This window comes from Coregonus clupeaformis, unplaced genomic scaffold (genome assembly GCF_020615455.1).
Source record: "Coregonus clupeaformis isolate EN_2021a unplaced genomic scaffold, ASM2061545v1 scaf0257, whole genome shotgun sequence".
Classification (NCBI taxonomy): domain Eukaryota; kingdom Metazoa; phylum Chordata; class Actinopteri; order Salmoniformes; family Salmonidae; genus Coregonus; species Coregonus clupeaformis.
The window spans coordinates 251,263-323,351 of NW_025533712.1; the positions used below are offsets into that span (position 1 = coordinate 251,263).

Sequence of the window (72,089 nt, forward strand, 5' to 3'; positions counted from 1 at the left end):
CCCCATAATTCTAATTCTTATGACCGAAAATAGCTTCTTGACATCAGAACAGCGATCACTATCTTCGATTTGGATGAATATTTCTACTTCAATGAGTTGGAGGCACAGGACATACGGCTCACCCCAGACCAGGCCCTAATCCCGAAGACTCAGAAAAGAAAAAGACGGCGCAAGTGAGGCCAACATGTGGGCACCCTGACGAAACTACGTCGGCGAGGACATAAACCACCTCTACCCTCCGTTCTATTGGTGAACGTACAATCACTGGAGAACAAACTGGACGAGCACCGTTCGAGACTATCCTATCAACGGGACCTGAAGAACTGTAATATCCTATGGTTCTCGGAGTCTTGGCTGAACAAGAACATGGATAATATACAGTACTAGTCAAACGTTTGGACACACCTACTCATTCAAGGGTTTTTCTTTATTTTTACTATTTTCTACATTGTTGACTAATAGTGAAGATATCAAAACTATGAAATAACAGAGAGAAGGAAAAGCAGCCAACAAGTGCTCAGCATATGTGGGAACTCCTTCAAGACTGTTGGAAAAGCATTCCAGGTGAAGCTGGTTGAGAGAATGCCAAGAGTGTGCAAAGCTGTCATCAAGGCATAGGGTGGCTACTTTGAAGAATCTCAAATATAAAATATATTTTGATTTGTTTAACACTTTTTTGGTTACTACATATGTGTTATTTCATAGTTTTGATGTCTCCACTATTATTCTACAATGTAGAAAATAGTAAAAATTAAGTAAAACCCTGGGTGTGTCCAAACTTTTGACTGGTACTGTACATCTGGCTGGTTTTTCTATGCATCAATAGGACAGAACGGCAACATCCGGTAAGCTCAAGGGGGAGGTGTATGTCTCTTTGATAATAACAGCTGGTGTGCGATCTCTAATTGCAACACTGAACCATGCATGAGCGCACCAGCTGTTCCGAACGACTGTATGATCATACTCTCCGTAGCTGATGTGAGTAAGAACTTTAAACAGGTTAACATTCACAAGGCCGCAGGGCCAGACGGATTACCAGACCCGTACTCAGAGCATCTGCTGACCAGCTGGCAAGTGTCTTCACTGATATTTTCAACCTCTCCCTGACCCAGTCTGTAATACCTATATGTTTAAAGCAGCCCACCATAGTCCCTGTGCCCAAGAACATCTAGGTAACCTGTCTAAATGACTTTCGCCTCGTAGCATTCACATCTGTAGCCATGAAATGCTTTGAAAGGCTTGTCATGGCTCACATCAACACCATCACACCAGACACCCTGGACCCACTCCAATTCGCATACCGACCCAACAGATCCACAGATGACGCAATCTCTATTGCACTCCACACTGCCCTCTCCCACCTGGACAAGAGGTGAGAATGCTGTTCATTGACTACAGCTCAGCGTTCAACACCATAGTGCCCTCCAAGCTCATCACTAAGCTTAGACTCCTCCTGTACTCCCTGGTCACCCACAACCGTGTGGATGTGCACGACTCCAACACCAGTAAGTTTGCTGACAACACGACGGTGGTAGGCCTGATCACCGACGAAGATGAGAGAGCCTATAGGGAGAAGGTCAGAGACTTGGCAGTGTGGTGCCAGGACAACAAACTCTCCCTCAACGTCAGGAAGATAAAAGGAGCTGATCATGGACTACAGGAAACGGAGGGCTGAGCACGCCCCCATTCACATCGACAGGGCTGTAGTGGAGTGGATTGAGAGCTTCAATTTCCTCGGTGTCCACATCACTTAGGATCTATCATGGTCCACACACACACCAACACAGTCGTGATGTGGGCACGACAATGCCTCTTCCCCCTCAGGAGGCGGAAAAGATTTGGCATGGGCCCTCAGATCCTCAAAAAGTTCTACAGCTGCACCATTGAGAGCATCTTGACTGGCTGCATCACCGCTTGGTATGGCATCTGCTTGGCATCCGACCACAAAGCGCCATAGAGGGTAGTGCGTACGGCCCAGTACCTCACTGGGGTTGAGCTCCCTGCCATCCAGGACCTTTATACCAGGCAGTGTCAGAGGAAGGCCCTAAAAAATACCCAAGCCACCCAAGTCATTGACTGTTCTCTCTGCTACCGCAGGGCAAGCGGTACCGATGCACCAAGTGTGGAACCAACAGGACCCTGAACAGCTTCTATCCCCAAGCCATAACACTGCTAAATAGTGACCTAAATAGTTAACCAAATAGCTACCCGGACTATCTGCATTGACCTTTTTGCACTAACTTTTTTGACTCAACACATACGCTGCTGCTGCTGTTTATTATCTGTCCTGTAGACTAGTCACTTTATTCCTAGTTATATGTACATTCTCTCAGTACTGGTACCCCGTGTATCATTCCTCATTGTGTATTTATTACTTTTATTATTCTGTGTTATGACTTTTCTATTATTTCTCTATTTTCTTTCTCACTGTATTGTTGGGAAGGGCCCGTAACAATGTCAATGAGCGTCATCACTATCTTTCCTTTACGGTACCTCAAACTGTCATGATTACCAGCTGAAATAAACTTTTAAGAGTTGATTTTAATCCTGGCTCAGAATTTGTCTGAGCAGTGTTTTAAGATCATCCTAAAACCTACTCTGAGCTTGGAGTTTTTTTAAACAGGTTTTAAATGACCTTTTCTGAGACGCTTTGTGGATACGGCCCATGGGTAGTCTCAGAGTAGAAGTGCTGATCGAGGATCAGGTCCCCACCTGTCTATATAGTCTTATTCATTATGATCTAAAAGGCAAAACTGATCCTAGTTCAGCACTCCTACTCTGAGAGGCTTTGTGGATATGGGCCCTGACCTAATACTATACAGACAGTAGTTCACAGTGGGCTCACCTCAGTGAGACTGTGTGTGGTCCTGTGCTGCTCAGCTGGTTCCTCTGTGGGTTCAGGAGGAGGTGTAGTCTGGTTGTCCTCCATGACCGTGGGCCCCTCAGGGTTCCCCAGACCCTCCTCCTTCACCAGCAGCACCTCTGGACCCTCTTCCTCCTGGAAGAGACAGGTGATACAGATTACACAGACATACACTCCCTCAGGTACGTACACACACAGATAATAAACATACTTTCAACATGGAGTGTTTACCCATCCCTATGAATGAGTCCTATACTGTAGTTACAGAATTACTTAATTGTAGTTAAACCCATCATGGTGGACATAAATAGGATGTAGTGCGTAAACATGTCAGCTATGATTAGTCAAGTCATCATCAGACAAACCTGACTAAACTATTTTGACATGTACAGTAGGTGTTTGTTAGTGTGTGGGTATGTGTAGCTATATTTAGTAAGTATATATTATATTGGTTATAAAGCGCTGTTGGGTGTATGCAGAATAGGGTGAGATCAGATGCGATGTATAACAAAGAGAGTCTCAATGAAAGTCTTGGAATGAAAAGTCTGAGTTTTAAATACACAATATATAAACCACACATACGTCTCAACTAAAAATCTGCATGAACTTTCTCATAAAAAATAAAGTAGTTGAATAGATGTAATGATACAGGCATTTGTGAACATCATATAGCCTACACAGTCCAAACACAATATGAACATCTTGAAGAATAATCTGGCCTTAATGGCCATGTACTATCTCCACCCAGCACAGCCAGAAGAGGACTGGCCACCCCTCAGAGCCTGGTTCCTCTCTAGGTTTCTTCCTAGGTTCCTGCCTTTCTAGGGAGTTTTTCCTAGCCACCATGCTTCTACATCTGCATTGCTTGCTGTTTGGGGTTTTAGGCTGGGTTTCTGTATAGCACTTTGTGACATCTGCTGATGTAAAAAGGGCTTTATTAATACATTTGATTTTGATGTAACAGACTTTTTAGGCTTTAAGTATGCCTTATATCACACAATGTCTGGATGCAATATTTTACTCAGGAATATTCAACACTGAAATATGTTACACTCATTATTCCAAATGCATCTGTGGATCTTTTCTGTTGACAACAATGACAATTAATATTTGTCTTTAATGCAGGGCTTGATCTAAGCGTCAGAAGCTATCGATTGGATGGTTACAAATCACGTTACATTTCGTATAACATGTCAGTTACATATTGCAATATAATTTTTGGACTATATTCTATCGATATTTGACTCCAAGTATCGATACAAAAATATATATAAAAAATAACAAAATATTATTATTTTCTAAAAAAATGTGCTACTGTAGGTAGCGTTAGCTGGCGCTAGTCGGCTGTACCTGCACAAAAACTCAGGTATTTTTAAATCCTATAGCTTGTTCTCCATCTTCTTTTTAAATAGTGAGCCAACATGTTTTCAGCACTTTTATTTCCCTCATTGATCAAAACGTGTTTTATCATGCTCTCTCGTCTCTCTGCAGCAGACATATAGTGAGCAATATGTTTGGAACATCAAATCGCAATATCGAATCAGAATACATATAGAATCGTGAGAATCGTAATAAATATTGTACCGGCACCTAAGTATTGTGATAATATCGTATCATGAGGTCCCTGGCAATTCCCAGCCCTACTTTCTATGTTATATAGTGGAATGGTTTTTCTGCTGGTGTATCCTGAGGTAGCTCCTCTCCCAGAACCTCTTCCCGCAGTGCGTACAGGTGATAGGCTGTGTAGCAAGCTACAGTATCTTCTTTCATTTTCGAGATGATCGATCTCTGTCGAGGGAGGAGTTGGTTTTCACAGTGTATATTTATTACTTCTGAGCACATTTCCGTTTGTTGGCGATGTCAGTTCTTACTTTTCTATTATCTCTCTATTTTCTTTCTCTGCATTGTTGGGAAGGGCCCGTAAGTAAGCATTTCACTGTTAGTCCACACCTGTTGTTTACAAACTATGTGACAAATAACATTTGATTTGATTCAGCTACATTGGTGACAGGGTGGGATCCTTCCGATACGCCTATGGGGCCAGGGCACACAAATGTTCCTAGAGAAGGCGGAATACTGAAGCATGCGTTGATGACAGTTATATGGCTATATTATCTGCTCAGATTCAGCCAAATGCTTCAAAACTCATTGGACGGCGCTTCACAGTGCAGATGGACAATGACCCGAAGCATACTGCGAAAGCAACCCAATACAAGGCAAAGAAGTGGAGTGTTCTGCAATGGCCAAGTCAATCACCTGACCTGAATCCAATTGAGCATGCATTTCATTTGCTGAAGGCAAAACTGAAGGCAAAACGCCCCAAGAACAAGCAGGAACTGAAGACAGCTGCAGTAAAGGCCTGGCAGAGCATCACCAGGGAAGAAACCCAGCATCTGGTGATGTCTATGGGTTCCAGACTTCAGGCAGTCATTGACTGCAAAGGGTTTGCAACCAAGTATTAAAACTCACAATTTAATTTATGATTATGTTAGTTTGTCCAATTAATTTTGAGCCCCTAAAATTGGGGGGCTATGTATAAAAATGGTTGTAATTCCTACATGGTTCATACAATCATTTTGACAAAACCCTTAAATTAAAGATGAAAGTCCACACTTAAAGCACATCTTGAATGTTTCCTTTCAAATCCATTGTGGTGGCATACAGAGCCAAAATTATGCAAATTATGTCACTGTCCAAATAAATATTGATTGGTAGGTTACACTATATTTAGATATTTCAAATACTGCCTGAGACACCTTTGCTATTTGCCTCTGTACTCAATAAATGGTGGAACACTATTTGTGTTGGTGTTCTTTGTTCGGATGTATACGCATGAAATGTAAACTATGGAAAACTTGTCTCACATTCAGTCATAGTTAGTAGAATTATGAATGGATTGGCAAGATTTAGGCACTGTCAACTTTTAGAAGGTTAGTATGAAAGTTCATCATTTAAACCACCTAAATATATTCACTTTCACTGAACATTTAGTATTTAAAACTGAAACATTAATTTCCCAAATGCTTTTTGTACAATCCTACATGCTCTTTATCATTCACCATACCTTACATTCCAATGCATCCAACATTATGCATGCCCACCATGGTATTGGGCAGCTGCAATTTGAGAACTCATCTGGTTTAGAAATCAAATTCTGGTTATCTTATTGCAAAGCACATTGTACAACTGTTTTTAGAGAAGATTGTATTGCAAGGTATGCTATATGTAATGGCAGATGCAGACGTCATTTTAAACCTGCATTCTAGCGTTCATGACACACACACATCTTTCTGTCTACATGCTTTTATTTGGGTTCCTACGCAAAGTATATGATTGAATGTTTATTTAAGCTTGCAGCTAATTACTTGAAATGAGACAATCATGCCAAAACATGATTTAAAAAATTGAATTCACTGACAAAGATAGCTAATGAAACACAAATTGACATTTACAGTAGCTGACTAGGCTAGTCAAACTGTAACATTGGCTAGCTTTCAATAAATTGGCTAAATTATCAACGGCGTTACCTCTTCATACAATCAAGACAATTCGTATTGCATGCTGCATATTTCAAGTGCACTCAAACAGATATTTATCTTATTTCAGTCTTTGGGAGCTAGCTATATCGGTTCCTCTTCATCAGACAGCAGCTTGCGTTTTCACAAGAGGCTGTGTTTACGTCGTAGATAGAAGCAGGCCATTGGCTGCCTTCATCACAAGGGTTATGTGCGGGAGTTTGATCGGTTCAAAGTTTAACGAATTTTATAGTCATCATAAGAATGTTTTGTCATGTACAAAAATCAGCTCCTCCCTCTACGGGGATTGATCAACTTCACGTTTTTCAGGTTTGGCCCACCACCTAGTACAGGGAAACAGCCTCTATCTCGTGTGGACCTTCAGGTGCCTCTTCAGATGGTGCTGGTGGGAGAACCTCTTCTCACACTGGGGGCAGCTGTAGGGTTTCTCCCCTGTGTGGACTCTTTGGTGCCTTTTCAGGTCACAAGCCTGGGAGAAGCGTTTGTGACACTGGGCACAGCTGAAGGGTTTCTCTCCTGTGTGGACCCTCTGGTGGATCTCCACCTTCTGGGGGCAGCTGAAGCCTTTGTTACAGAACATGCAGAGGAACCGTTTCTCTTTACTATTGCCTGATTTGGCTCCCCCTCCCTGAGCCTGGGCTCTAGCCCTGTCGTTTGAGTTCGATACCTGATCGAAAAGGATGTGGCCATGAGAATCGGAAGGCCCAATCGACGTGGACACTGTGTCGCGATCCCTGAGCGCGTGTAAAGGGGAGTGGGTCGCGACATTTGAATTTGTCTCTGAGCTTTCCCTGTAATCTAAGAAACCTCTGCCCTGTGAGAGTCCGTATCCTAGGTGACTATCTGCATTCCATGTGGGAGGAAACTCACACTCCACTTTCACTTCATCTACGACCAGACCCTCTCTTTTCTTATCTAGGCACCCTTCAGAGTATACACTACTACTGTACCGGTTCCAGTCCCCTCTAGATAGATCAATCTCTGTCTCTAAACCTAAGGGCATGTTGCCTGGGTCCATCTCTGTAGTGTAAGAACAAGACGGATCATCTAATGCGTCACCTGAGTCCCGATGGGAATGAACCGTCCTTGGGCTCGGGTTACCGTAAAGTAAATACTCTGAGCCGGGAGCCGGAGGACAGCCCAGTCTCCCCAGCCCCAGTCTCTCTTGGTCTGATCTGTAGTCAGATCCTGTGTCTAGCCTTTGTGTTTCAGTTAAAGTCTTGGTGTCTGTCTCTGACTTGAGGACGGCGTTCAGCGTTCCACTGACCTCCGTGATGGTGCGTTGGGTCCTGGGCTGAGCTGGGGCGGTGGTGGTGGGGTCCTCCATGGCTACAGGGGGCTCTACTGCCTCTCCAGTCTGGATGTCTCTGCTGTGCCGTGGGTCCTCCTCTCCTTCAGACCTCTCCTGCTTGACCCCAGGACCTGCAGCATCTGCATCTGCAGACTGACACAAGAAGAGAGGAGGTTATTACTGGTACATGAGTTGAATTGGATAACAATCTCTTAGGAAAGTCTCACAAGCTCCACTATGGCAGATGTACATGTAAGCAAGTGAATAGCTTAGGGGAGCCTTTCTGAAATAAACGTTACAAATTTCATTTACAAAGGAACTGTAATTTTTTATGCAACACTACACTAACCTCTATCACAATAACGTGCTGGGTTGAGGTTCCACTCCCCTCATCAACAGTGATTGGTTGTTCATCTCTCCATGTATTGTGTCCCGCTGGCTTCACAAAGCTCCTGTGGCCTCCAGTGAGATGTCCTTCACCTGAGAGAGTTATTGGGGGGGAAAAGGTGGTTAGGTTAGTTACTGTCAATGCTCAACCCTATATTGTACACTATTGACAGTTTTGACACTGTCTAGAATTAGCCAGGATGAAAAGTAACACTTTGCATAACTTCTTGATATACTTTTAATTGATTGTATTATGTTCCATGCAACACATTGTCTTCATTGAGTAAATAATAGGAAATGCAGTAAATTAATCTGGTTAGAATATGATATTGTTTCTTTACGCAAAATAGCTAAGTAATCTGGGGAATTATTGCATACTATCCAAAAACTGACCAAGACCCAATTCCAGGAAACACATCTGAATACATGTACAGAGGGGAACGGGGCGACAGGCACTGAGTTATATGCAGAGCTGGGTAGTAACGAGTTACATTTACTCCGTTACATTTACTTGAGTAAGTTTTTGAAAAAATTATACTTCTAGGAGTAGTTTTAAATCACTATACTTTTTACTTTTACTTGAGTAGATTTGTGAAGAAGAAACTGTACTCTTACTCCGCTACATTAGGCTACAATGAGGTCGTTACTTTTCTTTTTACCTCTTTGGTATTCTACGCGTCATTGGCTTTATCCCCCCGCATATGCCTTATTTTAATGTTTTATTTTGACAGAGAGAGAGAGACTTCCGCTAAGGCTCTACCACGTGACTGTGTTTCACCAATCAAACGTAGTTGTGCAGTCTCGTCACTTTACCATACTCAATCTCAGTGGCGGGACGGGTTGGCTTTACAGTCATAGCAACACAAAAATGTCAGAATTAGCCGTCGGCAATGCAGACACAGACGAGGAGGAACACCCGCACCCCTGGCCTCATATTGAAAGCATATTTACCTTAGTAAAAGTGCGAAAGAACAGCTACATTATGCGGTGTCTTCTGTGTCTACCAAAACAAACGGACATTTCAGCATTCAAGAACTCAACATCTAACTTGAGGAAACATGTAGCGGTAAGTTTCCTAAATTAGTTTTTTTTTGCTGTGGATAGGCGAATGTTTGTCTTTTAGGTTACATATGTTTTAAACATTTTCTATATATATATATATATATATATATATCCACATTTGATGTGATAATACGTCTCTTTTAATGTCTTGATCTCCCTGTAGCCTCACAGATTTTTTTTTTGTCCACAGAGGATTCACCCCAACAAACTGGCAAAGTACACAGACTTACTAGAGAACCACAGAAAGCGTAAGTCCTCCTCTTCCAGTGATACTCTTGTGAAAAATGCAAAAATCACAGCCTTTGCTGCCCCAGGGCGGGTAACACAAGCAACGCTTGACAAGCTGATGCTAAATTTTGTATGTGAGGCCAACCAACCATTTTCTGTGGTTGAGACGCCATCCTTCAATACTTTGATAGAAACCTTGCAACCTCATACAGTAATGACAAGGAAAACGTTATGCACAAGAATACAAGAAGCTGCAAAACACAAGAAGAGCATAATCATCAAAAAGCTGAGTGCTGTGAACTATGTTGCTAACATAGCTACTTAGGTGTCACCTGTCACTGGATAGACAACACCTCACTGGAGAGGCACTCCACATTGGCTTGTAGACCTGTCAAAGGCTCGCACACGTTTGATGTCCTTGCTGCTGCATTAGAGGAAATACATTCTGAGTACCACATCAGGGAAAAAATGACCAGGACGACAACAGACAGTGGCTCAAACTTCCTTTCGATTATATGGTGAGGAGGAAGCCATCAATGTACAAGAGGAGAGTGACTCCACCCTTGATGATGCAACAGAAGATCAGAGTGAGTCAGAGGTGGAGTATCAAGATGTCTGCAATTCTGGATGACAACACAGGCCTTGAGTACCAACTTCCAAGGCACCAAAAGTGTGCATGCCATCTCCTCAATCTTATATCCACAGTTGATGCCACTGCTGCAGGAGGAGCTGCAAACGAAACCTACAAGAGGCTGTCTCGGTCTGCTTTTGCAAAATGTCATGCTCTTTGGAATAAAACCAGCAGGTCAACCATGGCTCATGAAACAGTGGAACGTGAATGCAAGCTGCAGTTTCTCCGACCCAATCAGACACGCTGGAGCTCCCTGTTCCTCGCTGTAGAAAGGATTGTGCGCATTCACCGAGAGCAAGGAGAACAAGCAATTCGCAATGTCTGCACAGCATTAAAGATAAAGATGTAAGTTGACAAAATGTATATTTTGTTTTTAAAGAATAATAAAAGTAAATAAGCCTTGCTGATTAATGGGTGAATCCACTTGTCTCAAGTAACTAAGTTTTCTTTGCATGGTGGTGTGACAATTGTGGATGACTTGAATGAAATATATATATATATATATTTTGTATTTAACATGTACAATGCATAATAAAGACATTGTACCAGAAATAGCTATAAGTAATTGTTTTATCGTTACATCTTTTATAGGTTCAATCCAGCTGAAAATGGGTTTTTGGTCGAGTATGCTGCTGTGATGAAGCCTGTTGCCATGGCCCTTAATATCCTCCAAGGGGAATGATCTGTGCATATGGGCCTCCTGCTGCCAACACTTTACCAGTTGCGGGACAAGCTGAAGAAGTTGGAGTCAACTTGCAAAATGTGTACACCTCTTGTTCACGCCCTGCAGCAAGGGATCCAGAAACGTTTTGGAGACGTCATGAAAGAGCCTGAGCTGATTGCAGCAGCAATACTCCTACCAAGATTCAGAACATCCTGGACCACAGAGGAGAACATCTTAAATGCTGGTAAATATACTTGTTTATCAATTCAAATGTGAACCAGTAGACATTGACCTATATAACTCTGTATAATGTTACTGTCATTTAGGATTATAGTGTCAGTGACAAACCACAGGGTGGCAATATAGTTAGTGTGACTTTTTTTTGCTGACTTTTCTTGTTAGATATTGGAACTGGAAGTAAACATAATGCCCGATCTACAACTACATCACTCTCCTCTAATGCCTTTTAGAGAACATGCATTCAGCTTAATTTGTGTTCTGGGATACTAGGCCTGCAATATTGTTTTATTTGGCCATCTATCATGGACTGGTGCTTTTTCAGTTGATGTGTACTGCTGCTCTTTTCCTCTGCTCAGTGAGATGTGCAGTGTGGCCTAATCACAGATCAGAGTATTCATTTCTAGGCACACAGAAAAAGGGCTGTTGCTTGCCATGCAATACAAAGGTACTGAGTAGGCCTAATCAACACCTATTGATTATTTTACGTTGACCGCTTCCTTCTGGTGTGCAGTTTTCTGTTCAGCATGCCTGGTATGAAATGTTTGTGTGTTTCCTTCTGTTGTTCTGTCACTGTGGAGACACACACACAGTTTGAGAGTTTATGGGCTGCCTCGTTCTAGTTCTGCCTGGTAAAAAAAGTATAAAGGTTTGGAAATTTGTGTTACTTGTGCTTATTTATTTTTTATTTATTATTATTTTATTTTTTAATACTTGAATTTACCTGAATTATTTTAATTTAAGCTATTTTGTAATTCATTAAAGATGATTATTTTGTATTTTTGTCTGTCTGATTGTTGTCTTGTGTTAAAAAATAAATCAGACGTTACTCAACAGTTACTCAGTACTTGAGTAGTTTTTTCACCAAGTACTTTTTTACTCTTACTCAAGTAATTATTTGGATGACTACTTTTTACTTTTACTTGAGTCATATTATTCTGAAGTAACAGTACTTTTACTTGAGTACAATTTTTGGCTACTCTACCCACCTCTGGTTATATATGAACAGCGACAGGCACTGAGTTATATATGAACGGCGACAAGCACTGAGTTATATATGAACGGCGACAGGCCGCGCAGGACAGCCTTCAGCGAAATGTACCTCTTGCCATTCCTCTGTATCGGTCGAGGATCTTGACACTACTTGGACGACTGGCGAGGACGCGCTCTCGTGCCACCTTCAGTTCCAGAAGCTGTAGTTTCCTCCGCAATGCCCTGTTTTCTTTCTGGCTTTGAGTTATTTCCAAACGAAACACTGCATAGTCGTCGTCTACGAGTTTACATATATCTGCTACGGCTGCATTCGCTAGCACTTCCATGATGGAGGCTATTTGAGTGTGAAAAACCATACAGTTAGCCATTGTTAGCAGCTAACTCGCGTTACCTAGAAAACGTCTATCAACCAAGTCCTGCCTCCAACACGAATTAAAGACTACATGGGGTAAGTATGTGTTGCTGTGCAGTTAAATTACTCATATTCTAAGTTCCATGTTGTTAATAAACGTCTAAATAACAACAATAAAAACGCTAACGTGGAAATTCATCTTGGTCACTTCACTTCCGTTTACACTGAAGAGAAAGGATGTTATTGGGTGGCGTCATAGCTCAAAGGGTGTGGCTAAATGAAAATGATATGCGTGCTGTTCGATGGGGTTTAACGGCGGTTGGCATCCAATGTTAATGGTGCATTACCGCCACCAGCTGTACGGGGTAGTGAATAAGAAACTATAAAACCATTGCGGGAAAGGGGGAAAACGACATCATACAAAATTCAACACATCAACTAAGAAAACCCATCCCACTTCTTCAATCACAGTCCACTCCAAAATACATCCCTACACATATGGCAGAACATTCACCGACAGGATTTCTGGCACAGCCATGGCTGTGAAATCACGAAGACCCAAAAAATGTTCAGGGCATTCACAATTATTCCAATTTTCTTAAGACTTCTTCTCCACTTGTACTGTACAGTTTATGACCATTGCAATAAATAATACAAAGTCCACCTTTTTAACATGAAATAACATGCATTTCACTATCCCTCGGTTGATGAGAAGCCTTCACTGGTCGTGGTGGCTCTACTACCATTGTTTCTTCCCCGCCACTCATTCCTTCCAATCTTCTCACCGCCTCCAGATAGGAGACATGCTGGACACTCCTTACCCTTGCCACCTCATTCCCCTTCCCCCTAACAGGGCACTCCAGGAATTCAGGCGCATGTTCACCTCCACAGTTGCAGCATTTCACTTCATCTGGCATACAATACTCTTCCCTTCTGCACACACTTGACACATGACCAAATCTTTTACATTTATGACACTGGGGCTTGTGCACAAAAGCTCTTGCAGAGTATGTCATGAATCCTAACTTTATATGAGAAGGGAGAGACTCTTCATCAAAGAACAGCAGCATGGATGAAGTTAATTGGTCCTCTGTAGCTCAGCTGGTAGAGCACGGCGCTTGTAACGCCAAGGTAATGGGTTCGAACCCCGGGACCACCCATACACAAAAATGTATGCACGCATGACTGTAAGTCGCTTTGGATAAAAGCGTCTGCTAAATGGCATATTAATATTATTATTATTAATTTATTTTCTCCATCCACCATACAGGTCTGTTGACGTGCACCAACCACTCCATCGATGTCCTCAATAATATCCTCTGCCTTTATTTCTTGCGCCACCCCAGAAATAACCCCCTTGATAGGCGCCTTGCTCTGAAAATCCATACAGGAAACATTCCACTCCGATATCTTTTTGAGTCTTGAAACACTCTTCTTCTGCTCCGCAGACATACAAAAAATATACACTTCTTGTGACTCTCACCAACTCCACACTTTCCTTCAACACATTCCAGATTTTCCTCGAGACGTTAAACGGATTTCCCAAGTAGCATTGATCCAAAACCCTCACTCCGACTAAAAATGAGTCTAGTGGTTTCCTATTTTCCACCACAGCTTTACTTCTCGTTTCCCTTTTTCTTCGCCATGGTAACCCACTCATTCTCACTTTCTGTACTATTAGCTTCACCCAACTCACTAGCAGTTTCTAACAAAACCTCAGTTTCCGCCATCTTTAACTCAAACCCTGCGCTGTTCTTTGAAATACGGTACTGCTTATTACGTTACACATCAAATCTCCTTCTTCTTTATGGTTTTATGACAAACTACACCTATTGGGGTGTATTGAAACAAAACATATTCCATTGCGGGAAGGTGCGGAACCCGAGATCATACAAAATACAAAAAATGTATCAAAAAACCATTCCACTCCTTCAGTCACAGTTCAAATCCCATCCCTAAAGAGGCTCAGGGGCCTGTGAGGACAGAGCATTCATTGACAGGATTCCTTGTAATGCCTCTGCTGTAAAATCCCTGAGTCCCAAAAAACATTCACAATGATGCCTATTTTCTCAGATTTCCTCTCTGTTTGCACTGTGCAGTTGATAACCGATGCAATAAACACTACAAAGTCCACCTTCTTAACATGCAACATGTCAGGATCCCTCTGTTGACACAGAATATTATCTGCCATCTCTACTCCTACTACCATTATTTCTTCAACTTCTCTCCCTTCTTCTACTCTTCTCACCACCTCCGGATAGGAGACATGTTGGACAGTCCTTATTCTTGCCACCTCCTTCCCCTTCACCCTAACAGGACACTTCAGAAATTCAGGTGCATGTTCACCACCACAATTGCAGCATTTAGGCTCAGCTGGCATACGATACCCCTCCCGTCTACATACACGTGACACATGACCAAATAATTTGAATTTTTCACACTGCGTGGGTTTGGGCACGAAGGCTCTCACAGGGTATCTCATAAAACCCAAATACACGTGAGAAGGGAGAGACTCTTCATAAAAAAAAACAATAGAATGGATGGAGTGGGCGTCCTCACTCCATCCACCATGCGGGTCAGTCGGTGTGCACCAACCACTTGATCCAATTCTTCACGTATATCCGTTGCATTTACTTCTAGAGCCACCCCAGAGATAACACCCTTGATAGGCGCCCTGCTTCAAAGATCCACACACGACACATTCCAATCCGATGTTTTCTTGAGGCGCAGAGCACACTCCTTCTGTTCCATAGATACAGAAAAAAACGAAATAAGCCCTCTTCTAGTTACTCTCATCGATGCCACCTCATCCAACGCGTCCACAATCTTTATAGAGACTTCAATCGGATCTCCCAGGTAACAACATTGATCCAAAACCCATACTCAGAATGAGGACTGGATTTACTAGATTCCACGACCACTTTACTTATTTCCTTTTGCATGAGCCACTGTAATCCAATTCTTCTAACTCTCATCTCCACTTGACAGGCTCTCTGATTCAAACAGAACATCCGCTTCCGCCATTTTCCTCCTTGCTAACTGGTTGCATCAAAACTCCTATTCATGATCAGTATCTTTAAAGCTGAGAGCAGACTTGTTTAGAAAGAACAGTGTTAGCAAGAATAGAGTAGAATACAATACAATACAATAGAATGACGTCATCCCATCTACATCACCTCAGTAACGTAAATATTCAACTGTCCTTTATCTAGCCTAGGTTTACTGTCTCTCTAAAAACAGGTATTTACAAGGCTGTTTCAAATGGTAAGTTAACAAAGGGTTAATAAGGGGTAAATGTTTAACTACCCTCCGAAACAGGTCGTACACTCTGACCCAGTTTGTAGAGACCAGTCAGTCTAGAATATCATGTACAGGTTCACATTAGTTCAGGTTTAATATTTCACCTCAGTCATAACACGACCTGAAGGTAGTTTATAGGCCACAGGAGGTTGGTGGCACCTTAATTGGGGAGGACGGGCTCGTGGTAATGGCTGGAGCGGAATAGGTGGAATGGTATCAAATACATTAAACACATGGTTTCCATGTGTTTGATGAAATTGCATGTGTTCTGTTCCAGCCATAATTATGAGCCGTCCTCCCCTCAGCAGCCTCCACTGTTATAAGCCATTTACTGCAAACAGCTTGAGGTCAAGGACTGTAGACTAAACACAGTGACACAGTGACGTACACTCCCCTAAGTATTTATTTGGACAGTGAAGCTAAAACTTTTAATTTGGCTCTATAGCCTACTCCAGCATTTTGGATTTGAGATCAAATGTTTGAGGCAACAAACAGATTATGTTTTGCCCAGTATAAAGTAATGGCAAATAATGTATGTAACATAGTTTGCATTTGAAAGGCCTCTCCTTGGTGCGAACGGTCTGGTGCTTCTTCAGATAGCTCGCCTCAGCGATGCACTTCCCACACGTGGGGCAGGCGTACGTACAGCTTGTCGGCGTCCGTCCTAATGCTCGGCCTCCCACATTGTGACCCAATGACACCAGAGGAGGTAGAAGCAGGAGCCACCACCCTCAGGTGGTTAGTCTTTGAGCTCCCTCCTTGACCTCTAGCCATTGTTTGGGTGTAGTTGGGATTGTGTGCTGTGTTATAGGCTAGGTACCTCTTGTGGAGAACACCCATCCTGAACCTGTTTGTATTGGTGGGGTAACCTTGAGGTAGCTGAGGAAGGCTAGATCCAGGCCCAGGTTTTCTATGAACCCATTCACCAGGCATTAGACGAGATCCTGAAGGAGAAGACAGACTTCCCACCACTCTGTGAAGGCTGAAGCCCAGGGTGACCTGCTCTGTTCATCATAGATACTGTGGTGTTTGTATCATAGGAACATGAGGGTCTATCTCTATCAGCCCCAGGCCCTGCTCCATCCCTGCACTGAGACTGTGAAGAGAAGGGTCTGGGCTGCAGACTGGATCCCTGACTGGAGTCTCTGTCTCTCTGATGACCACCAGGACTGAGGTTGTTCTGTCCACTTGTTGTCTTCTGAGTGGTGGTGGTGATGGAGCCTCTGTCCCTCATGGTTCGGTCCTGGTTCTGACTCAAGAAGACCAGCCACCTCAGAGGACTGGAAGGAAGAGCGACGGCTCCTGATCCAGGGTTCTGATCCGGGCCAGGGTTTGTGATCAGCCACCTCAGAGGTCCAGTCTCACCCATCATCAACACCGGACATCAGCAGGTCCTCATGAACTGCAGACTGTAAACACAAATTGTACAGAAGAGCATATCAAGGTTTATATAAGAAACTATTTGCTGTACACATAGAAACATGACATGATAAGTCAAGCCCATCTCTAACACTGTGATTCAAGTACCTAACAATATGGAGCCATTGGAGTTTATTATAAAACATTTCCATATGTGTTGATTCAAGAATAAAGTATAATGTTTTGGTTCGACTGAGATAAGGGAAACTCAGTCCCTGCAATGATACAAAAATAACCTAGTCAGTCAGCACAGAGTCAATTTTGTTTTTAATTTCAACAAAAACATAACGTGAAGAACAGTACTTTTATTGCGATACATGTGACAAGTAGAAAACTTTTCTCACTATGGTAACACTTGACCTATTCTGTAAATCTGGTACCCTCGCTTTGATAAAATATATTTTAAAATAATTTGGAAAAGGTTCAACATTACAGTGCACCCATCTTCACTACTTTATGTAGTGAAGATGGTGGAACAAGCTCCCTCACGACGCCAGGACAGCGGAGTCACTCACCACCTTCCGGAGACATTTGAAACCCCACCTCTTTAAGGAATACCTGGGATAGGATAAAGTAATCCTTCTACCCCCCAAATTGTAAAGTGGTTATCCCACTGGCTATAGGGTGAACGCACCAATTTGTGAGTCGCTCTGGCTAAGAGCGTCTGCTAAATGACGTTAATGTGCCCTTGAGCAAGGCACTTAACCCTAATTGCTCCTGTAAGTCGCTCTGGATAAGAGCGTCTGCTAAATGACTAAAATGTAAATGTAAAATGTAATGTCAAGTAAACATGAATTAAGGCACTATCATTTCCTCATTATAAAAAAAACAGCCAGGACAGCCTTGCATCAAACAATAGGACAAGATTTACACTTTATCAGTGAAGCATTTTTACAGACAACATCACACCAACCATCACCATATCATCTACTCTGCCTCATCCAGTTCCCTACTACATCCAAAACCAATCGATAAAGCAACTCCTTACGGCACAACGCCTCTCCCCTATTTGACCTAGATATTGTGTGTATCAGTGGAGGCTGCTGAAGGGAGGACGGCTAATAATAATGTCTGGAACGGAGCAAATGGAATGGCATCAAACACATGGAAACCATGTGTTTGATGTATATGATACCATTCCAACGATTCCGCTCCAGCCATTACCACAAGCCCGTCCTCCCCAATTAAGGTGCCACCAACCTCCTGTGGTGTGTATGTATTGATATGTAGGATGTGAGACATTTTTATTTATTTATGTAGTTCTGTCCTTGAGCTGTTCTTGTCTATTAATTTTCTGTATTGTTTGGACCCCAGGAAGAGTAGCTGCTGCTTTCGCAACAGCTAATGGAGATCCTAATAAAATGCTAAATAAAATACCAACAGAATTAACTACAACAAACTAACTAGTACTACATTACATATCACCACACTCTACACATGGGCCATGTGTATTTTCTGCTGGTGTATGCTGAGGTATCTCCTATCTGAGAACCTCTTCCCGCAGTGCGTACAGGTGAATGGCCTCTCTCCCGTGTGGACCTTCAGGTGCACATTCAGATGGTGCTGGTGGGAGAACCTCTTCTCACACTGGGGGCAGCTGTAGGATTTCTCCCCTGTATGGACCCTCTGGTGGCTTTCCACCTGTTTGGGGAAACTGAAGGCTTTCCCACATAATCAACACGGGAAGCACTTCTCTTTGCCACCGAATCTACAGATAGCGTTACTACTACTGTCATTTGTCAATGGGCTTGTGTAGCCATTTAGTGTTGAGGCACTGGCATTGTCTGAGGTCTGGTTTAACATTAGGAGAGTGTGAGGAGGATGAAGGCCAGGGAGTGTGTTGTGTCAGGGTCCATCTGCCAGTTGATAGATCCTATAGAAGACAGGCTGAAGGCAGCACCTGCTAGGGGGTTAACCTGAGGCGCCATCAGTCTCTCTGAATCACAACTATAGGAGCAAGACGGAGCATCGCTAGCCGAGTCTGTGTTCTCACCTGCCTCATACGGACACCTTCCCGTCCCCGCAGACCAAATCTACGCTTTGCCCTGGTCTCAGTCAGTCTGTTGTCATGGAGACTAAGTTTGGTTGTTGTTTTGTGTTTGACTGTCTGTTTCTGGTAGTGGTTAACAGTGTTGTTCCCCAGCCCTGAGTTGAGGACGCTGTCCCATCCACTGACCTCCATTATGTCGCCTCTGGTCCTTGCCTGCTCTGTGATGATGTCTCCTGGGGACTCATTTATCAATATTGCATAGAAACTATTCTAAAATACTTCTTATGAACGGAATTTTGAATGTTCGTACGCATAGAAAAAGTGTGATTTTATCAAACAATCCTACGAGCGTCATATGCACACCGGTATGAGATAACCATTGATAAATACCAATTGTTCTCAGCTTCAGTGCTCGTGCACAACCTTGGCTATTTGCATTTCAAAACGCCCCTAATTAAACATATGATAAAAATCCTCCCTTTAAAGCCCATGGGGAATATACAGTGCATTCGGAAAGTATTCAGACCCCTTCACTTTTTCCACATTTTGTTACGTTAGCCTTATTCTAAAATGGATTAAGTAAAAAAATGTCCTCATCAATCTACACAAAATACCCCATAATGAGAAAGCGAAAACTGGCTTTTAGAAATGTTTGCAAATTTACTAAAAATTAAAAACAGAAATACCTTATTTACGTAAGTATTCAGACCCTTTGCTATGAGACTCGAAATTGAGCTCAGGTGCATCCTGTTTCCATTGATCATCCTTGAGATGTTTCTACAACTTGATTGGAGTCCACCTGTGGTACATTAAATTGATTGGACATGATTTGGAAAGGCACACACCTGTCTATATAAGATCACACAGTTGACAGTGCATGTTAGAGCAAAAACCAAGCCATGAGGTCGAAGGAATTTTCCGTAGAGCTCCGAGACAGGATTGTGTTGAGGCACAGATCTGGGGAAGGGTACCAAAAAATCTGCATTGAAGGTCCCCAAGAAGGCCTCCATCATTCTTAAATGGAAGAAGTTGGAACCACCAAGACTCTTCCTAGAGCTGGCCGCCTAGCCAAACTGAGCAATTGGGGGAGAAGGGCCTTGGTCAGGGAGGTGACAAATAACCAGATGGTCACTCTGACAGAGCTCCAGAGTTCCTCTGTGGAGATGGGAGAATCTTCCAGAAGGACAACCATCTCTGCAGCACTCCACCAATCAGGCCTTTATGGTAGAGTGGCCAGACGGAAGCCACTCCTCAGTAAAAGGCACATGACAGCCCGCTTGGAGTTTCCAAAAGGCACCTGAAGGACTCTCAGACCATGAGAAACAAGATTCTCTGGTCTGATGAAACCAAGATTGAACTCTTTGCCCTGAATGCCAAGCGTCACGTCTGGAGGAAACCAGGCACCATCCTTACGTTGAAGCATGGTGGTGGCAGCATCATTCTGTGGGGATGTTTTTCAGCGGCAGGGACTGGGAGACTAGTCAGGATCGAGGGAACGATGAATGAAGCAAAGTACAAAGAGATCCTTGATAAAAACCTGCTCCAGAGCGCTCAGGACCTCAGACTGGGGGCGAAGGTTCACCCAGCCAAAGCCCGGACTTGAACCCGATCTAACATCTCTGGAGAGACCTGAAAATAGCTGTGCAGCGACGCTCCCCATCCAACCTGACAGAGCTTGAGAGGATCTGCAGAGAAGAATGGGAGAAACTCCCCAAATACAGGTATGCCAAGCTTGTAGCGTCATACCCAAGAAGACTCAAGGCTGTAATCACTACCAAAGGTGCTTCAACAAAGTACTGAGTAAAGGGTCTGAATACTTATGTAAATGTGATATTTCAGTTTTTTATTTTTTATTATACATTTGCAGAAATGTCTAAAAACCTGTTTTTGCCTTGTCATTATGGGGTAGTGTGTATAGATTGATGAGGGGAAAAAACAATTTAATCAATTTTAGAATAAGGCTGTAATGTAACAATGTGGAAAAAGATTGGAGGTGTCCAGTGAGAGAAAGGCAGGTTGAGGTTTCTAGGGTTAGAGTAGTACAGAAAGTGTTGTATGCTGAAGCAGTGAAGAGAGTGGTAGAGGAAGATGGGTACAAGGTGAGAGATCCTGAGAGGATTTCTGTGAGTAGACAGAGACTAATAGAGAGTGATGGAAAGAATACGTGCTTCAGTAAGGTATGTTTCTTGGCATTCATAACTATGGTTGTCAATTGTACTACAGAATTGGATCGAAAGTCGCAGAAAATAAAGGTTGTGGTGGCAGCGGCAGAGAATACTTGGGATTGCAAGGTTTTACTGCAGAACAGTTGCAGGGGGTGTTGAGTGGTAGTGTTCTGTCCTCCCAGACCGTTAGATGTAGCTAGTTAGCTAGTTACAACAAGTCGATCTGTTGCTAGCTAGCAGGAGCAGATAGCTGTATCGCTAGCATGTCATTCCAGGAAAGGAGCGTTTTAGCTATCAGTTTATTCTAGGTAATAGTTTAAGACAACAAAAATCTATAGGACAAGTACTGTAAATCTAATACAGTCATCAAGGCAGGACCCACTAATTTAATTCATACTGACAAATAGGAAATGCCACATTATCCCTGTCAATAGTAGGATGATTGCAGAGCAGCCTGCCTCAGACTGTCAGGATGTTCATTTTCTAGGTCACAAACTACATTGCTTTGCTGTGATTTATTTTATTCATTCTTGTCTCTCACTTTTGTCTCACAAGATCTATTCAGCTCTCCTGTGTCCTGCTCCCAGAGATCAACCAAGTGCTATTCAGTGACAGAGAGATAGCTAGCTAATGAAACACAAATTGACATTTACAGTAGCTGGCTTGGCTAGTCAAACATTGGCTAGCTTTCAATAAATTGGCTAAATGGCTAATGGAGTTACCTCTTCATATGATCAAAACAATTCGTATTGCATGCTGCATATTTCAAGTGCACTCAAAAACAGATATTTATCTTATTTCAGTCTTTGGGAGCTAGCTATATCTGTTCCTCTTCAGACAGCAGCTCGCGTCTGACAGGTGCCAAATTTGTTTTATATTACTATTGTAACATGGAGTGAGGACAATTCTATTGTCCCCGTCAGGAGCCCAGGCTTTTGCCATAGATGGTAGAGTTCTCGTCGCTGGACCACACACGCTTTATATTGCATTCTGCTAAGGCCCTTGTCTCTCTCTACATCGGTCAGCTACATTGGTGACCAGGGTGGGATCCTTTCGATACGCCTATGGGGCCTGGAAAACGAATGCGCCTAGAGAGAATGGGTAATACTGTAGAATGCGTTGATGACAGTTCTACTGTCTCCATCAGAGGCCCAGGCTTTTGGCATAGATGGTAAAACTCTCCTTTCTGGACTGTAACATTGTAAGATTGTGCCCTCCACGGCACTTGATATACATTGATTGGTAGGTTACACTATATTTACATACTCCAAATACTGCCTGAGACACCTTTCCTATTTGTCTCCATACTCAATCAAATGTATTTATAAAGTCCTTTTTACATCAGCAGATGTCACAAAGTGCTATACAGAAACCCAACCTAAAACACCAAACAGCAAGCAATACAGATGTAGAAGCACGGTGGCTAGGAAAAACTACCTAGAAAGGCAGGAACCTAGGAAGAAACCTAGAGAGGAACCAGGCTCTGGGGTGTGGCCAGTCCTCTTCTGGCTGTGCTGGGTGGAGATTATAAGAGTAAATGGCCATTAAGGCCAGATTGTTCTTCAAGATAAAAAAAAAATTAATGGTGAAACACTATTTATGATGGTGTTCTTTATTCAAATGTATACGCATGAAACATACATTATGGATAATATGTCTCACATTCATAGTTAGTAGAATAATTAATGAATTGGCAAGATTTTGGCACTGTCCAGTAGCTGGCTAGGCTAGTCAGCTAAATGGTCAACGGAGTTACCGCTTCATAAGATCAAACCAATTCGTATTGCATGCTGCATATTTCAAGTGCACTTGAAAACAGATATGTGGAAGAATTGAAGGTGTCAGAGAATTTTATAGTCATCATTAGAATATTTTTATGTCATATACAAAAAAAATCAGCTCCTCCCTCGACCGGGATCGATCAACTTAACTATTTTCGGCTTCGGCCCACCACATAAAAACCATGCTTGAAACTCGGGTTGTAAAACTGCATTTGTAAAACGATGCCAGACACGCAATTGAATGAGTCGAAAAATAAACGTGGTAGCAATGTGAAACTGAGATCCCCCTCTTCTTTGAACAAAGAAACAAAACTGCTTTCAAAATACATTTTCCAAAACTGGTTTCAAAAGTGTTTTTATGTGATTGCATTAAGAATAGTTGTGCAGTGACTGCTTGTCAGAATACACGTTTCGCTCCTATGGCTCTCGCAACTTGAATGCGCTTCGAGAGGTATATTTTAACATATGCTTCTGTCTGTATTAGGCTATGTCATCTCCAAACCTGAATCCGGCTGCGTTTCAAACTCAACGTAGACAGCCCTCGGCCCTAAACCCTCAGCCCTTGAATGACGTTTTACATCGTCACATCCGAGTGTGTACCTTATGTCCCTTGCCCAAGTGAAGGAGAGTCAACGTCCTTGGTGGAAATCTTGAAGTTGAGCTTAAAAACAACCAACCTAAAGCTATTAATGTACCTAGTAAGCTAACGTATCTAGATAGTACTCCTGTCAGGTAGCTAGCTACAGTAACCCATAGCTGGCTAGCTAGTTTTATAGTTTGGTCATTTATTCCAATACATTTCAGAATTCCCCAAAATATGTTTATGAATCTAGATACGTTTTATAGGCTCCTCACTATGAGACTAAGCCAATTTGCCAACGCTAAAATCTATGTCTCTATATATTTTTTAGCAAGCTAGCTTCATACTTTTTTCTGACATGTCGAAAATGCAGCCTTGTTGATTAAATGTGACACTTGTGGCCACCCAGTGTTGCCAACTCCACAGTAAGGAAAGTAGCTATTGGCTTGTCCTAAAAGTCGCTAAATGACACAATCACCTAATTTGCATAATTGGCCATGTGCATGTAATTGTGATGGACGCTGTGAGTAAAAAAAACACCCTACATTTACATCCCGCCCTGAATGTAAGCTAGGGCGGGATCAGCCAGCAGCGGCTTCCCGCATGCGCGATTCATTTGCAGTCTGGACGCGGAGGGGTGAACATCTCCTGCTCTGACTGCAGCTGGGAGGGACTGCTGCGCGAGGACTGGGCTGCCTGTGAGTGCTTTGGGACGGGGGTGGGGCCCACGGCAGCACTCGCTGCTCGTTGAGAAGAGTAAGAACGATACGTGCTTTCACGTCAGAGTCTCCAATAACACCAGAAAAAGTCGCTAGTCGCTTTTTTGAAAATGTGTCGCTAGAGGGGTCAAAACTCGCTAAATATAGCGACAAAGTCGCTAAATTTGGCAATACTGCGGCCACCAGAGTTTCACGTGACTACAGTTTGCATTGAATTGTGGGTCATATCAACCCCGCAGGTGACCAAAGTTGCTCCCTCGAGCTAAATCGAGGGCCGAGGGGGCAACGTTAGTGAATTGGACCTCCACTTAAGATGGAAATCAAACTGCATCCGGTTTCGACTGGGATTCCCCCGAGGGAAAGTGTCTAGCGCAAGTGCTAAGGGTGTAAAAATAACATGTTTGGACAGTAGCCCATGTGACATAAATCTGTCTCAGTGATGGAGAACTTTAGTCACCTACAGGGGTTATTCTGCATTCCATGTGAGATGAGAGTTGCCCTCCACTTGCACAGTCAACTCATCTACCACTATAACCTCCCCTTTCTTATTTAGGCACCCTTCAGAGTATACACTACTACTATGCCAGTTCCAGTCCCCTCGAGACAGATCCATCTGTGTCTCTAAACTCAAGGGCATGTTGCCAGGGTCCATCTCTGTAGCGTAAGAACAAGACGGATCATCACTGCCCGTGTTTATCACATCACCATAGCCATCCCCACAGGTATGAACCATGCTCTGGCTCTGATGAAATACCGGTAAATACACTGAGCCGGGAGCAGGACGACAGCCCAGTGGCCCCAGCCCCATTCTCTCTGGGTCTGATCTGTGATAAGATCCTGTGTGTAAGAGCCTGTGTGTTACAATTAACGTCTCAGTGTCTGTCTGACTTGAGGACGGCGTTCAGCGTTCCACTGACCTCTGTGATGCTGCGTCGGGTCCTGGAGCGGTGGTGGAGTCCTCCGTGGCTACAGGGGGCGCTCCAGCCACTCTAGTATGGATGTCTCTGCTTTGCTGTGGGTGCTCCTCTCCTTCAGACCTCTCCTGCTTGACCCCAGGACCTGCAGCCTCTACATCTGCAGACTGACACAAGAAGAGAGGAGGTTATTATTACTGGTACATGAGTTGAATTGGATTACAATGTCGTAGGGAAGTCTCACAAACTCCCTTACCGCAGATACATTTGGATGTACATGTAAGCAAGTGAATAGCTGAGGGGAGTTTTATTTTATGTACAAAGTAACTGTAATTTGTAATGTAACACTAATACACTAACCTCTACCATAATAACATGCTGGGTTGAGGTTCCACTCCCCTCATCAACAGCTATGGGTTGGTCTTCTCTCCATGTATTGTGTCCCGCTGGCTTCACAAAGCTCCTGTGGCCTCCAGTGAGATGTCCTTCACCTGAGGGAGTGATTGGGGGAAACGAGGTGGTTAGGTTAGCTACTGTCAATGCTCAACGCTATATTGTACACTATTGACACTGTCTAGAATTGGTTTGGCTTCTTGATTTGCCACTAGATTACGTTTTGCCTTTGCCACGACGACTTCACAGCAACAATTTGCCTGAGAAGGGTGCAATTGCGGCCCGCAATTCGGGGTGTTCCTGCATGTGGGCATTCCTGCATCTGCAGTAACCCCTCTTTATACTTCTATCAATCACACTATTGATTTGCCTTGCTGCGGTCCCCGACGTGACTTCTGTTGCACAGACAGCTTCTCCCACTCTTGTTTGCGGCAGAATTGAATGAGGAAAGTCACTAAACGCTATCAAAACCATAGAAACCCTCGGTGTCAAAACTCCCCAAACGCAGCCTGAAAAGTAGCTGAATTTGTCGCTTGACTCTTTTACCAATAAAAGTTACTGGAGGGGTCTGAAAACTCCCTAAATATAGCAACGAAGTCACTAAATTGGAAACGTGTTTTTGATCTTTAGAAAGTTTGTCCTATATCTGCCTTTCCATTACGCCTGTCGCCATAAAAAAAATTGTGACATTGCTTTTGTCGAATAAACCTGGGTCAGTGGAAATCTGCCTTCTGATCCCTTTATAAACTGACAATCACCGGGCGAATGCCCACTGTATGAAATACCCATGAATGACAGTAGCCAATAGGATTACAGGGGACGTGCCAACACACACGCACACAAACAGTCTGAGCACAGAGGTGCAAGGACTGTACAATCGCTACACTATTATATTCTGTCTTTGCGCAAGATAGCTAAGTAATCAGGGGAATTATTGCATACTATCCAAAAAACGGACCAAGATCCAGTTCTGGCCTGGTTAACACATCTGAACTCGTGCAGAGGGGAACGGGGCAACAGGCAGTGAGATATATGAACTGCGACAGGCCGCGCAGCCTCTGCCTTCTGCAAAATGTACCTCTTGCCATTCCTCTGTATCAGTCGAGGATCTTGACACTACCGGGATGACTGGCGAGGACGCGATCTCATATTGTTCTCTCTGAGCGCCCCCCTGCCATCTTCAGTTCCAGTAGCCCTGTTTTCTTTCAGGCTTTGAGTTATTTCCAAACGAAACACTGCATAGTAGTCGTCTACGAGTTTACAGATGTCTGCCACGGCTGCATTCGCTACCACCTCCATAATGGAGGCTATTATAGTGTAAAAAAACACATAATTAGCCATTGTTAGCTAACGTTAACTAGATAACATCTATCAACCAAGTCCCAAAGCCACGGGAAGTCGACAGCAAAAAAACGACATCATACAAAATAGACATAAAAAACATCCCACTCCTTCAGTCACATCCATACACAGGCTCAGCGGCCTGTGAAGGCGGGAGATCCTTTGACAGGATTTTTTACAATGCCTCAGCTGTAAACTCAGGCCCCAAAAAGCGTTCTGCTGCACTCCGATTTCTTCTTCGTTTGTGCAGTGCAGTTTATGACCATTGCAATAAATGCTACAAAGTGTACCGTTTCACATGTAATATATCAGGATCCCTTGATTGCCGAGAAACATTCACTGGTGCAGGCTCAATTACCATTTAGTCTTCAACTCCACTCGCTCCCTCCACTCTTCTCACTGCCTCAGATAGAAGGGGCCGCAGTGGAGAGGCTCGAAAGCTCCAAGTTCGTCAGCGTGCACATCACCGACAGCGTAGTGAAGAAGGCGCAACAGTGCCTTCTCAACCTCAGGAGGCTGAAGAAATTTGGCTTGGCCCTTAAGACATTTACACATTTCTACAGATACACCAGAGAGCATTCTGTCGGGCTGTATCACCGCTTAGGATTTTGCCTGTGCTTAACTCTATTCCGTTTCTTTTTTATCCTGAAAAACTCCCTAGTCCTTAATTATTACAAGCATACCCATAACACGAGGCAGCCACCACTATGCTTGAAAATATGGAGAGTGGTACTCAGTAATGTGTTATATTGGATTTGCCCCAAACAGAATTTGTATTTAGGACAAAAAGTTAATTGCTTTGCCACATTTTTAGCAGTATTACTTTAGTGTGTTGTTGCAAACAGGATGCATGTTTAGGAATATTTCACTGGGGCCAAGCTTCCTGCCATCCAGGATCTCTATACCAGGCAGTGTCAGAGGAAGGCCCTAAAAATTGTCAAAGACTCCAGCCACCCAAGTTCTCTCTGCTACCGCACGGCAAGCGTTACCGGAGCGACAAGTCTAGGTCCAAAAGGCTCCTTAACAGCTTCTACCCCCAAGCCATAAGACTGCTGAACAGTTAATCAAATGGCTACCCGGACTATTTACATTGACCCCCTTTTTTACACTGCTGCTACTTGCTGTGTATTATCTATGCATAGTCACTTCACCCCTACCTACATGTACATACTACCTCAAATACCTTGACTAACCCGTACCACTGCACATTGACTCGGTAACGGTACCCCTGTATATAGCCGTGTTATTGTTATCTTTAGAAATACGTGTTTTAGCAAGAATAGAATAGAAAATAATGGAATGACTTTATTCCATCTACATCACCTCAGTAAGGTAAATATTCAACTGTCCTTGTTCTAGCCTAAGTTTTCTGTTTCTCTAAAAACAGGTATTTACACAAGCCTGTTTCAAATGACAAGATAACAAAGGGTTAAAAGGATGTACACTCCAGTTTGTAGAGAACAGTCAGTCTGGAATATGAAGTACAGGTTCACATTCATTCATGTTTATTATTTCACCCCAGTCATCACAAGACCTGAAGCCTTCAGGCCATTTACTACAAACAGCTTGAGGTCAAGGACTGCTTGTAAAGATTTTCATAACAGAAACAGTTGAGGCACTTGGCTTGAGCATGTTTTGGTTGTTGTTGCATTGATGAACACAGTGACATGACGTACATCAGTATAAATATAGCCAACCGTGTCTGACTTGTGTGACTGAGTCAATGAAAAACGAGTTCCCAGATATCCCCTGTGTACATCTCAAGCCACACTGCTACGATTTCTCCCTGTTGTGGACATTCCTATGTCTGATAAGGCTACTCAGGAAGGAGAAGCTCTTGTAACATAGTTTGCACTTGAAGCTGTCCATGGTGTGAACCGTCTGGTGCTGCTTCACATATTTCGCCTTAGCAAAGCGCTTCCCACACGTGGGGCAGGCGTACGGCTTGTCGGCGTCCGTCCTAATGCTCGGGCTCCCACGTTGTGACCCAATGACACCAGAGAGCCCTCCATGACATGGAGCCATTGTTTGGGTGTTGTTGGGATTGTGTGCTGTGTTATAGGTGAGGTACCTCTTGTGGTGACCGCCCATCCTGACCCTGTCTGTATTCGTGGGGTAACCATGAAGCAGCTGAGGAAGGCTAGACCCAGGCCCAGGGGGGTCTCCCACCACTCTCTGTGAAGGCTGAAGCCCAGTGTAACCTGCTCTGTTCATCATGGTTACTGTGGTGTTTGTATCATAGGAACAGGAGGGTCTATCTCTATCAGCCCCAGGCCCTGCTTCATCCCTGCACTGAGACTGTGAAGAGAAGGGTCTGGGCTGCAGACTGGATCCCTGACTGGAGCCTCTGTCTCTCTGGTGACCATCAGGACTAAGGTTGTTCAGTCCACCTGTCCACTGGTTGTGTTTTGTGTGGTGGTGGAGTCTCTGTCCCTCGTGGTTCGGTCCTGGTTCCGACTCTGGAAGGAAGAGCGACGACTCCTGATCCAGGGTTCTGATCCGGGGCCAAGGTTTGTGACCAGCCCCCTCAGAGGTCCAGTCTCTCCCGACAGCAACACCGGATATCAGCAGGTCCTCATGGACTGCAGACTGTAAAAACAAATTGTACAGAAGATCATATAAAGGTTTACATAAGAAACAATTTGCTGTACAAACAGAAACCTGACATATTATAAAATGTTAACCACAGTCAAGCCCATCTCTAACACTGTGATTCAAGTACCTAAAAATGGAGCCATTGGAGTTTATTATGAATAAATAAATAAAAATAATGTCCATATGTGTTGATTCAACAAATAAGTATAATGTTTTGGTTTGACTGAGATAAGGGAAACTCAGTCCCTGCAATGATACAAAAATAACCAAGTCAGTCAGCACAGTCCATTTTGTATTTAATTTCAACAAAATGGTCATACACTCACATAACGTGAAGTACAGTACTTTTATTGCACAAAACGATACGTGACATGTAGAATAACTTTTCTCACTATGGTAACTAGAATACTTTGGAAAAGGTTCAACATTACATTACACACATCTTCACTACTTTATGTCAAGTAAACATGAAGGCACTCATAATAAAACACCAGCATCAAACAACAGGACAGGATTGTCACTTTTCATCAGTGAAGCATTTTTACAGACACCATCACACCAACCATCACCATATCATCTACTCTGCCTCATTATACTCATTCTTTCCTCAGTTCATCTCATCCAGTTCCCTACTACATCCAAAACCAACAGAATTAACTACAAACAAACTAACTAGTACTACATTACATGTCACTATACTCTATACATGGGCCGTGTGCATTTTCTGCTGGTGTATCCTGAGGTAGCTCCTCTCTGAGAACCTCTTCCCGCAGTGCGCACAGGCAAATGGCCTCTCTCCTGTGTGGACCTTCAGGTGCATCTTCAGCTGGTGCTGGCGCGAGAACCTCTTCTCACACTGGGGGCAGCTGTAGGGTTTCTCCCCTGTGTGGACTCTCTGGTGCCTATTCAGGCTGGACGATTGAGAAAAACTGGCCTGGCACAGGTGGCAGCCGAATGGTTTCTCCCCTGTGTGCATCCTCTTGTGGATCTCTACCTGTTTGGGGAAACTGAAGGCTTTCCCACAGAACGAACACGGGAAGCGCTTTTCTTTGGCACTGCCAGCTTTACTGATTCCGTCTCTACTATTGTCATTTGTCAATGGGCTTGTGTAGCCATTTAGTGTTGAGGCACTGGAATTGTCTGAGGTCTGGTTTAACATTAGGAGAGTGTGAGGAGGATGAAGGCCAGGGAGTGTCTGTGTTGTCGCAGGGTCCATGTTCCAGTTGATAGATCCTATAGAAGGCAGGCTGAAGGCAGCACCTGTTATGGGTTTAACCTGAGGCGCCATCAGTCTCTCTGAATCACAACTATAGGAGCAGGATGGAGCATTGCTAACCGAGTCCATGTCTGTTCTCATACGGACACCTCCCTGTCCCTGCAGACCAAATCTACGCCTCGTTCTGGTCTCAGCCAGTCTGTTGTCATGGAGACTAAGTTCGGATGTTGTTTTGTGTTCGACTGTCTGTTTCTGGTTGCGGTTAACAGTGTTGTTCCCCAGCCCAGAGTTGAGGATGCTGTCCCATCCACTGACCTCCACTATCTCGCCTCTGGTCCTGGCCTGCTCAGTGATGTTGTCCCCTGGGCCCTTGGCTGCTGCAGTCTGGGTCTGGGAATCCAAGATGGCCACCCAGTCTCCCCTGTTATCCTCCAGCCAATCACCTGCAGGAAAATGTTACAAAATAGACTTTACAAACTCTATATATGGAGTTTTTTTTGTCAATTAAATCATCAAGTTTATACATTATGTTTGTTGTAAACATACACTGAGTATACAAAACATTAAGGACACCTGCTCTTTTCATGACATAGACTGACCAGGTGAATCCAGGTGAACGCTATGATCCCTTATTGATGTCACTTGTTAAATCCACTTCAATCATTCTAGATGAAGGGGAGGAGACAGGTTAAATAAGGATTGTTAAGCCTTGAGACTATTGAGACATGGATTGTGTATGTGTGCCATTCAGAGTGTGAATGGGCAAGACAAAAAATGTAAGTGCTTTTGAACGGGATATGGTAGTAGGTACCAGGCGCACCGGTTTGTGTCAAGAACTACAACGCTGCTAGTTCTTTTCACTCTCAACAGTTTCCCGTGTGTATCAACAATGGTCCACCACCCAAAGGACATCCAGCCAACTTGACACAACTGTGGGAAGCATTGTAGTCAACATCGGCCAGCATCCCTGTGGAACGATTTCGACACCTTGTGGAGTCCATACCCTGACGAATTGAGGCAGTTCTGAGGCCAAAAGTGTGGGGGGGTGCAACTCAATATTAGGAAGGTGTTGCTAATGTTTGGTATACTCAGTATAAGTTTTATTGATTTAATTTTAAGTAGATGCATCACTATTCCCATTGAAGTACATCTATTATGTTCTGTATATGTATGTCTCCCTTACCTTGCTCCCCCATCTTTAGTCCACTCAGCAAATCAATGTTCTCTGGTTCGTCCTCTATTGTCTCCTCTTTGACCAGCAGCAGATCAGGCTTCCCATCCTCCATGTCTACTGACTGTAAGAGATACAGAGTGAGAGGATATTAGATTAAGAAATCTGATATGAGCACCCTGCTATGGAGCATCTTCTGATTGGGCAATGAGGGATTACTATGAGTGCTATGCAAATATGTTAGGTGATTTGATACTATGCAAACGTGTTCGTTGATTTCATTACTAGACACTCTGCAAGGGGATAGTTCGGGATTTTGGCACTTATCTACTTCCCCAGAGTCAGATTAACTTGTGTATAACATTATTATGTCTCTGCGTCCAGTATGCAGGCAGTTAGAGGTAATTTGACGAGCCAATGTTAACTAGCTTAGCGCAAAGAATGGAAGTCTTCGGGTACACCTAGCATGCTAGCTGTAGTTTTGGTGTGGTTTTGTAAACAAAACTCCCAGGAGGCAGCTAGCTGTACTCTAGTAGCTAAAGTAGTTAGGTTGCTTATTGACAAGTCATCATAACATTTGATTAATCATGTCAGACTTTGAAGTAGAAGAAGAAGCCCATTTTTATTCAGAGATACATTTATTCGAGCCAGAATTTACTGAGGGGAACTTGCTCAGTTGGACGCTGAGCGAGCACAGAGTGAGCCTGAATCAGCGGAGCCGGTAGATCAGGGGTTCCCAAACTTTTTCACTCGTGGGGCCCCCATTCCAGCATTGGGGAATATCCTGCGCCCCCCCTGTGCGCACGCGCAATGTCTATTTATATGGCCACAAGCGCTGTTCATGACACAAACTGTTCACACCCCTCTTGTTGGTGGAGAGAATTTTGCAGGTTTAAAGCTTATTTCCTGCAATTCTACCCCAAAAAATCATAGGGTGCAAAGAGAATTTGGCAGTTTTAAAGCAAATTTTCTTTCAATTCTATACATTTTGCCATGTCTAATGTGTATTTATGTGATATTTGAGTGACTAAAACATTACAACAATATCTATGGGCTAAAAAACCTAAATAAAAAAACTGTAGCTGACATGGGCTAGTTGATCTGGGCATTTCTGACAAGTTATAAATAGCTCTCCAAGGTATGCAATGACTAACATGACAAGAGTAACTGATGCTGCACTCCCCAATTTCGAAATTGCACCTTGTGCATTATTCTATTACAACTTTCAAGAGTAAGTTTAAAGCCGGACTCAGTTCCTTAAAAAAATTAATAAAACATACACTACCGTTCAAAAGTTTGGAGTCACTTAGAAATGTCCTTGTTTTCGAAAGAAAAGCATTTTTTTCTCCATTAAAATAACATCAAATTGATCAGAAATACAGTGTAGACATTGTTAATGTTGTAAATGGCTATTGTAACTGTAAACGGCTGATTTTTTTATGGAATATCTACATAGGCGTACAGAGGCCCATTATCAGCAACCATCAGTCCTGTGTTCCAATGGCATGTTCTGTTTGCTAATCCAAGTTTATCATTTTAAAAGGCTAATTGATCATTAGAAAACCCTTTTGCAATTATGTTAGCACAGCTGAAAACTGTTGTGCTGATTAAAGAAGCAATAAAACTGGCCTTCTCGAGACTAGTTGAGTATCTGGAGCATCAGCAATTGTGGGTTCGATTACAGGCTCAAAATGGCCAGAAATAAAGAACTTTCTTCTGAAACTCATCAGTCTATTCTTGTTCTGAAAAATGGGCTATTCCATGCGAGAAATTGCCAAGAAACTGAAGATCTCGTACAACGCTGTGTACTACTCCCTTCACAGAACAGCGCAAACTGGCTCTAACCAGAATAGAAAGAGGAGTGGGAGGCCACGGTGCACAACTGAGCAGGAGGACAAATACATTAGTGTCTAGTTTGAGAAACAGACGCCTCACAGGTCCTCAACTGGCAGCTTCATTAAATAGTACCCGCAAAACACCAGTCTCAACGTCAACAGTGAAGAGGCAACTCCGGGATGCTGACCTTCTAGGCAGAGTTGCAAAGAAAAAGCCATATCTCAGACTGGCCAATAAAAAGAAAAGATTAAGATGGGCAAAAGAACACAGACACTGGACAGAGGAAGATTGGAAAAAAGTGTTATGGACAGACAAATCGAAGTTTGAGGTGTTCGGATCACAAAGAAGAACATTTGTGAGACGCAGACCAAATGAAAAGATGCTGGAGGAGTGCTTGATGCCATCTGTCAAGCATGGTGGAGGCAATGTGATGGTATGGGGGTGCTTTGGTGGTGGTAAAGTGGGAGATTTGTACAGGGTAAAAGGGATCTTGAAGAAGGAAGGCTATCACTCTGTGGACGGCGCTTGATTGGAGCCAATTTCCTCCTACAACAGGACAATGACCCAAAGCACAGAAGGATTACTTTTATACTATTCCAGGTATTCCTTAAAGAGGTAGGGTTTCAAGTGTCTCCGGAAGGTGGTCAGTGACTCCGCTGTCCTGGCGTCATGGGGGAGCTTATTCCAACATTGGGGTGCCAGAGCAGCGAATAGCTTTGACTGGGCTGAGCGGGAACTGTGCTTCCGTAGAGGTAGGGGGGCTAACAGGCCAGAGGTGGATGAATGCAGTGCCCTCGTTTGGGTGTAGGGTCTGATCAGAGCCTGAAGGTAAGGAGGTGCCGTTCCCCTCACAGCTCTGTAGGCAAGCACCATGGTCTTGTAGTAGATGCGAGCCTCAACTGGAAGCCAGTGGAGTGTGCGGAGGAGCGGGGTGGCATGAGAGAACTTGGGAAGGTTGAACACCAGACGGGCTGCAGCGTTCTGGATAAGTTGTAGGGGTATAATAATTAATTAACAATAACCTTGTCAATGACTACATTTCCTATTCATTTGCTATATTTCCTATTCAAACTCATTTCATGTATGTTTTCATGGAAAACAAGGACATTTCTAAGTGACCCCAAACTTTTGAATGGTAGTGTATATATATATATTTTTTTTTAGGGGGTGCGCCCCACAGTTTGGGAACCACTGCGGTAGACAAGCTGCCAGGAGCGGTGGCAAGAGCCAGGTCTGAGGGAGACTGGAGGTGCAACCACGGGGGATGTCAACCCATGACAACCGACGATGAGTGTTTGTGCTGCGCAGAGTGGGACTTGTTACTGCCATCGATTGGGTGGCTTGATATCTACGGCGAAGAAAGCAGCGCACCCAGAGACTGTGTAACAAACCCCGAGGACTTTTCTGCGCTCATCAATCCTGAAGTTATAGAGACATTCTTCCATGTCCCAAAAATAAACTGGCTGAATCAGCCCATACCGGCTGGACTGAATGGACAGCTGTCTATCGAGTAAGTGACATTATTGTTGCTTGTCCCAGCACACAGTAAAAACAAATTAGAAGATAATCTATTAATAACTTTTGTTGTTTAATAATTGCACTCTGATCAAATTGTTTCTTATTAGATTATTTGTAGCTACTCACGAATAACAACTTATTTGTTCTAAGGTCAATACAGGCTGGTTGCATATCTACTAGTGTTGGAGTGGGCACTGAAGGGAGAGACTGGGGCGAAGGAACAGAAGAGTCTTACCCTCATGTGTTTGTGCCATTCACCGCAAATATCCCTCACCGACAGGAGTCTACATGGGATTCAAGGAGGCAGAGGATGTAATGGGCCTATTGTAATTACACTCCGATGATTCAGCTTCACAGCCAGACATTGCCTAACCAATTTTGCCAAATCACTCTAATAAATGCTGTTTGAACCAGTACAACCTATTTTGTTACAGTTTTGTCATATCACTGTAATAAATGCAATTTGAACCAGTACCATCTATTTTGTTACTATTTACTATAGGTGATTCATTACAGTATGCCACATGAGGTAGCGCTGTGTATGAAATACAGCAGTCAGATCAATGTATCAGTAACATTTAAATACTAAAGGTCAATTGGTAAAAGCAAACAAAACAGCATAGACCTATGTAATGACATGACAATCGATAAACCGGCAAAGACAATTATTTATTTTTTTACAACACAATACAGATCACTGCACATTATGTGCAATTTACACAATTCGCACCAATAAAAAGGTCAAATAGACAATAAAATAGACAGTATAAAGTAGGTATGGCGGTGCTGTTATGTACAGTAGAAGCCTACAGTGAATGGATAAAAAAAGTGAAAATGACCAGAGGCTAACAAATTCTGTGTGTTTTTCTATTAGGTAGTAGTGCAAGGAGGACCAGCAACGGTTGAGGCTTGTCCTCTATTCTGGTTCTGAATGTGATGTTCCTCCAGCAGACATGGAGTCCGTTTCTTGTGGACTGTCCACAGCAGGCACGTCTCCTATCTCAACCTGAGTGAGAAATAAAGGAAAAGGGAACAGGAAATGTTGGTATTCATTTGAAATAAACAAAGGAGAACACACTTGAAGAAGGCCATAATAGATGTTCTGTTTTTGTGGCATGTTGTCATCTATTACATGGCTAGCACTATAAAGTCTAGTGCACAGTTTTGAGCATTCTTAGTCGTTTTGTTGTAGTTGGCTATTCTTTGGCTTTGAGAGGAGGGCATTCACACAGATGTAACAGATGACATGGACAGCCTATCTATGGGAAAATTGGCAGGCCTATCACATTTTACTATGAGAATAGCTACTACTCAATCAATCAGATAACGTTAGATCATCATCACACTTACCCCCCTTTCCACTTTGTTCTGGCGTGCGTAGAATGCCCACTGATGGGACCGCTGTATCCCTCAGGTCAGGACAAATCTCATTTTATGGCTTGTCAGTTCCATCCTCTCATAATAGAGCAAACTAATGTTACTAACTTTCTGAGGTCCTTGGTCGGAGTGTTATCTATATTCAGGGCAACTAGCCAGTTTCAAATCGGACCGGATCATTCAATGGAAGTTTGTGAAAGATTATAGCCGACCACTTCCTTGGTTTGTTATTGCACGTTTTTACAGCAGACCCACAAACCACATTTGAAATTGGACAAATGATGGTAGTCCGTCGATGTACCACAAGTCTCACCACACTTAGCTACATGGGCTAGCTAGATACTTGCTAACGTAAACTAGCTAATAGCTTGAAAATACTTCTAGCAGTGTCAACAATCTTCACAGTCGCGAGGTAAAAATATTGCTTTGGACGAGCAATTGCATTCTGTTGATGTACTCATTCTTCTGTGGGGTTTATTGTTGATGTACTCTTCTCATACTTTGTTTACTTGATATCTAGAAAACTCGTTCAAAACTGTCGCTGTCCCGCTGTCTCAGCTGTGTTGACACTCGCGCACAGTTTATCTATGCACCCACCGTCACAGCACAGCGGATTAATGAAATGCGTAGTTCGGATAAATATTTTTCAAACAACTAACGTTAAAATAAGAGTACAAAGTGCGAACCACCTAGCTTTGGAGTAGTTACAAGGTCTATTTCCCTGCTTTTGAGAGGAGCGGGCTGGTAGCAATTGCACTAAGCTAACTACAGTATATGCTACCTTCAACTTCCTTCAAACTGCATGCAGACATAAAAATGGTATCCATGAGTTTGTCTGACTGGGTAATTACCAAAGAATCCCTTTAACCAATTTACAGACTGGTGATTTCACCAGGCAGGCCAAAATTCCATCCTTCCAAAACAGGCTGAAATTTCAGCCGGTCTTTTTAAACAGCTCTTACACTAAACGGGCATTAAAATAATTTTCACAATTTTACAGTATTATTCCAACCTCATAGTGTGGAAATATATATAAAATACATGAAAAATACGTATTTGACTGCACTGGGCATTTGAGACAAAATTAATCAAGACCTGGGTCCATCTGCAAAGAGTCTTAGAGTAGGAGTGCCGATCTTTCCAAATAATCTTATTCATTATGATCTAAAAGGCTAAACTGATCCTAGATCAGTCCTACAATGAGAGGCTACTTTATCCTATGGTACTACAGCCATGAAATGTGTTAAGTCATTTGTATTTTCATTCATGGCCAGTAGACAGAAGAAATGTTCTGAATTGAACATGTGTAACCGGTGTGAAATGGCTAGCTAGTTAGCGGTGCGCACTAGTAGCGTTTCAATCGGTGACGGGTAACGGTGCTTCGAGGGTGACTGTTGTCGATGTGTGCAGAGGTTCCCTGGTTCAAGCCCAGGTAGGGGCGAGGAGAGGGACGGAAGCAACACTGTTACACATGGAATGTGAAGTCTATTTCACATTAAAAGGAAACATTAATAAATTAAAATGTGTCATAGCCCTGTTTCAAGAAACTCATTTAATGGGACAACACATGGAACAAATTAAAAAACACTGGGATGGAGAAATATCTTCAACATCTTATTCACCCAAAACAAGGGAAGTAGCAGTGCTGTTCAATAATATTATTAAGCACAAGATAAAGTCTCAGTATGTTGAGCTCAACGGTCGGTTTATTTTCCTACATGTTATATTGGGCAATGCAGAAGTGCTCCTTGTGAATAATTATGGTCCTAATGAGGACTATACCATTTTTATAAGCAGTTTGTAACTATACTTTCACCAATAGTGCTTAGAATGTATAATAATTTTTGGGATCAGGGTACTGTGAATGGAACTACTGCAGTTATCACGCTCATTCCTAAAGGGGGAAAAAACCTGTCTCAATGCTCTAACTATAGACCAATCGCTTTACTGAATGTTGATTTTAATATACTTTCTAAACTATTAGAAAACAGACTTAGGAAAGTTATTCACCCTTTGATTTCAACTGACCAGGTTGGTTTCATTTGAAGTCGATATAGCTCAGACAATGCAAGGACATTTTATAATTAAGCAATAAGGCCCGGGGGAGTGTGGTATATGGCCAATATACCATGGCTAAGGGCTGTTCTTACGCACAACGCAACGCCCTTAGCCGTGGTATATTGGCCATATACCACAAACCTCAGAGGTGCCTTATTGCTATTATAAACTGGTTACCAACGTAATTACAGCAGTACAGATAAATGTCAGCCAATCAGCATTCAGGGCTCGAACCACCCAGTTATAATATGGTGCATAGTGCTAAGATGTTTAAAGTACCAGCTTCAGCATTATCACTTGATGCTGAAAAAAGCATTTGATCAAGTAGAATGGAAATCTTTTTTTCTATACAATGGAAAGATTTGGGTTTGGTCCTTTGTTTATAATATGCCATTTAGCAGACGCTTTTATCCAAAACGACTTACAGTCATGTGTGCATAAAATGGGTCTGCAGTATATACAATAACCCTAGAGCAGCAGTTATAACAAATTGCATATCCCTGCACAAGGCAGGGATGTCCGATGTCTCCCTTGCTCTTTGTTTTAGCATTAGAAACATTAGCAGAAGCCATAAGAACGACAAAGTGATATTGAAGATATTGCGGCAATGTACGCAGATGACATGTTGACATGTTAGGAATCCTGAAACATCAATTATGGGGCTACTTAAGTTGGTCAATGAATATACAGAGATTGCTGCCTTCAGAATTTTTTTTAGGTACTCCGATAAATTATCGATGTACTGAAGACCAAATTTCAGATTTCAGTTTAGTTTGGGCACCAGAAGGTCTGAATTATCTTGGTCTTTTCCTATCATTAAATAATAAGTTCATGCTTGGAAAGAACTTGGAAGTATTTTGAAAGCAGACTTTATGAGATGGTCCTCCCTCTTTTTAACGTTCCGAGCAAGAATTGAAATAATACAAATTACAGTGGTGCCAACAACCCACTAGGCATGCTGCCTCTCAATCTACCGCAATCCTTCTTTAAGAAGATCAATACAATTATCACTAAATGTACAGTGGGGAGAACAAGTATTTGATGCACTGCCAATTTTGCAGGTTTTCCTACTTACAAAGTGTGTAGAGGTCTGTAATTTGTATCATAATTTGTATCACTTCAACTGTGAGAGACGGAATCTAAAACAAAAATCCAGAAAATCACAATTTGCATTTTATTGTATGACATAAGTATTTGATCACCTACCAACCAGTAAGAATTCCGGCACTCACAGACCTGTTAGTTTTTCTTTAAGAAGCCCTCCTGTTCTCCACTCATTACCTGTATTAACTGCACCTGTTTGAACTCGTTACCTGTATAAAAGACACCTGTTGGCGCAATTAGTGGCCTAGCCAGTCTCCAGACCTGAACCCAATAGAAAATCTTTGGAGGGAGCTGAAAGTCCGTATTGCCCAGTGACAGCCCCGAAACCTGAAGGATCTAGAGAAGGTCTGCATGGAGGAGTGGGTCAAAATCCCTGCTGCAGTGTGTGCAAACCTGGTCAAGACCTACAGGAAACGTATGATTGCAAACAAAGGTTTCTGTACCAAATATTAAGTTCTGCTTTTCTGATGTATCAAATACTTATGTCATGCAATAAAATGCAAATTAATTACTTAAAAATCATACAATGTGATTTTCTGGATTTTTGTTTTAGATTCCGTCTCTCACAGTTGAAGTGTACCTATGATAAAAATTACAGACCTCTACATGCTTTGTAAGTAGGAAAACCTGCAAAATCGGCAGTGTATCAAATACTTGTTCTCCCCACTGTATATGGAATTCAAAGCAACCCCCCTCAGATTGTACAGGCAGTCAAGCCAGCAGATAAAACAATTACATTTAAACATGATTTGAACGAATTGGAAAGTTTCATAAAGGATGTCCATTCCAAAAACCACCTGGCATCCAGGGCGTATCAATTCTTAAGTGAAAAAACAAGGGGACTACACCTTCCCTTAAGGGAAAAATGGGGTGAAGATTATATAATGAATATACAAGAAATGTAATGGAAAAAGGTGTGGAAACACTGTTTTAAAACATGCAGAGATTCTAAAACACATAGTTTAGCATAATATAATTAACAGAACCTATTGAACTCCCTGTAAAATGAACAAGGCAAAAATGACAACTGACAGCAAATGTTGGAGTTGTACAGCGCCTTGCAAAAGTATTCATCCCTCTTGGCGTTTTTCCTATTTTGTTGCATTACAACCTGTAATTTAAATGGATTTTTATTTGGATTTCATGAAATGAACATACACAAAATAGTGCAAATTGGTGAAGTGAAATTAATATTGGAAAGGTGGTACCTGCATATGTATTCACCCCCTTTGCTATGAAGCCCCTAAATAAGATCTGGTGCAACCAATTACCTTCAGAAGTCACATAATTAGTTAAATAAAGTCCACCTGTATGCAATCTAAGTGTCACATGATCTCAGTATATATACACCTGTTCTGAATGGCCCCAGAGTCTGCAACACCACTAAGCAAGGGGCACAACCAAGCAAGCGGCACCATGAAGACCAAGGAGCTCTCCAAACAGGTCATGGACAAAGTTGTGGAGAAGTACAGATCAGGGTTGGGTTATAAATAAATATCTGAAACTTTGAACATCCCACGGAGCACCATTTAATCCATTATAAAGAAAATTGAAAGAATATGGCACCACCACAAACCTGCCAGGAGAGGGCCGCCCACCAAAAGTCACGGACCAGGCAAGGAGGGCATTAATCAGAGGCAACAAAGAGACTCCACAGCGGAGATTGGAGTATCTCTCCATTGGACCACTTTAAGCCGTAAACTCCACAGAGCTGGGCTTTACGGAAGTGGCAGAAAAAAGCCATTGCTTAAAGAAAAAAATAAGAAAACACGTTTGGTGTTCGCCAAAAGGCATGTGGGAGACTCCCAAAACATATGGAAGAAGGTACGCTGTCCAGATGAGACTAAAATTGAGCTTTTTGGCCATTAAGGAAAATGCTATGTCTGGTGCAAACCCAACACCTCTCATCACCCCGAGAACACCATCCCATTCATCAGCAGGGACTGGGAAACTAGTCAGAATTGAAGGAATGATGGATGGCGCTAAATAAAGGGAAATTCTTGAGGGAAACCTGTTTCAGTCTTCCAGAGATTTGAGACTGGGACGGAGGTTCACCTTCCAGCAGGACAATGACCCTAAGCATACTGCTAAAGCGACACTCAAGTGGTTTAAGGGGAAACATTTAAATATCTTGGAATGGCCTAGTCAAAGCCCAGACCTCAATCCAAAATGAGAATCTGTGGTATGACTTAAAGATTGCTGTACACCAGCGGAACCCATCCAACTTGAAGGAGCTGGAGCAGTTTTGCCTTGAAGAATGGGCAAAAATCCCAGTGGCTAGATGTGCCAAACTTATAGAGACATACCCCAAGAGACTTGCAGCTGTAATTGCTGCAAAAGGTGGCTCTACAAAGTATTGACTTTGGAGGGGTGAATAGTTATGCAAGCTCAAGTTTTCAGTTTTTCTGTCTTATTTCTTGTTTGTTTCACCCCCCAAAAATATTTAGCATCTTCAAAGTGGTAGGCATATTGTGTAAATCAAATGATACAAACACCCAAAAAATACATTTTAATTCCAGGTTGTAAGGCAACAAAATAGGAAAAATGCCAAGGGGGTGAATACTTTCTCAAGCCACTGTAAATCAGATGATGCTGGGCTTTGAAGCTACTGTCTTAGAGTGAACAAAAACAGGGGGAAATGTATGTAATTTATAATATGTAATTAAAACCAAACATGTGTTTTGATATCAAATCATTATACCAATCAATAAAATGTAATTCATACAAATCATGTAAACAATGAGAAACTGCACTGCTGGCATTTCTTTCTCTGTGACTGCAATTTTATCATGACTGCAATTTTATCATTATTCATACTATCAATTACCTTTTTATTTGTTTCTTGTTTTTGAAATTTTGTTGCAACCCTCCCATATATGCAACATTATTGTTTATTTATTTTTTGGGATGAATTCATGTGATATGCAAAGAAAATAAAGGAAAGTATAGAGATGTACCTTTTCTCTGAGTAGAAGTGCTGATAGAGGATAAGGTCCCCACCTGTCTATATAGTCTTATTCACTATGATCTAAAAGGCTAAACTGATCCTAGATCAGCACTCCTACTCTGAGAGGCTTTGTGGATACGGACCCTGACCTAATACCATTCAGACAGTAGTTCACAGTGGGCTCACCTCAGTGTGACTGTGTGTGGTCCTGTGCTGCTCAGCTGGTTCCTCTGTGGGTTCAGGAGGAGGTGTAGTCTGGTTGTCCTCCATGACCATGGTCCCCTCAGGGTTCCCCAGACCCTCCTCACACCCCTCCTCCTTCATCAGCAGCACCTCTGGACCCTCCTCCTCCTGGAAGAGAGAGGTGATACAGATTACACAGACATACACTCCCTCAGGTACGTACACACACACACACACACACAGATAATAAATACACTTTCAACATGGAGTGTTTACCCATCCCCACTACATTTGACTCCTAAACTGTAGTTACAGAATGACTCCATTGTTTTTAAACCCATCATGGTGGACATACATATGTTGAGGGTAAATATGAGTCAGCTATGATAAGTCAAAAGTCATCATCAGACAAACCCGACTAAACTCTTTTGATGTGTACAGTAGGTGTCTGTTAGTGTATGTGAAGGTATATTTAGTAAGTGTATATTGGTCATCCTTAATTAACACAGCCACACAATTAAAATGTGCTTTTTTGTTATAATTTAAGGTTAGGGTTAGGCATAAGGTATAGCAGTGTAGTTAAGGTTAGGTTTAAAATCAAATTTTAAGGAGATACATTTTAGAAATGTAGGCTTTAGCCATAATTATGAATTTGTGGCTGTGGTAACTAACGTTGCTATGAAGTGCTGTAGTGTGTTTTATTTTATTTATTTTTATTTAACCTTTATTTAACCAGGTAAACCAGTTGAGAACAAGTTCTCATTTACAACTGCGACCTGGCCAAGATAAAGCAAAGCAGTGCGATAAAAACAACAACACAGAGTTACATATGGGGTAAAACAAAACAAAGTCAAAAATACAACAGAGATACATATATATATACAGTGTGTGCAAATGTAGCAAGTTATGGAGGTAAGGCAATAAATAGGCTATAGTGCAAAATAATTACAATTAGTATTAACACTGGAATGATAGATGTGCAAGAGATGATGTGCAAATAGAGATACTGGGGTACAAATGAGCAAAATAAATAACAATATAGGGATGAGGTAGTTGGGCGGGCTAATTTCAGATGGGCTGTGTACAGGTGCAGTGATCGGTAAGGTGCTCTGACAACTGATGCTTAAAGTTAGTGAGGGAGATAAGTGTCTCCAGCTTCAGAGATTTTTGCAATTTGTTCCAGTCATTGGCAGCAGAGAACTGGAAGGAATTGCGGCCAAAGGAGGTGTTGGCTTTGGGGATGACCAGTGAGATATACCTGCTGGAGCGCAGACTACGGGTGGGTGTTGCATGGTGACCAATGAGCTAAGATAAGGCGGGGATTTGCCTAGCAGTGATTTATAGATGGCCTGGAGCCAGTGGGTTTGGCGACGAATATGTAGTGAGGACCAGCCAACAAGAGCGTACAGGTCACAATGGTGGGTAGTATATGGGGCTTTGGAGACAAAACGGATGGCACTGTGATAGACTACATCCAAGTTGCTGAGTAGAGTGTTGGAGGCTATTTTGTAAATGACATCGCCGAAGTCAAGGATCGGTAGGATAGTCCGTTTTACGAGGGCATGTTTGGCAGCATGAGTGAAGGAGGCTTTGTTGCGAAATAGGAAACCAATTCTAGATTTAACTTTGGATTGGAGATTCTTAATGTGAGTCTGGAAGGAGAGTTTACAGTCTAACCAGACACCTAGATATTTGTAGTTGTCCACATACTCTAGGTCAGACCCGTCGAGAGTAGTGATTCTAGTCGGGTGGGCGGGTGCAAGCAGCGTTCGGTTGAAGAGCATGCATTTAGTTTTACTAGTGTTTAAGAGCAGTTGGAGGCTACTGAAGGAGTGTTGTATGGCATTGAAGCTCGTTTGGAGGTTTGTTAACACAGTGTCCAATGAAGGGCCAGATGTATACAAAATGGTGTCGTCTGCGTAGAGGTGGATCTGAGAGTCACCAGCAGCAAGAGCGACGTCATTGATATACACAGAGAAAAGAGTCGGCCCAAGAATTGAACCCTGTGGCACCCCCATAGAGACTGCCATAGGTCCAGACAACAGGCCCTCCGATTTGACACATTGAACTCTATCTGAGAAGTAGTTGGTGAACCAGGCGAGGCAGTCATTTGAGAAACCAAGGCTATTTAGTCTGCCAATAAGAATGCGGTGGTTGACAGAGTCGAAAGCCTTGGCCAGGTCAATGAAAACGGCTGCACAGTACTGTCTATTATCGATCGCGGTTATAATATCGTTTAGGACCTTGAGCGTGGCTGAAGTGCACCCATGACCAGCTCGGAAACCGGATTGCATAGCGGAGAAGGTACGGTGGGATTCGAAATGGTCGGTGATCTGTTTGTTGACTTGGCTTTCAAAAACTTTTGAAAGGCAGGGCAGGATGGATATGGGTCTGTAACAGTTTGGATCTAGAGTGTCACCCCCTTTGAAGAGGGGGATGACCGCGGCAGCTTTCCAATCTCTGGGGATCTCAGACCTTACGAAAGAGAGTTTGAACAGGCTAGTAATAGGGGTTGCGACAATTTCGGCGGCTAGTTTTAGAAAGAAAGGGTCCAGATTGTCTAGCCCAGATGATTTGTAGGGGTCCAGATTTTGCAGCTCTTTCAGAACATCAGCTGTCTGGATTTGTGTGAAGGAGAAGCGGGGGGCATGGGCAAGTTGCAGCGGAGGGTGCAGAGCTGGTGGCCGGGGTAGTGGTAGCCAGGTGGAAAGCATGGCCAGCCGTAGCAAAATGCTTGTTGAAATTCTCGATTATTGTAGATTTATCGGTGGTGATAGTGTTTCCTAGCCTCAGTGCAGTGGGCAGCTGGGAGGAAGTGCTCTTATTTTCCATGGACTTTACAGTGTCCCAAAACTTTTTGGAGTTAGTGCTACAGGATGCAAATTTCTGTTTGAAAAAGATAGCCTTTGCTTTCCTAACTGCTTGTGTATATTGGTTCCTAACTTCCCTGAAAAGTTGCATATCGTGGGGGCTATTTGATGCTAATGCAGTACGCCACAGGATGTTTTTGTGCTGGTCAAGGGCAGTCAAGTCTGAGGAGAACCAGGGGCTATATCTGTTCTTAGTTCTGTATTTTTTGAATGGGGCATGTTTATTTAAGATTGAGAGGAAATTACTTTTAAAGAACATCCAGGCATCCTCTACTGACGGAATGAGATCTATATCCATCCAGGATACCTGGGCAAGGTCAATTAGGAAGGCCTGCTCGCTGAAGTGTTTTTGGGAGCGTTTGACAGTGATGAGGGGTGGTCGTTTGACCGCGGACCCGTTACGGACGCAGGCAATAAGGCAGTGATCGCTGAGATCCTGGTTGAAGACAGCAGAGGTGTATTTAGAGGGTAAGTTAGTCAGGATGATATCTATGAGGGTACCCATGTTTACGGATTTAGGGTTGTACCTGGTAGGTTCGTTGATAATTTGTGTGAGATTGAGGGCATCTAGTTTAGATTGTAGGATGGCCGGGGTGTTAAGCATATCTCAATTTAGGTCACCAAGCAGTACGAACTCTGAGGATAGATGGGGGGCAATCAATTCACATATGGTGTCCAGGGCACAGCTGGGGGCTGAGGGGGGTCTGTAGCAAGCGGCAACAGTGAGAGATTTATTTCTGGAAAGGTGGATTTTTAGAAGTAGAAGCTCAAACTGTTTGGGCACAGACCTGGATAGTATGATAGAGCTCTGCAGGCTATCTCTACAGTAGATTGCAACTCCACCCCCCTTTGGCAGTTCTATCTAGATGGAAAATGTTATAGTTGGGGATGGAAATTTCAGAATTTTGGTGGCCTTCCTAAGCCAGGATTCAGACACTGCTAGAACATCAGGGTTGGCGGAGTGTGCTAACGCAGTGAATAACTCAAACTTAGGAAGGAGGCTTCTGATATTTACGTGCAGAAAACCAAGACTTTTACGGTTACAGAAGTCAACAAATGATAGCTCCTGGGGAGTAGGAGTGATACTGGGGGCTGCAGGGCCTGGGTTAGCCTCTACATCACCAGATGAACAGAGGAGGACTAGAATAAGGATACGACTAAAGGCTTTAAGAACTGGTCTTCTAGTGCGTTGGGTACATAGAATAAAGGGGGCAGTTCTCCGGGCGTTGTAGAAAAGATTCAGGGCATTATGTACAGAAAAGGATATGGAAGGATATGAGTACAGTTCAGGTAACCCTAAGCGTTGGGTAACAATGAAAGAGATAGCGTCACTGGAGGCACCGATTGAGCCGGTCTCGGCGTGTATGGGGGGGTGGAACAAAGGAACTATTTGAGGCAGTTTGAGAGGGACTAGGGGTTCTACAGTGAAATTGTATAATAAGAACTAACCCAAACAGCAATAGGCAAGGCATAATTGACATGGGAGAGAGGCATAAAGCAGTCACAGGTGTTATTAGAGAGAGCTAAGACAACAACTGGAAATAGCGATAACGTTTGGGCTAAGGCTAAACAGGACAGGGTACCGTGTAAAGGAACAGTCCAGCAGGCATCAGCTGTGCAGCTGAGTGATCTTAAGGTCCAGTGAACAGCAATATGTGAGTCCGAGAGCAGTTCAAATTGGTGCTTCAGCACAGCTAGCAGGGAGCACAGTTGTAGTTTGCGTGTGCTAGCGGGCCGGGGCTGGCAGATGGATCTTCGTGGTCGTCGCAACGGGAAGCCTGTTGAAACCACATCAGACTATTTCGTCGGCAAACCAGTCGTGTTGGATCGGCGGGGCTCAGTGTCAACACTAGGAGGTCCCGTCCGGTTGACAGAGAGGTAGATAGCCGGGAGATGGGCCTGAGGCTAGCTCAAGGCTAACTGGTGCTTGCTATAGGGCAATGGTAATCAGCCAACAACAGGTTGCAGCTAGCTAGCTGGTTGCGATGATCCGGCGCTAGGGTCCAGTGATTCCGGCAGAAAGTCCAATAAGCTCTGGGTCGATAGCACGCTGGGTCGATAGCACGCTGTGCAGACTGGCCGACGAATTGTCCAGGCTAGAGCTAGAGCTGGCTGGTGGATAGTGTAGGCCACGGACAGTGGTGAAGACGCTAACGGTGACTAATAGCAAGTAGCCATTCAGTTGCAGCTACACTAGTTTCAGCTAGTTTCAGCTTACGGTTCTTGATGAAAGTTATAAAGAAATAATAGAATCCTTTCCACGTTGGGTGAGGCGGGTTGCAGGAAAGTATATTTAGTTAAAGAATGAAAAGTAAAAATTGAGAAATATATACAAAATAGACAAAAAAACAAGAAACGGGATATTTACACAAGGAGAATGAATAAAAGCGACCGCACTGCTACGCCATCTTGCAGAACAGGGTGAGATCAGATGTGATGTATATTAAAGGGAGTCTCAAAGAAAGTCTTTGAATGAAAAGTCCCATTTTCTGTTTATTAAACATAAACAAGTTTTAAATACGATATGAAAACCACACATACACACTCAACTAAAAATCTGCATGAACTAGATGAACTGCATTCATTTTCTCATTACAAGTGTCTTAGGAAAAACATTAAGTAGTTGAATAGAAGTAATGAAATAGGCATTTGTGAACATCATATAGGCTACACAGTAAAAACACAATATGTAACAGACTTTTTAGGCTTTTATAAAACACAACGTCTGGATGCAATATTCTACCCAGGAATATTCAACACTGAAATCTGTTACTCCTTATTCCAAATGCATCTGTGGATCTTTTCTGCTGACAACAATGAAAATTAATCTTTGTCTTTAATGCAGGGTTTGATCTAAACGTCAGAAGCTATCGAGTTGAATGGTTACTTTCTATGCTATAGAGTGGAATGGTTTTTCTGCTGGTGTATCCTGAGGTAGCTCCTCTCTGAGAACCTCTTCCTGCAGTGCGTACAGGCGAATGGCCTCTCTTCCGTGTGAACCTTCAGGTGCATCTTCAGCTGGTGCTGGCGGGAAAACCTCTTCTCACATTGGGGGCAGCTGAAGGGTTTCTCCCCTGTGTGGACCCTCTGGTGCCTCTTCAGGTCACCAGCCTGGGCAAAGCGCATTTGACACTGGGTACAGCTGAAGGGTTTCACCCCTGTGTGGACCCTCTGGTGCCTCTTCAGGTTGCCAGCCTCAGCAAAGCACATATGACACTGGTTACAGCTGAAAGGTTTCTCCCCTGTGTGGACCCTCTGGTGGATCTCCACCTTCTGGGGGCAGCTGAAGCCTTTGTTACAGAACATGCAGAGGAACCGTTTCTCTTTACTATTGCCTGATGTGGCTCCCCCTCCCTGAGCCTGGGCTATAGCCCTGTCGTTTGAGTTCAATACCTGATCGAAAAGGACGCCGCTATGTGAATCGGAAAGTGTCTTCGACGTGAATACTGCATCGCGATCCCTGAACGCGTGTAAAGGGGAGTGAGTCGCGACATTTAGATTTGTCTCCAAGCTTCCCCTGTAATCAAATACATCTCTCTGTGAGTGTCCTTCTCCTAGGTGACTATCTGCATTCCATGTCAGAGGAGCGTCGCCCTCCACTTTCACAGTCACCTCATCTACCACTATAACCTCCCCTTTCTTATCTAGGCACCCTTCAGAGTACACACTACTACTGTACCGGTTCCAGTCCCCTCTAGACAGATCAGTCTGTGTGTCTAAACCCAAGAGGATGTTGCCAGGGTCCATCTCTGTAGCGTAAGAACAAGACGGATCATCACCTCCAGTGTCTAACGTGCCACCATCTCCACAGGAATTAATCGTCCCCTGGCTCTGGTGAAATACCGGTAAATACTCTGAGCCGGGAGCAGGAGGACAGCCCAGTCTCCCCAGCTCCAGTCTCTCTGGGTCTGATCTGTGGTCAGATCCTGTGTGTAATAGCCTGTGTGTTACAGTTAAAGTCTTGGTGTCTGTCTCTGACTTGAGGACGGCGTTCAGCGTTCCACTGACCTCCGTGATCCTGCGTCGGGTCCTGGCCTGGGGCACAGTGGTGGCGGCGAGTTCCTCAGTGGCTACAGGGGGCGCCACTCCAGCTGCTGCTCCAGTCTGGTGCCGTGGGTCCTCCTCTCCTTCAGTCCTCTCCAGCTTGACACCAGGAGCTGCCGCATTTTCATCTGCAGGCTGACACAAAAAAAGGGGAGGTTATTACCGGTACATGAGTAGAATTGGATAACAATGTTGTAGGGACGTGAGCAAGTGAATAGCTGAGGTGAGCCTTTCTGAAATAAACTGTGCCACATTTGATGTACTATTGGATAACAATGTTGTAGGGACGTGAGCAAGTGAATAGCTGAGGTGAGCCTTTCTGAAATAAACTGGCCACATTTGATGTACTGTAATTTTGTTGTAATACTATTACACTAACCTCTATCACAATAACGTGCTGGGTTGAGGTTCCACTCCCCTCATCAACATTGATTGGTTGGTCATCTGTCCATGTATTGTGTCCCGCTGGCTTCACAAAGCTCCTGTGGCCTCCAGTGAGATGTCCTTCACCTGAGAGAGTGATTTGGGTAAAAGAGGTACTGGTTAGCTACTGTCAATGCTCAACGCTATATTGTACACTATTGACAGTTTTGACACTGTCTAGAATTGGCAAGGATGTAAGGTAACACTTCTCATAACTTCTTGATTTACTATGTATAGATCGATGTATTATGTTCCATCCATCATATTGTTTTCAATGAGTAAATAATAGGAAATGCCAGTAAATCAAGATTCTGGTTAGAATATGATATTGTGTCTTTCTGCAAGTTAGCTAAGTAATCAGGGGAATTATTGCATCCTATCCCAAAACTGACCAAGACCCAATTCTGGTTAACCATGTGGTTAACACATCTAAAGTCACACATGCGCAGATGTGAACGGGCGACAGGCCCCGCAGCCTCGGCCTACTGCAAAATGTAGCCTACCTCTTCCCATTCCTTTGTATCGGTCGAGGATCTTGACACCACTGGGACGACTGGCGAGGACGCGTTCTCGCGTTGTTCTCTCTGCGCGCTCCCGTGCCACCTTCAGTTCAAATAGCTGTAGTTTCCTCCGCAATGCCCTATTTTCATTCTGGCTTTGAGTTATTTCCAAACGAAAGACTGCATAGTCGTCGTCTACGAGTTTACAGATATCTGCCACGGCTGCATTCGCTAGCACTTCCATAATGGAGGCTATTTGAGTGTGAAAAACCATAGGCCTACAGTTAGCCATTGTTAGTTAACGTTAGCAGCTAGCTAGCGTTACCTTGATAACATCTATCAACCAAGTCCTGTCTCCAACGCGAATTAAACACTGCCTGTGGTAAGTATGTGATGCTGTGCAGTTACATTAGTAATATTTTGAGTTCCAAGGTGTTAATAAAAGTAAAAAAAATAACAATAAAAACGCTGCCGTGAAAATTGTTATTGGTTACTGTTCCCTTCCGTTTACACTTCTTATTCAGTGGTTTTTAAATGGTGGTTGGCAACCAACTTTAGTGATGCATTACCGCCACCAACTGAAGTGGAGTGTGGACCAGAGACAGGGAAGGTCCAAAGCCTCGTTCACATTCCTACCCAATTAAACCATTATCCCTAAGGAAACGGAATACATAATGAAATACAATATCACCTTAAGGTTTTCTGAATGTGAAAGAGTAAGATATTCAATCCGTGTACGGATCGTTCAATCAATATCCGAACTTCTAGACCGGAACCCTGGCATCTTGGGTAAACCACTAGGAGCAGAGCCCCTCTGTGGGCGGTGCTCCACGATATAGAACTGTAAAACATTAACTCCGTGAGATGGATAATGAGAGCGAAATGGAATTGTGTGTGAGAGAAGAGACTTTCATGTGAGAATGCAGAAACCTCTGAGTTTTCCCTTTTGATGAATACTTCTTCAGGGGGGAAAAATCTCTGCTCGGACTAATTTATTGCATTCGACAATGATTTTCAACTTGCTCAATATCAATGTTTCAATCTCTCAAGTTTAATTTCCAGGCCAACACTGCATATGCACGCTCAAAGTAGTTTATGCGGTCGCGCGACTGGTTCTCTAGTCATAAGACTTGAGTTTCTGCTCGCTCTGTGATGTATATTCTTGCTCGCGTGCTCAATCTCGAGTTGGCACTCATCTGACGACATAGACAATCAGGATACAGAACCAATTAACACAGAAGAGGTGCAATTGACATTGTAGCTATAGTATTGCCTGAAATGATTAATGGTTAAAATGAAAGAGATTTGCATACAACTTGTCTTATCCAATAAATAAGCAACAAACACATTAATTAAAACAATGTCCTTTTAGTGAAGAGGATCCGTTTAGGTCCGTTACATTTTTGGCCTATTATTATTTCCTATTAGATGACAAGATATAAAACGAGGTCTGTTCCTTGTTTATTTGATTTGAATCTGAGATCAAACAACACAAACGGGTTTGTTTTTATTGTCCAAAGAACGGTCTCCCGAGTGGCGCAGTGGTCTAAGGCACTGCATCGCAGTGCTAGCTGTGCCACTAGAGATCCTGGTTCGAATCCAGGCTCTGTCGTAGCCGGCCGCGACCGGGAGACCCATGGGGCGGCGTGCAATTGGCCCAGCGTCGTCCAGGGTAGGGGAGGGAATGGCCGGCAGGGATGTAGCTCAGTTGATAGAGCATGGCGTTTGCAACGCCAGGGTTGTGGGTTCGATTCCCACAGGGGGTATGAAAAAAAAAAAGATGTAATGTAAGTCGCTCTGGATAAGAGCGTCTGCTAAATGACTAAAATGTAAAATGATAATAATGATTTCATTATTCAAATGTTGGGTTTTTAATTATCGGTTCTGGTTCGACCCATGCGCCATAAGTTTTGACCAATTAATAATTGTGGCTTCCTGACAACACAGAAAATGATAAATGGGTCTTTCTTTATGTTTTTGATCTGCTTATGAAATCGAATAAACAGATAAACGTTATTTATAAATTGTTTTTGTTTCTCATTCCTATGATTTGATGATTGACAGTCACTGTAGTGGGCCATGTGACTAGTCCTGAGTCGAAATTGGCCTTGGTCAGTGAGACGGTAACTTCCACAACCTTAACGACTAAGCTGTAGTCTACAATATTGTGGATAGGCTCTATAACATGCCACCGATCACCACAAGCTTCAGTGCCTATGAGCTTAGACAATGTGACCACATAGGCAGTCAGCCGCGGTCAGGTGAAACTTGCATGTCATGACCAATGATCTATACCAGGGTTTCACAAAGTTGGTCCTAACAGTCATTATCTAAATAATATGTGTGAAATGCTTGATAGTGTATGTGATGTAAACAGAGAGGTCTACTTTCTTGGGGACCTGAATATTGACTGGTTTTCATCAAGCTGTCCGCTCAAGAGGAAGCTTCTCACTGTAACCAGTGCCTGTAATCTGGTTCAGGTTATTAATCAACCTAACGGGGTGTTCACAAACACTACAGGAACAAGATCATCCACATGTATCGATCACATGTTTACTAATACTGTAGAACTTTGTTCTAAAGTTGTATCCGTACCCATTGGATGCAGTGATCAAAATATAGTGGCTATATTAAGGAAAGCCAAAGTTCCAAAAGCTGGGCCTAAAATAGTGTATAAGAGATCATACAAAAGATTTTGCTGTGACACTTATGTGGATGATGTTAAAATATTTGTTGGTCTGATGTGATTAATAAGGAGCATCCAGCTGCTGCACTTGATGAATTTATGAAATTGCTTCTTCCAATTATTAATAAACATGCACCTGTTAAGACTGTTAGAACTGTTAAGGCTCCATGGATTGATGAGGAATTGAAAAACTACAGTGGGGAGAACAAGTATTTGATACACTGCCGATTTAGCAGGTTTTCCTACTTACAAAGCATGTAGAGGTCTGTAATTTTTATCATAGGTACACTTCAACTGTGAGAGACGGAATCTAAAACAAAAATACAGAAAATCACATTGTATGATTTTAAAGTAATTAATTTGCATTTTATTGCATGACATAAGTATTTGATACATCAGAAAAGCAGAACTTAATATTTGGTACAGAAACCATTCTTTGCAATTACAGAGATCATACGTTTCCTGTAGGTCTTGACCAGGTTTGCACACACTGCAGCAGGGATTTTGGCCCACTCCTCCATACAGACCTTCTCCAGATCCTTCAGGTTTCGGGGCTGTTGCTGGGCAATACAGACTTTCAGCTCCCTCCAAAGATTTTCTATTGGGTTCAGGTCTGGAGACTGGCTAGGCCACTCCAGGACCTTGAGATGCTTCTTACGGAGCCACTCCTTAGTTGCCCTGGCTGTGTATTTCGGGTCATGCTGGAAGACCCAGCCACGACCCATCTTCAATGCTCTTACTGAGGGAAGGAGGTTGTTGGCCAAGATCTCGCGATACATGGCCCCATCCATCCTCCCCTCAATACGGTGCAGTCGTCTTGTCCCCTTTGCAGAAAAGCATCCCAAAGAATGATGTTTCCACCTCCATGCTTCACGGTTGGGATGGTGTTCTTGGGGTTGTACTCATCCTTCTTCTTCCTCCAAACACAGCGAGTGGAGTTTAGACCAAAAAGCTCAATTTTTGTCTCATCAGACCACATGACCTTCTCCCATTCCTCCTCTGGACCATCCAGATGGTCATTGGCAAACTTCAGACGGGCCTGGACATGCGCTGGCTTGAGCAGGGGGACCTTGCGTGCGCTGCAGGATTTTAATCCATGACGGCGTAGTGTGTTACTAATGGTTTTCTTTGAGACTGTGGTCCCAGCTCTCTTCAGGTCATTGACCAGGTCCTGCCGTGTAGTTCTGGGCTGATCCCTCACCTTCCTCATGATCATTGATGCCCCACGAGGTGAGATCTTGCATGGAGCCCCAGACCGAGGGTAATTTGACCGTCATCTTAAACTTCTTCCATTTTCTTCCAGTTGTTACCTTCTCACCAAGCTGCTTGCCTATTGTCTTGTAGCCCATCCCAGCCCCTAGGTCTACAATTTTATCCCTGATGTCCTTACACAGCTCTCTGGTCTTGGCCATTGTGGAGAGGTTGGAGTCTGTTTGATTGAGTGTGTGGACAGGTGTCTTTTATACAGGTAACGAGTTCAAACAGGTGCAGTTAATACAGGTAATGAGTGGTTAACAGGAGGGCTTCTTAAAGAAAAACTAACAGGTCTGTGAGAGCTGGAATTCTTACTGGTTGGTAGGTGATCAAATACTTATGTCATGCAATAAAATGCAAATTAATTACTTAAAAATCATACAATGTGATTTTCTGGATTTTTGTTTTAGATTCCGTCTCTCACAGTTGAAGTGTACCTATGATAAAAATTGCAGACCTCTACATGCTTTGTAAGTAGGAAAACCTGCAAAATCGGCAGTGTATCAAATACTTGTTCTCCCCACTGTATATATATACACACACAGTTGAAGTAGGTCTCCACAAGTCTGGTTCATCCTTGGGAGAAATGTCCAAACGCCTGAAGGTACCACATTCATCTGTACAAACAATAGTACGCAAGTATAAACACCATGGGACCACGCAGCCATCATACTGCTCAGGAAGGAGACTCGTTCTGTCTCCTAGAGATGAACGTACTTTGGTGCGAAAAGTGCAAATCAATCGCAGAACAACAGCAAAGGACCTTGTGAAGATGCTGGAGGAAACAGGTACCAAAATATCTATATCCACAGTAAAACGAGTCCTATATCGACCTAACCTGAAAGGCCGCTCAGCAAGGAAGAAGACACTGCTCCAAAACCGCCATAAAAAAGCCAGACTACGGTTTGCAACTGAACATGAGGACAAAGATCGTACTTTTTAGAGAAATGTCCTCTGGTCTGATGAAACAAAAATAGAACTGTTTGGCCATAATGACCATCGTTATGTTTGGAGGAAAAAGGGGAAGGCTTGCAAGCCGAAGAACACCATCCCAACCGTGAAGCACGGGGGTGGCAGCATCATGCTGTGGGGGTGCTTTGCTGCAGGAGGGACTGGTGCACTTCACAAAATAGATGGCATCATGAGGAAGGAAAATTATGTGGATATATTGAAGCAACATCTCAAGACATCAGTCAGGAAGTTAAAGCTTGGTTGCAAATGGGTCTTCCAAATGGACAATGACCCCAAGCATACCTGATCAGTCCCTACACCCAAACGAGGTCATTGCGTTCATCCAACTCTGGCCTGCAGGCCCCCCTACCTCTGCGGAAGCACAGTTCCCGCTCAGCCCAGTCAAAACTGTTCGCTGCTCTGGCACCCCAATGGTGGAACAAGCTCCTTCACGACGCCAGGACAGCGGAGTCACTCACCACCTTCCGGAGACACTTGAAACCCCACCTCTTTTTAAGGAATACCTGGGATAGGATAAAGTAATCCTTCTACCCCCCCTTACCCCACCCCCCAAAAAAAATTTCAATAAAAAATAAAAAAATAATTGTAAAGTGGTTGTCCCACTGGCTATCATAAGGTGAATGCACCAATTTGTAAGTCGTTCTGGATAAGAGCGTCTGCTAAATGACAAATGTAAATGTAACTGGTGCTGCCTTCAGCCTGCCTTCTATAGGATCTATCAACTGGAACATGGACCCTGCGACAACACAGACACTCCCTGGCCTTCGTCCTCCTCACACTCTCCTAATGTTAAACCAGACCTCAGACAATGTCAGTGCCTCAACACTAAATGGATACACAAGCCCATTGACAAATGACAGTAGTAGAGACGGAATCGGTAAAAGGTGGCAGCGCCAAAGAGAAGCGCTTCCTGTGTTCTTTCTGTGGGACAGCCTTCAGTTTCCCCAAACAGCTGGAGATCCACCAGAGGATGGACATGGGCGAGAAACTGTTCGGCTGCCACCTGTCCCGGGCCAGTTTCTCAGACTCGTCCAACCTGAAGTGGCACCAGAAAGTCCACACAGGGGAGAATCCCTTCAGCTGCCCCCAGTGTGAGAAGAGGTTCTTCCACCAGCACCATCTGAAGAAGAACCTGAAGGTCCACACGGGAGAGAAGCCCTTCACCGTTTGCCTGTACACACTGCGGGAAGAGGTTTTCAGAGAGGAGCTACCTCAGGATACACCAGCAGAAAATGCACACAGTTAGATTGTAGTTAATTATTTTGGTTTTAGATATGGTAGGGAACTGGATGAGGTGAAATTAGGAAATAATGAGTATGATGAGGCAGAGTAGATGATATGGTGATGGTTGGTGTGATGGTGTCTGTAAAAATGCTTCACTGATGAAGAGTGACAAACTTTGTCCCTTTAGGTTGATACTGGTGTTTTATAGTGAGATAATGATAGTGCCTTAATTTCATGTTTACTTGACATAAAGAATTGAAACTGTGAGTAATGTTGAACCTTTTCCAAAATATTCTAAAATTAATTTTATCAAAGCGAGGGTACCAGATTTACAGAAAAAGTAAAGTGTTACCATAGAAGTTATTCTACTTGTCACTTGTATAATTTTGTGCAATACATTTTGTATAATTTCAGGGACTGAGTTTCCCTTATCTCAGTCGAACCAAAACATTATACTTAATTATTGAATCAACACATATGGACATTATTTATAATAAACTCCAATGGCTCCATATTGTTAGGTACTTGAATCACAGGTTAACATTTTATAATATGTCATAAAGAGGACGACAGAGGGGTCATGTCATGTTTCTGTTTATACAGCAAAGAGTTTTTTTATATAAACATTTATGCTTTTCTGTACAATCTTTGTTTGCAGTCTGCAGTCCATGAAGACCTGCTGATAATAGATTTTGCTGGTGGGAGAGACTGGACCTCTGAGGTGGCTGGTCACAAACCCTGGCCCCGGATCAGAACCCTGGATCAGGAGCCGTCACTGTTCCATCCCGAGTCTGAACCAGGACCGAACCACTAGGTGGTGGACAGAGACTCCACCACAACCACCACACAGAACACAACCAGTGGACAGGTGGAATGAACAACCTCAGTCCTGGTGGTCATCAGAGAGACCGAGGCTCCAGTCAGGGATCCAGTCTGCAGCCCAGACCCTTCTCTTCACAGTCTCAGTGCAGGGATGAAGCAGGGCCTGGGGCTGATAGAGATAGACCCTCCTGTTCCTATGATACAAACACCACAGTATCCATTATGAACAGAGCAGGTCACCCTGGGCTTCAGCCTTCACAGAAAGTGGTGGGAAACTCCCCCGGTGGTAGTCTATCAGCAAGTCATCAGGATCTCGTCAAATGCCTGGTGACAGGTTCATAGAAGGCCTGGACCTGTGTCTATTCTTCCTCATTTACCTCATGGTTACCCCACTAATACAGACGGTGTCAGGATAGGCGTTCACCACAAGAAGTACCTAGCCTATAACACAGCACACAATCCCAACAACACCCAAACAATGGCTAGAGGTCAAGTATGAAAATGTATGCACTCACTAACTGTAAGTCGCTCTGGATAAGAGCGTCTGCTAAATGACGTAAATGTAAATGTAAGGAGGGAGCTCAAAGACTCCTGCTGTGTTCGTAACCAATTTGGAGGTTGGATATTTTATCGTCAAATATAACGGACAGGTGCAATGAAATGTTTTTGTTTTACAGGGTCAACCATAGTAGTACGGCGCCCCTGGACCAAATTAGGGTTATGTGCCTTGCTCAAGGGCACATTGACAGATTTTTCACCTTGTCGTCTCGGGTATTCGAGCCGACCTTTCGGTTACTGGCCCAACGCTCTAACCTCTAGGCTACCCGCCGCCCTTTACCAGTTGTGAAGGCATTAATACCAGTTGGATGCATTCACGTGCTTTGAACTCATTGAGAAACATTAATTGGCTAATGGACAGCAAGCTGCGTCAACCATAAACTCAAAGTACAGCTATCATGCTTGGCCACAAATTATAGAGTTCAAAAAACATATTTCTAGATTGCTTTTAATGTTTTGTTGTTACATCTAACTGCCGAAAATGCTGTTATCGAGGTCATTTCCTTAGTAGGTGACGTCAGAAGTCAGCATATGGGAGAAGTCGGAGCTCAGGTATGATAGATGACTTTCCCACTAGTAACTACCAGTTGGAGGGCCGTTTAAGTGGAATTTTCCCAGTCGTATGTGGGAAATTCCCACTTCCCACTTACAGTGGGGGAAAAAAGTATTTAGTCAGCCACCAATTGTGCAAGTTCTCCCACTTAAAAAGATGAGAGAGGCCTGTAATTTTCATCATAGGTACACGTCAACTATGACATACAAATTGAGAGAAAAAAATCCAGAAAATCACATTGTAGGATTTTTTATGAATTTATTTGCAAATTATGGTGGAAAATAAGTATTTGGTCACCTACAAACAAGCAAGATTTCTGGCTCTCACAGACCTGTAACTTCTTCTTTAAGAGGCTCCTCTGTCCTCCACTCGTTACCTGTATTAATGGCACCTGTTTGAACTTGTTATCAGTATAAAAGACACCTGTCCACAACCTCAAACAGTCACACTCCAAACTCCACTATGGCCAAGACCAAAGAGCTGTCAAAGGACACCAGAAACAAAATTGTAGACCTGCACCAGGCTGGGAAGACTGAATCTGCAATAGGCATTGAAGATGAAATGTGGCTGGGTCTTTCAGCATGACAATGATCCCAAACACACCACCCGGGCAACGAAGGAGTGGCTTCGTAAGAAGCATTTCAAGGTCCTGGAGTGGCCTAGCCAGTCTCCAGATCTCAACCCCATAGAAAATATTTGGAGGGAGTTGAAAGTCTGTGTTGCCCAGCGACAGCCCCAAAACATCACTGCTCTAGAGGAGATCTACATGGAGGAATGGGCCAAAATACCAGCAACAGTGTGTGAAAACCTTGTGAAGACTTACAGAAAACGTTTGACCTGTGTCATTGCCAACAAAGGGTATATAACAAAGTATTGAGAAACTTTTGTTATTGACCAAATACTTATTTTCCACCATAATTTGCAAATAAATTCATAAAAAATCCTACAATGTGATTTTCTGGATTTTTCTCTCTCATTTTGTATGTCATAGTTGACGTGTACCTATGATGAAAATTACAGGCCTCTCTCATCTTTTTAAGTGGGAGAACTTGCACAATTGGTGGCTGACTAAATACATTTTTTCCCCACTGTAGTTATGAACGCAGCATAACCACCTGAGGGTGGTGGCTCCTGGTTCTACCTCCTCTGGTGTCATTGGGTCAAAACGTGGGAGGCCGAGCATTAGGACGGACGCCAACAAGTCGTACGTCTGCCCCATGTGTGGGAAGTGCTTCGCTTAGGTGAACTATGTGAAAAAGCACCAGACCATTCACACCAAGGAGAGGCCCTTCACGTGCAAACTATGTTACAAGAGATTCTCCTTCCTGAGTAGCCTTCTCAGACAACACTGCAGTTTGACGTTGTAACTGACTTCAGTGGGCAAATGTGCACCTTCGATGGTCACTGGCACACTGGAGAAGTGTGCTCTTCATGGATGAATCCCGGTTTCAACTGTACCGGGCAGATGGCGTCGTGTGGGCTAGTGGTTTGCTGATGTCAAATTTGTGAATAGAGTGCCCCGTGGTGGTGGGGTTATGCTATGGGCAGGCATAAGCTACGGACAACGAACACAATTGTATTTTATCAATGGCAATTTGAATACACAGCGATACCGTGACGAGATCCTGAGGCCCATTGTCGTGCCATTCATCCGCCGCCATCACCTCATGTTTCAGCATGATAATGCACAGCCCCTGTCGCATGGATCTGTACACAATTCCTGGAAGCTGAAAATGCCCCAGTTCTTCCTTGGCCTGCATACTCATCAGACATGTCACCCATTGAGCATGTTTGGGATGCTCTGGATCGACGTGTACGACAGCGTATTCCAGTTCCCGCCAATATCAAGCAACTTCGCACAACCATTGAAGAAGAGTGGGACAACATTCCACAGGCCACAATCAACAGCCTGATCAACTCTATGCGAAGGAGATGTCGCTCTGCATGAGGCAAATGGTCACACCAGATACTGACTGGCTTTCTGATCCACTCCCCTACATTAAAAAAAAAGGTATCTGTGACCAACAGATGCATATCTGTATTCCCAGTCATGTGAAATCTATAGATGAGGGCCTAATGAATATATTTCAATTGACTGATTTCCTTATATGAACTGTAACTCAGTATAATCTTTGAAATTGTTGCATGTTGCGTTTATATTTTTCTTCAGTGTAGTTATCATGGGAACTATTCATTAGCTGACATATTATAGTTATCATGTGAAGTGTCTTAGGGTAAGAAGGTAAGTAACCACATACCCATCATTAACTTTTCATTTGAAACAGGCTTGTGTAAATACCTGTTTTTAGAGAGACAGTAAACCAAGGCTAGAACAATGACAATTGAATATTGACCTGACTGAGGTGATGTAGATGGCATAAAGCCATTCTATTATTTTCTACTCTATTCTTGCTAACGCACTGTGCTTTCTAAACAAGTCAGTGCGTTAGAAAGAATAAAGTAGAAAAGAATAGAATGACTTTATTCCATCTACATCACCTAAGTAAGGTAAATATTTTAAAAGATAGTAGTAATATGCAGTGGCTTGTATTCATGGATGCCATGGGAAGCCAGGCTTCCCCCCAAAAACATACAAAATAATGTATATTTTGTCTCTATGGGTTTCATATATTTCCTTCAATTCGCAAGAGGCTGAATGTATCTCACCGGAGAAAGCATCCAAGCGAACGAAACAGCGCCCTCTGTCTCTGTATGTGTAGCCCATCTATGCTGTCTGGTCAAAAAGAGCATGACATTGTTGCCGCCGTAGCATTGAATGCAAGGGAAGCCAGCGAGCATTGGCCTCCCTTGATAAAAAATGATTCAATAATATCCAATCAGCGCTGAGCTAAACTGAGTGAGCTCAGCTGTGAATGGTCCTGGCTCACCAAAAAAAAGTCTCAAGGGAAGCCAGTTTGGATTTGGCTTCAGACCAATCACATCATATTAGAAGTCAAACATCATTGACAGAAAACTTGAATTGTTGCATCCCATTGTGTCGTTCTCCTCTGGTGGCTAGCTAGCTAGCTAAAATCTTCCCTTTCTGTCATTAGCCATGGATGGAGATAGGGATTTTTACTTTTATTCAATTATCCGTACTGGCCAATGATTATAACAATGATCATAACGCGATTCTGATCCAACCATAAATTCATACATTGTGCCCCTGGCCTGAGAGGATGGAAGTTCAACATGTAGCTAGATGTAGTATGCTAATGTTAACTAGCTGGCCTGGCACATCGTTGCCCATGAAAGGAAGGTAGTCTAGCGAGCAAGTATTTTAGCCAGGTAGCCTAGGAAAACAAAAACAAAAAGTGTGTATGACAGAGTCATAGACCGTTTAGGAAACTTGAAAGAGGAGGATGGCATTGCCGTTTCTCTACAAGTAGGGTGAGTCAATATTTTGTTTCTACTTGCGCACACACACATACACACATAAATCAGTACCATGAACAACCACATCATATTTAGCTTACATTGATTGGGCTAAATTGTTTTTGGTATCTTTTAGTTGTCACTGTATTTGACTAGATGATGTTGAAATATTGCTATAATAGTGGAGGCAGCGCCTGTTTCTTTTGTGACTTGCAGTAACTCGCCGTGGTTCTAAATCCATAGTTGTTAAGTAGTCCAAAAATGTCGGAAACATTAACTTGCTTGACCATGCTGTAGGTCATGTAACTGGTACATGCAATATGTTTTGTGGACTTCACCAGTCAGATGTTGCTCTCCGGTTTTGTGATGAAACGCAGGTGTGGTTGAATATATTCTGCCACTGTGTCTTCTTACTGTCTCAGCATTAGGCCTATATATCACGGGATCAAGGCATATGAACTAACAGGTTATAGAGCAAACAATGCAATTATCACAACACGGGTTGTAATATGGCTTTTTTTTGCTGGCTTGGCTTCCCCGTGATTTAACCCACGCATGGCTACTGGCAATATGTTCGTACTCTGCATCAGTTTAGTCTATTTTAAGATCTGGAAAATCAGAACGAGAGGATTTATGGTTAGAGGTAATGACGCTGTTGTGGTTACAAAGAAATGGTATTGAAATTCAGTTTAGTTGGATTAGTACTCATACAGGAGTTAATTAAAATGATATAGTAGATATAATAGCAAAGAAAGCAGTGACAAATAATATTGTGTATATACAGGTGCAGTTGGGTAGAGGAGAAATGTAAATATTGATTCGGGAAAATTAGTTGTATTGCTGGCAGAGGCAATGGGATGAAAAGTAGTAAGGGGATAAATTTTTTTAAGTGAAAGGTCATCTGTACGGGAGATAGTGTCATGTAATGGGAATAGAAGGGAGGAAGTTATGTTGTATAGGATGAGATTGGGGCATACAGGATTTAATTCTTATTTGAAATTGATAGGGAAACATGGTACTGGAATGTGTGATGTGTGTATGGTAGAGGGGTTGAACATGTATTATTATTTAGTGAAATGTATGATGTAGAAAGGGAGAGTTTAAGTAATGATGTTTGTAGATTATTTATTTATTTATTTTGAAATTCAGGGTTAGTTAAGAGAAATATAGTATTTAGGAAGGCCGTGACCGGCCTCACACTCCAGTACAATTGGTGCCGATTGGCCAATACAAATTTAAAAAAGAAGAAGTGTGAATGGAAGTGAATGGCAGACAATTCGATTGAGAGAGCAATGGCGGAAGCAGAAGCAATGCTTGATTCCGTTGGAGCGAGTGAAGCTAGAAGAAATTAGTGGAATACTGTAACATCTAAGAATGGAGCTAAAAGGTGCCTCATTCCTTGTTGGAGTGCGATTCATGAGCAAGGAGGTTTTTTGTGGGAAACCTGTTTGCGGCCACAAAGATGCTGTAGGATGCATTGGGAGAAGTGGAGTCAGTCAGAGTGACCAGGATTGGTATGATGTTGATTTCATGTGTGTCAAAAGGAGAAGGCACTGTGGATGTACAAATTATTGACGAATGAAGTGGAATGCTATGATTATCAGAGTAGGGCACTGGTAAAAGGTGTCATATCTGGCGTCTCGATGAATATCGAGGCTTCATGGTTTAAGATGAACATGCCAGGAATCGTTGATTCACGTCGCTTAACCCGCACTGTGAATGGTAAGAAGGAGGAAAGCCTTTCTGTATTATTGATGTTTGATGAAGAAGTTCTCCAGACCCATGTAAAGCTGGGCTATATGAGATATGCGGTGCGAGCTTATGTACAAAAGCCACTTAAATGTCATAAATGTAAAAAGTTTGGCCATGTGTCAAGTGTTTGCAGACTCTTCATTGTTGAAGAGTCTGAGGCGACACAGTGTTGCAATTGTGATGGGAATCACGTTCCAGAGTTCCCTGTTCGGGTGAAAGAGGTCAAAGTAGGAAGGATCAGGGCTGTTGAGAAGGTCTCCTATGCAGAGGCAGTGAAAATTGTCAAAGCAGCAAGTAGAGATGATGAAGCTATGGCTGTGGATGATGCCCAACAGTCTGTGGATGTCAGTCAGTTGAGAGATCCTGAAATACTAATTGTGAAGAAGGTTGATTTTGTTGCGTTTATTGCGCAGGACAAACTAACAATAAATCGAAGAAACTGGAAATCATTGTGAAAGCGGCTAAAAGGTTATTGGATCTCACGGCTGAAACATTGCAGTAAATACTGTCTGAAGATGCTTCCCCCTCTCAGGCCCCAGAGCCTGTGTTGGGATCTGAGTACATTGGAGTACATTGACTATTGTTTAGTTTTTTGAGGATATGTGGATAAATAAATAAAAATCTTTGTTTTTACCCCACCCAGTAGGTGGCGGCAATACACCTTTTTGGATGTAGTCCGCCAATAAAGCCTTGAAGAAAAAAAAAAAAGAAGGCAACGGTTGTGATGTTAGCAGCCCCAGTCGTAGTTGCCCAACTTCAGGCAATTGGGTAAGATGGCTGATAAGGGGAAAAGGAAGAAACGGGGGATTGTACAAACCTTGGTGAAGGAGAATATGGCAGAAAAGTGAAATATGTCCTGAGTGAATATGGAATAGAGGATTACACAACTTCTGGAAGAGCTAGAGAAGGAAATTGAACATGAGTGAGGGTGAATCAATTGCGGTGCCAGGTGTAGTGATGACAGCCGAGAATGATTTAAGTGTATAGGGAAGTGGAGTGGTAAGGAAGGTTGGCGACAAGTGTAAAAAGAGGGATGCGTGCTCGGAGATGGAACCTGGCGGGAGCGTGGATGAAGTACCCGCGGTGAGGACTGCCGACTTCGGGCCTCATTCCGAGCACATAAAGGATGATTCTGGCCAAGTGGGGTTGAGATTTGTGGAGAGAGTGGATCCTTACAGTTTGGTGGAAGACAGTGATAAAGGAAAATGGAACAGAAAGGGCTAAAGTTGTTAAGGAGTATAGGTTTCTGGTTGGAGTAAGGTTCACTAACAATGATGCATTTTTGGGAGATCCGTTTGAAGTATCAAGGATGGTAAGTGATGCATTGTGAAAGGTGGAGTCAGTCAGAGTGACCAGAAGTGGTTTGGTTTGGATTTCTTGTGTGTAGAAAGAGCAGAAGGAAAAGGCATTAAGGATCGATAAACTGTCGACTTATGAAGTGGGGAGTTTTGATTTTTGTAGCAGAGCACTGTTAAAAGGTGTCATCTCTGGCGTCGCGTTGGATGTGGAGGCCTCGTGGTTTACGAGTAGTTGGAGTAGTTGGAGCACGCCGGCTGAACCGTGTAGTGGATGGGGGAAAAGAAGAAAGCCTGTCGGTATTATTGATGTTTGATGAAGAGTATCTCCCTTCACATGTGAAGATGGGATATGTTATATATGTGGTGAGATCTTTTGTGTCCAAGTTGCTGTTTTGCCGGAATTGCAAAAGGTATGGACATGTATCAAGTGTGTGCCGAAGGAATGTTGTTGAAGAATCTGAGGGTGTACGATGTTGTAATTGTGATGGCAACCACGTTCCCAATTTCCGGGAGTGACTGGTTAGGGTAAAGGAGTATGAAGTGGCAAGGGTCAGGGCTATACAGCAGGTTTCCTACATGGAGGCACATGAAATAGTTGAATGAGAGAGGGGAGCTGAAGATATGGCGGTGGATGCTCCGGAGACTGTGGAGATTGAGTGTTGTTCAATAGTTAAGGGAAACTGATATGCTGATTGTGAAGAAGGTGGATTTTAGGGTGTTTATCAAACATATGATTAATTGTACTCATAAACAAACAAAAAGTCAAAGAAACTGGAGCTGAAAGGTTTTTGGGTTTCCAGGACTTCACTGCCAAAACATTGCAAAGAATAATGTCTGAAGATGCTCTTCCTTCTCAGGCACCAGAGCCTGTAGGAATGGGCTTTGGCAGTTGAATCTGAATAAAGGAGTAAATTGAGTTTTGTTGTTGTTTATTTTTATTTTGTTAATTATTTGGGCTGATATATACAGCCACTACAGTAGGTGGCGGCATGCACCTTTAGCATTTGTTTGCGGACCGCAATAATATCTAAGAATAAGACCCCGTACAGGCCATAAAACTTTAAAGAATAAGAACGGAAGTGAACAGTGACCAGAAACCAGCGTTTATATTGATGTTATTTAGACGTTTATTAACACTCTGGAACTCAAAATATGACGTCTTTAACTGCACAGCATCACATAACTACCCCAGGCAGTGTTTAATTCGCGTTGGTGACGGGGCTTTGTTTATAGATGCTATCTAGGTAACGTTAGCTAAAAATGGCTAACGTTAACTGTATGGTTTTTCACACTCAAATAGCCTCCATTATGGAGGTGCTAGCGAATGCAGCCGTGGCAGAGATCTGTAAAGTCGTAGACGACGACTATGCAGTGTTTCGTTTGGAAATTTCTCAAAGCCAAAAAGAAAACAGGGGATTGCGGAGGAAACTACAGTTACTGGAACTGAAGGTGGCACGGGAGCGCGCAGAGAGGATAATGCGAGAACGCGCCCTCGCCAGTCGTCCCAGTAGTGTCAAGATCCTTGACCGATGCAGAGGAATGGCAAGAGGTACATTTAGCCTAGCCCAACCGGCCTTTTACATCGTTTGTCATCTTACAACCGACTTTAATGTATTCAGCCAGCAATACACTTGTCCCCCATGGACCGGCTCGTACATAAAACAGCCTCCATTCAGGCTGCAAAGGCTTCAGTTTCCTCCTTAACTTGATTTAATGGCTCGTCAGTGGGGAAAACACGGACGAAATGTGCGTACTGTCCTAATAAATACAAAAGAAAATCGGACAACTTTCGGATGTTGCACACCAAGTGAGTCTGTCTACCCCTGGCTGAATGCGGACCGCAATATCAGGAAGTAGCATTATAATTTTTTATTAAGACATTACGCATATTTCCACCATTCCCCCCCTATGTACGAGTCGGTCCACCGGGGACATGAGTGTATTACAGGCTGGCAGTGCTGAACAATTAGTGCTTTTGAGGTCGATTGGGTTTCGGTTCGATTATAAAAAACGTATCACCGATTTCGTTTACTTATTTTTTTAAATTACAAATGCGCTATGCATTATGTGGGTTGAATGATATAACACAGAATAAAACAATTAATAAAATAGCCATGATGGTAGTGACTGCCCATTACTGCTTATTCACATTACTTTACTTTAATAAAATATGTTTTATTAAAGTAAACGTGCTTCTACACCTGCATTACTAGCTGTTTGGGGTTTTAGGCTGGGTTTCTGTACAGCACTTCGAGATATTAGCTGATGTACGAAGGGCTATATAAAATAAAATTGATTGATTGATTGATTTTATTTGATGACTATTATTTCATTTCAACTCATCGTCTGCCAATGCTGTATGACAAAATCACAATTTTAGTAATAATTCAAAGTAAATAAGTCATACTTTATTGACTGCTGAATACCAACTATCAATCACTCAGATCATGTATTTTCAGGCTTGCCAAGCAACTGCTTTCAAGCCCTCTCGATTGCACGTTCTGAGAGGCCCACGGCGATGCGATATGGAGCTTGATTTGGCCTCTGCATGCCTCTGGAGGCTCCGTAATTGCGTCACACCCTCCGAGCACATTTTTCGGATCAAGCATAAATTGGCTTTCAGTCTCCACGTCTGCTCCACACAGACCAGACAAGTTTAAGATGGAGCGAAATAGATTATGGTCATTGTAGTTAATTAGCACATGTTCAGAGCTAAACTATGTATAATGTTGGCGTGTTGGAAACTACAACTCCCTACTATATTGCACAGTTCAGGCATGATCTGATTTATCTCTACATAAACTGCACATGGAGCTCACAGAAAAAAAAACGAACTAAATGGAATTCAAATAATTGAACAGATGTTGGTAAAAATAACTGACATTTCGGTTAATCCTACCGGCTAGGCTGACTGGCTCGACACCTACAGGTAATACATATCAGGAAGAATTATGCCCTCTAGGGGTCCAATTAAAATCCAATATAAATCCCAAAGTACTGTGAAATGCACTCATAAGCAACATGTAAATAGTTTTTTTTCCTGGCGTTCTATGAGAACTCCCTGTGTTCTGCAACCAAATTGCACTCTTCGCCCTCATGTTTGCAAACACAGAAAAGGGTCTTTACCGTTGAGCAGACAGTAGCTAACCTAAACACCTATTTTCCCCCAATCACTTTCTCAGGTGAAGGACATCTCACTGGAGGCCACAGGAGCTTTGTGAAGCCAGCGGGACACAATACATGGAGAGATGACCAACCAATCACTGTTGATGAGGGAAGTGGAACCTCAACCCAGCACGTTATCGACATAGAGGTTAGTGGAAGACAGTAGTGTTGCATTAAAAACTACAATTACTTTGTAAATCAAATGTGGCCGGTTTATTTCAGAAAGGCTGCCCTCACCTATTCACTTGCCTACATGTACATCCTTATTTATCTGCCATAGGGGAGCTTATGAGACTTCCCTACAACATTGTTATACAATTCAACTCATTTACCGGTAATAACCTCCTCTCTTCTTGTGTCAGTCTGCAGATGCTGGTCCTGGGGTCAAGCAGGACAGGTCTGAAGTAGAGGAGGACCCACGGCACAGCAGAGAGATCCAGACTGGAGCATCTGATGAGCCCCCTGTAGCCATGGAGGACCCCACCACCGCCTCAGTGCAGCCCAGAACCCGACGCAGCATCACGGAGGTCAGTGGAACGCTGAACACCGTCCTCAAGACAGAGACAGAGACAGACACCAACACTTTAACTGTAACACACAGGCTCTTACACTCAGGATCTGACCACAGATCAGACCCAGAGAGGCTGGGGCCCCTGGGCAGTCACCCTGCTCCTGGCTCAGAGTATTTACCAATGTTTCGCCAGAGGACGGTTCATTCCCGTGGGGATGGTGACGCGTTAGACACTGGCGGTTTACCGTCTTGTTCTTACGCTATAGAGATGGACCCTGGCAACATGCCCTTGGGTTTAGAGAGACAGACTGATCTGTCTAGAGGGGACTGGAACCAGTACAGTAGTAGTGTATACTCTGAAGGGTGCCTAGATAAGAAAGGGGAGGGTTTAGTCATAGATGAAGTGACTGTGAAAGTGGAGGGCCACGTTCCTCCCACATGGAATGCCGATAGTCACCTAGGAGACGAACACTCACAGGGCAGAGATTTATTAGATTACAGGGAAAGCTTAGAGACAAATCCAAATGTCGTTACCCACTCCCCTTTACACATGCTCAGTGATTACGATCCAGTGTCCACGTCGATGGGGCCTTCCGATTCACACGGCCACGTCCTTTTTGATCAGGTATTGAACTCAAATGACAGGGCTAGAGCCCAGACTCAGGGAGGGGGAGACACATCAGGCAATAGTAAAGAGAAACGGTTCTTCTGCATGTTCTGTAACAAAGGATTCAGCTGCCTCCAGAAGGTGGAGATCCACCAGAGGGTCCACACAGGGGAGAAACCCTTCAGTTGTACACAGTGTCATATGCGCTTCACCCAGGGTGGCCACCTGAAGAGGCACCAGATGGTCCACACAGGGGAAAAACCCTACAGCTGTACCCAATGTCACATGCGTTTCGCCCAGGCTGGTGACCTGAAGAGGCACCAGCGGGTCCACACAGGGGAGAAACCGTACAGCTGCCCCCTGTGTGAGAAGAGGTTCTCAGAGAGGACCTACCTCAGGATACACCAGCAGAAAAAACATTCCACTCAATAGAAACATAGAAAATAACCATTCCACTTGATAGCTTCGGACTTGAGATCAAACCCTTCACTAAAGACAAAGATTCATTTTAATTGTTGTCAGTAGAAAATACCCACAGATGCATTTGGTATAAGGAGATTAACATATTTCAGTGTTGAATATTCCTGGGTAGAATATTGCATCCAGACATTGTGTGATATATTTAAGCAATAAGGCACAAGGGTGTGTGATATATAGCCAATATACCACGGCTAAGGGCTGTTCTTAAGCACGACGCAACACGGAGTGCCTGGATACAGCCCTTAGCCGTGGTATATTGGCCATATACCACAAACCCCTGAGGTGCCTTATTGCTATTATAAACTGGTTACTAACATAATTAGAGCAGTAAAAATAAATGTTTTGTAATACACATGGTATGAGCCAATCAGCATTCAGGGCTCGAACCACCCAGTTTATAAAAAGGCATATACGTTGCCTTGGGAAAGTATTCAGACCCCTTGACTTTTTCCACATTCATTTTGTTACGTTACAGCCTTATTCTAAAATGGATTAAATAAATACATTTCCTCAGCAATCTGCACACAATGCCCCGTAATGACGAAGCGAAAACAGTTTGTAATTTTAGCAAATGTATTAAAAATTAATCAACCGAAATACCTTATTTAGATAAGTATTCGGACCTTTTGCTAATAGACTCGAAATTGAGCTCAGGTGCATCCTGTTTCCATTGATCATCCTTGAGATGTTTCTACAACTTGATTGGAGTCCACCTGTGGTAAATTCAATTGATTGGACATGATTTGGAAGGGTGCACACCTGTCTATATATAAGGTCCCACAGTTGACAGTGCACGTCAGAGCAAAAACCAAGCCATGAGGTCGAATAAATTGTCCGTAGATAGGATTGTGTTGAGGCACAGATCTGGGGAAGGGTACCCAAAAACAGGGGCCTCCATCATTCTTAAATGGAAGAAGTTTGGAACCACCAAGACTCTTTCTTAGAGCTGGCCGCCCGGCCAAACTGAGCAATCGGGGGAGAAGGGCCTTGGTCAGCTCTAGAGTTCCTCTGTGGAGATGGGAGAAACATCCAGAAGGACAACCATCTCTGCAGCACTCCACCAATCAAGCCTTTATGGTAGAGTGGCCAGATGGAAGCCACTCCTCAGTAAAAGGCACATGACAGTCCGGTTGGAGTTTGCCAAAAGGCACCTGGACTCTCAGACCATGAGAAACAAGATTCTCTGGTCTGATGAAACCAAGATTGAACTCTTTGGCCTGAATGCCAAGCGTCACGTCTGGAGGAAACCTGGCACCATCCCTACGGTGAAGCATGGTGGTGGCAGCATCATGCTGTGGGGATGTTTTTCAGTAGCAGGGACTAGGAGACTAGTCAGGATCAAGGCAAAGATGAACGGAATAAAGTACAGAGATATCCTTGATGAAAACCTGCTCCAGAGTGCTCAGGACCTCAGACTGGGGTGAAGGTTTACCTTTCAACAGGACAACGACCCTAAGCACACAGCCAAGACAATGCAGGAGTGGCTTCGGGACAGGTCTCTGAATGTCTTTGAGTGGCCCAGCCAGAGCCTGGACTTGAACCCGATCGAACATCTCTGGAGAGACCTGAAAATAGCTCTGCAGCAACGCTCCCCATCCAACCTGAGAGAGCTTGAGAGGATCTGCAGAGAATAATGGGAGAAACTCCCCAAATACAGGTGTGCAAAGCTTGTAGCGTCATACCCAAATAGTATTGATGCTGTAACCGCTGCCAAAGGTGCTTCAACAAAGTACTGAGTAAAGGATCTGAATAGATTGATGAGGGAAAAAAACAATTTAATCAATTTTAGAATAAGGCTGTAACGTAACAAAATGTGGAAAAATTCAAGCGGTCTGAATACTTTCCGAAGGCACTGTATAAGCCTAAAAAGTCTGTTACATATTGTGTGAAATACTTTCCCCAAAACCTCAATTAAATGTTAATTGCAAAGTACCTGGCAGAAGTATATCATGAGGAAGTATATAATTTGGATCTATTATTTGTTATTTGCAAACTTTGCCATGAACTGAGCAGCAGCAGTACAGAACCATCCCCAGATGGCACAATCCTCACTCGCTAGATGCGCAATTAAAGGGGAAATACACTCAAAAATACATATTTTTAGTTTTCTTTCAGACCAAAAAAATATACAAGTATTCTGAGAT

General features: G+C 43.2%; 3 protein-coding genes and 1 long non-coding RNA gene across 4 annotated transcripts; 2 read left to right on the forward strand and 2 right to left on the reverse strand.

Annotated features, from left to right (window-relative positions):
- Positions 1-6,114: 6,114 nt before the first annotated feature.
- LOC121560252 (zinc finger protein 19-like) lies at positions 6,115-8,049 on the reverse strand. The gene is made up of 2 exons (XM_041873270.2): positions 8,040-8,049; positions 6,115-7,843 (listed from the first exon to the last, which is right to left on the reverse strand). Exon 2 carries the CDS (start codon positions 7,724-7,726, stop codon positions 6,743-6,745), a length of 984 nt encoding a protein of 327 aa, XP_041729204.1. The 5' UTR covers positions 7,727-7,843; positions 8,040-8,049; the 3' UTR covers positions 6,115-6,742.
- A 4,146-nt stretch (positions 8,050-12,195) lies between these two features.
- Positions 12,196-35,404, forward strand: LOC121560258. Its single transcript, XR_005998925.2, has 3 exons — positions 12,196-12,340; positions 34,829-35,174; positions 35,333-35,404. It is a non-coding gene; the product is annotated as an uncharacterized LOC121560258 (long non-coding RNA).
- Positions 29,721-51,195, reverse strand: LOC121536073 (sal-like protein 4). The gene is made up of 6 exons (XM_045214425.1): positions 50,692-51,195; positions 50,145-50,275; positions 49,730-49,900; positions 42,855-43,019; positions 31,841-31,952; positions 29,721-31,100 (listed from the first exon to the last, which is right to left on the reverse strand). Exons 1-6 carry the CDS (start codon positions 50,978-50,980, stop codon positions 30,142-30,144), a joined length of 1,827 nt encoding a protein of 608 aa, XP_045070360.1. The 5' UTR covers positions 50,981-51,195; the 3' UTR covers positions 29,721-30,141.
- Positions 51,196-68,902: 17,707 nt separating this feature from the next.
- LOC121560256 (oocyte zinc finger protein XlCOF20-like) lies at positions 68,903-70,106 on the forward strand. The gene has a single exon (XM_041873275.2). The coding sequence runs from the start codon at positions 69,040-69,042 to the stop codon at positions 69,895-69,897; it is 858 nt and encodes a 285-aa protein (XP_041729209.2). The 5' UTR covers positions 68,903-69,039; the 3' UTR covers positions 69,898-70,106.
- Positions 70,107-72,089: the final 1,983 nt, after the last annotated feature.

Coding starts and splice junctions, on each gene's coding strand:
- LOC121536073 (XM_045214425.1), bottom strand. CDS start 50,980: ATGGCTAACTGTAGGCCTATGGTTTTTCACACTCAAATAGCCTCCATT. Junction 31,953..42,854: donor CCACACACAGTCACACTGAG/GTGAGCCCACTG, acceptor TATCTCTTACAG/TCAGTAGACATGGAGGATGG. Junction 31,101..31,840: donor ACTAAAGATGGGGGAGCAAG/GTAAGGGAGACA, acceptor ATTTTCCTGCAG/GTGATTGGCTGGAGGATAAC.
- LOC121560252 (XM_041873270.2), bottom strand. CDS start 7,726: ATGGAGGACCCCACCACCACCGCCCCAGCTCAGCCCAGGACCCAACGC.
- LOC121560256 (XM_041873275.2), top strand. CDS start 69,040: ATGTTTCGCCAGAGGACGGTTCATTCCCGTGGGGATGGTGACGCGTTA.